Below are 72,089 nucleotides of genomic sequence, written 5' to 3' on the forward strand. Positions count from 1 at the left end.
CACTTTACTCATATAGAGCGTGTTTGCATTCTTAAGGAAAACGCAGGTTGAATGCTGCTCACACAGAATCAAGCTCACAACATCTCATATATGTGCCACTTCACATTGTATTTAGCATGTTTTCTCTGAGACGCCACGGAGATGTTTAGGGTTTGTTGTGAAGTTTCATTGGGAACTGGTGACCCTGCACTGAGCGGATGACCTCTGAACTTGGTCAGTCTGTTAAGATGTAAAAACAGCCCATATGATGTACATTTCTAATGGAAGCCTCATTTAATGTAGTGTATAGTTATATATCAGGTGAACATTACCATCTAGTGGCTGAATATGGAACAAAGTGCAGAGGCTGGTACAGTAATGGTTGTTTTAATCATTTGTAGAACAATAACAAATTCTTTATTGTCAGCATTTCACTCAGTCAGCATATGCCCTGAAAATTGCCCTTTTTTAAAAACAGATCTATTTTTTACAAATCTAATGTAATGCTGAAAAAGAAAAGTGAAATACTTTCTTTCACAACTACAATAACCTAGTTGATTTGGACAATTAAAATTACCAGAAGCAATTTAGACATTGGCTGAAACAAACACACTTATGGTTATTAACATGCATAAGCGGAGGGCGGGGTTAGTTTACACCTTTAATTAACCATTAGTTAACAATTTTTACTCCAGTGAATATTTCTCATTTTTAAAAATCTGTTTTTCTCTCTAGACACATGCCTTGAAGTTTTGACTTCTAAAAAGCTATTGAACATTACTGAACCAGTATAACTGCAGAGGAAATACATATTGAGCTTTTGTGATGCTATAGCGGAGCATGTTTTTTCACAGTAAATAGGGGAGAGATTTTATGTTAATTTGAAAAAAAAAAAAAAAAAAAAAAAAAAAAAAACTTCCCACATCTGTAGGTGTGTATCTAATATGCATTATAGGATATTTATTTGTTCTTTATTTAATATAAACAATTTTCTATAAACAAATGGTGCAGAAAAAAATGTATACAGACAGCCGTATGCAATATCTGATGTTTGTAAAGAGATATACTATACAAAAATATAAACCATGTATCCTCTAAAGCTGCAACAAACATCAGAATATATTTATTTGTTGTTTTCTTGTTTGTCATGTGATGGGAAATCTCTATCCACGGTAGCACAATTTAGTCAACATAAGTTTAAATAAAAAAGATAAGTAAAAGTTAACATCTGCAATCCTCTTCAGAAAAAAAATAAAATAAAAAATTTATACACACACATTATCCCTCTCCCATCTGTATCGTTTTCATAACTCCAAAGTCCTTAAGGAAACTCCTTAGGAAAAAAGTAAACATTCCTTTGGGTGTAATTGCTTTTGCGAGCAAAACTGTGATTTTTCCAGTAAATACATTTCAGCTGCCTGAGAGAAGTACTGCGGGAGGAAAGCAAAATAAATTCACATTCAAAATCAGCTCATTCCCATCCTTCCCAAATCAAAAAAGCAGCATGTTGTAGAACATTTCAGTTTTCACAGGGGGACGATAATTAGTTTCAAAAAAAGAGAATAAAAAAAAAAAAAAATGAGACAAAGAGTTTAATGGTACAGCTGAGGCTCTAATAAAATAATACAATATTATACTTTAATTTAAGCTGTTTAGACAAACACCATTGCACACACTTTTAGCAAGTTAACTTAGAAATGTACATGGAAAAAATAATTTATCACTTTTCTTAAGAATAAATCTGTGCCAATCATTGCGGTCACATGACCTGTCCACAGCCAATCCACACAGCTCGAGACTGAATAAATGGAGTAAAAGGTCATGTTCTTGGCATCTCTTTACACAACTTTATATTGTTCTGTGTCTCTCTTTTTTTTCTCTAATGCAATTATAGTGAAGAAGTGCAAATAGATGTGGTTGGAAAACACGAAACAATCCGAGGCATGTGCATTATGAAAGATGTGAAGCGATACAGCCCAAACCACATGAAGCTGTTCTTCTGTTATTCATCAGATGGAAATATACACCGTCATAGTCCAACATGGATCTCGTCTTTGTCAACACCACTGTACCGGAGGTTTAAGTCATGTGGTAGTGTTGGAGGAACCCCTCCCAACTTGTCACTTAATACATCTGTATTAAAAAAAAGAATGTGCAATCTCTGCTATATGTCACAATTATTAAAAGTAGCCATATTACAATTATTTATACAGTTATATAAAAAAATATTTTCAGGCTGTATATATATATATATATATATATATATATATATATATATATATATATATATATATATATATATATATATACATATTTACAAAGATATATATTGTTATATATATTGTTCTTTTCTGTTACAGAACTTTACATTCTCCATGGGAGGTTCTGGTGATGGTTCTGTTCCAAGAGTTCAGCTTTTCCTGCCTCCTTCCTTTTATTTTTCCCTTATCTGTCGGGTTGATAAAATCCATAAACCATAAAACCATATAAGAAGTGAATCATATTCAAGTTAAATAATGTAGGCAGTGAAACCATATATGTTCTTTATTACTGATGTAAAGCATTAAGAATTCAGTTTGATCACTTCAATATGTCTGTCACATCTATAGCCAGAGTGATATTTTTTTAATTACATCAGCACATTGACATTTCTGCTGTGATGTTTTTTGTGTGATTGATGCATTTCTTTCTGTTTTGAACATGTTTGACGTGACATATACATTTTAATGTCAAAGAAAAAGGCCATCATTTTTTTTTTCTTCTTTTATATTTGCATAATTTGGCTGGACAGAAATACAAAAATTTTGTCCATTAAAATCCCACTGAAATGGCATTTACCTTTTTAAAAAAGGAAATTAAGTATAATATGGAAAGTATCCTATGATGGACTATCCTCATCTTCACTGGGAAATATCAAATTGTACTATGGGTATAGAATTTAAATATACTGTTTAAATACATTGATTAATTGGAGCTCTATTTTGAATTTGGCTGAATTTAAAAATAAAAAAACTTGATCTAAAAGAAAGTCTCAAATATTAATTGTTATTAATTATAATTAATTAATTGGGCAATTCCATCTCAAGAACAGATGTTCAGAAAATAAGCAAAATTAACTTTTGTTTTTTAACGTTTGGAAACATGTGGTCAACAACCTGACTACTTGAACAAAGAGTTTATTAAAATACACTATACACTCCGCCGGAAAACAATAAATGAAACTTAAATAAAATATTATTATGTTGCTCTTCATAAAATAGAAGGTAGCTGCTGATTCTCATCCTTAGTTTTAATTCTACATGGTGAAAGGTCAGTGTTATTTTTTTGTGTTAGTGGTTCATTTTTTCGCTGTCATGCCATGGTCATCAACTCATACCTGAAAACTGTTGCGTTAGCGTTTTCAAATGTCCGGGTTGACTTTAAGATTCAAAAATCAACAACAGGGGAGCTTCAGTTTGGTATGTACTGTACATCATCGAAACGAGCTTGAACAAACAAATGCTGGAGCAAAAGCGGACAAATATGTGCGAGCGAGGTGGGTGCTGAGTATGTGTTTTAACCTTTTTGTTTGCTAAAACCAAATCATAATCCATGTTTGTCTTTTTTTAAAAAGGACATAAGAGCATAATTAAAACTGGATTAAAACTGTTATGATGGGCCGGGCCTGTGGTTGCAACCTGGCAAAGATGCTACTTCTTTCATCATTTTCATGTTTTCTCCTCTTGGATGTCAGTCCACTTTTTTTTATTATCTGTTTTCCTTCTATGTCCTGCTTTTACTTGCTTGATTCAAGCTTCCTAACTTTTTCTTTTCTCAGAGTTCTGCACACACAAAGCACTAAAAGTCGCTTGGATTTACAGTAGCCCTGATTCCATCTGTTTTAGCCCTACCCTTTAATCCTAAAAACCCACTAATGTGTCTTATCCATTTTAAGATCAAGAGGCTTTTTTTGTGCGTTATGATTTAGGCCAGTCATTATTGGGTCACCTGTGGTGTGTAACAGAAAGCCCTGGCAAATCGTCTGCTGTGAGCTGTTCTGAGATGATGCCGCTGGACTTCATTACTTCCTCAGGGTTACACTTGAAAACAAGGAAACTTGAGAAGAACGGCAATGATCTTGTGTTAATCTAGAGGCCCATCTAGGACTAAATTAATCATCGGTGTTTCCATTTGGTCCACCAAAAGAAGTCTTTGAGGTGTAGTCAGAGATAAACCCCAAAGGGACGATGAAAATTTATGTGGATGGTACTATATTTTGGTACTGTTTTTTTAGCAACTTTTTTTCTGAACGTAAAAATATCATACTGGAAGTACTTATTTTACAATTTTAAAATAACTATTCATGTAAATTTTTTATAAAGTGTAATTTATTCCTGTGACAAAGCTGAATTTTCACACATTACTCCTCTTCAGTTTCCTTGATCCTTTGAAATCATTTTAAAATCTAAAAAAAAAATATATGATTATAAAAAAACTTTAAATTATATTTAATTTTTTTTTATGAAAGAAAGTTCAAAAGAAAAAACATTTTTTTTAAATGAAATCTGTAAAAAGCGTAAAAAAAACTTTACTGCTTTTTTTGATCGATTTAATGCATCCTTGCTGAATAAAGGGCTAATTTTTGAAAAATCAAAAAAAAATAAAAATAAAAATTATGAACCAGTAGCAAATTATTTTTTTTAGTCCAGCTGAAACGCTGCAATTACTTTTTTTTTCCCCGCCTATAGAAATCAAGTTGATTCTTGATTGGGGTACTGTGCACCCCTGCTCCCAATTCCCAAAAAATACTTAGTAAAATTCCCCAACTTTTTCATTTAAAAAAGACAGCGTGTAAAAAAAATATAGAAAAGGCAGTCTGCAGTTTTCCATCCCAGGTGCCATTCGGGGAACTGAAGGTGACGAGAAAATATCACGCTTCATTTTTCTTAAAGCCACCCGACATTTGATCTGCGCGTAACAAACAAATGATTCCGTGAGCACAAAAGGGAAACAAAAACTTTCAAAATTTTGCCAAAGGGAAACCTTTTACCTCTAAATTTACAAAATTTGGTCTTTGGGTTTTTTGGGAAAGGAGAAAACGTTGGATCTAAAAAAAAGAGAATAAAAGGTTTGAATACAAATCACCTTTTTGGCACCTTTCTTAATACTGCACTTTTTGCTCTCAGTCTATGTGGCGAGTGGCTTTTCTTCAGCGTGTTTCTGGACAGCCACGGGTCCTCTTGCGCCCCCTTGCACCACATCAGGCCCTTATGCTGGCATGGCTCCATTCACCCCCCGAAAACCCAAACTTGAACACCCCTTCTGGAGTACAAACGAAAGTGAGATAAAAGTCCACCACCCTCCCCCCTCCATATCCCCCAAACATCTACTATCGTTTTTTTATTTTTTCTCGTGGGAGAAAAAACTGGGTTCCAAACTTTGGAAAAACTCGTTTTTTGTAAAGCATATATAAATAAATGTGATTTCCCCTTAATTTAAAAACTTTTTTATTTTTTTATCAAAGCTACTTGTGGTCACAAGTGAACCTCCTAAGTTTTTGCACAACATCAAGTTAATGGCATGTAAATACCCTGATAAATGCAAGCAGAAATTTTCCTCAAGTCTTTATCTGCTGCTTTCCATTGCCACACATGAGAAAACATCTTGATATAATTGTTAATAAACAAGACTGATAGGTTTCGTTCAGTATGCTAATGAGATTTTAATGGCACCTACTCATAAAGAAGGTCTGAAAACGAGTAAAGCCCTTACCAACACAGTCTGTGGACTGAGGAAATGTGCCATCTGGACAGTTTTTGAAGCATTTGCCTTTGAAGAGCAGATATCCTCCCTTGCACTTAGTGCAGAAGTCTTTGCTGAAGCACCTCTCGCATTCTGGAGCTTTGCATTCTGTGAGAAATATGTATGAGGATTATAGTTATATACAGTATAAGGTGTGTGGCATTGTTACAGGCTTTCTCAAGATATCAAGTTCTAAAGAGTTGAATGCCCCCCCCCCCCCAAAAAAAAAACAAACAAACAAAAAAACAACTTGTTTTATAAAAGTTTTTGAACAAAAACTAATAAACAAACAATAAATACAGGAATAAATAAAATTAAGAGTTTATATTATATGTATATTTAAATTAATTATAGATATTATATGTATTTATAACCATATTTTAGATATATATTATATGTATTAGACTGAAGTGCTTCTGCAATAATTACATTTCACCATGTTTAAAATGAAACTCAAAGGAATTCCTTTTAAAAGAATACCGTACTGAAAGAATATTAAATAAAAAACGGTAAAAAACTTTTTTTTTTTTTAATTTATTTAATAAAAGGACATAGTTTGAAACACTATTATTAGATATTATTATTATTGAATATTATCTTTATTATTAGGATTATTATTATTATTATTAATAATTATTATTAAGAGTTCGAATTCCCTTTTAAAATTTAGCAGAATTTAAAAAATATAAATATAGAGGCATTATATAAAATAACATAAAGAATAATAATAAAGAAATACAACAAGTTTCTAAGAGAGTTTGGAGATATAGATAATTAGTATCTATTGTAATATGATAAAATATTAGACAACTGGCTAGTATCAAAATACTCTATAACCTTATCTTTGAGATGGGGTATTTGCCTAGTTAATTGGCCAGAATTTGGTAAGTATGAAAGACACACAAAGAGGATATAATTCTAAATTAACAAACTAACAGGGCCACATAAATTTTAAAAATATCATTAATTTATGAAATATAGTGAATTAAATCAATTTCCTTCGAAGAATCAAGAATGGTTTTTATATTATTGTTGCCATACTTTATCAATAAATAACAGTTGTAATGATTTTATCAAACAACAAATACTGTAAATAAATATATTAAATAGTAAATAATGAGTAACGCCACATTGAATATTAAATAATAGATATCAAGTCTAAACAATTGATATATGAAAGTCAACTTCTGCTGGAAAGATGACATAACTGTGTCCAACTTTAAAATAATATATATATATATATGATATCAGTAATAATATGAATATGATAAATAAAATACAAAAAATAATATATAATATATAATAGGTGATGAAATAATTGACTATTAATATAAAAAAATATGGATAGGAGATGAATAATGCATAAATTTCATGTGGTAATTGAATAATATATTGTCACAATATGATTTTTCTTTATCTATCATTATTTTTTAAGAGACAGCATATTATACTCATCTTAATAAATAATTAACTAAATAGAGTAATTATATTAAATAAATTATGATTAATAACCTATCAATATATAGAAATCATATTAAAATAGCATATGAATAAGAAATGTATGAATATACTTTCCTTATATAGTAATTCTCAATAATTCAATGGCACAAAAAAAATCTAAAGGAATCCATGTGTTGTTGGACGTAAATATGAACTTGTATATAACCATGATTCTTCTCCATAATTATCACGTTGATAATTCTAAAAACAATAGATGTATATACATCGAATTATAGATCAGGTCACCAATTAATATGGTATACTGGATATTAGTTAATGACAAATAGGGACTTATATTTCTGATACGGAAGATATTGAATAAATATAATTATAAGTGACAATAGCAATAAGAAGATATTAAGATAAAAGATATATAAAATATAAAATAAGACGCATATAAATAGGCACCACAATTGTCAATACAAATCAAATTAGATTAAGCCGGGGTACTACCTTTAAGGTGTCGACCCGGGGATATATAATAATGAGATCACAAGTGCCATGTTAAAGTATTAAAGTTGTTTGTCATGAAATATATATATTATACTAAACCTTACTCTACGTGAAAGCGGGGGTCGAAAAACATTCTGAATAAATCCATCTAAATGGTACTGAATTTATGATGCATGGATATATTACTTCCGACTGAAAATCCAAAGCGCAAATACTATAGATAAAAGCCTTTTGATCAATCTGATGAAATTATACTATAAATAATAGATAATTGATACAAATTTAGTTATTGGAAATTAAAAGTATCATGGCTTCCTCTTTATGGCTGCCAACAAATAATAAATCTTCACCAGTAATATCCTCCTTTAAATAGTGAGTAAACACAGATTATACTACCTGAACAAAAATATTAAAGATATAAATAAATAAAAATAAATAATAAACAATAATATAAAAAATCGCTATATACCTATATATATATATAAATTCTAACATATTTTTCTAAAAATATGTCAATCAAATTTGTAATCATATCAATAGCTGAGATGGGAATAATAAGTTAACAGATTCAAAAATGAAGGCCAGGAATCAAAAAATAATGCACTAGACATATACGGCTATTTTTTATAAATGTGCTCAAATTAATGAAAGAGAATTAGATGTATTCTGCTCAAATATATATAATTAAATATTTAAAATATTGATACAAATAATAAATAAAAAAAAATATATTAATATAAAAATATAAATATATATCAGAGATCGAGATAATATGTATTTGATGACGTCAAATATTCCTAACCTATAAATATAAGATTTGTATATAATTATTCTAAGATGGATCGAATACAAAAGAATATATAATAAAATATAAAAATAGTAAGTCATGAATAAATTTTTTCAACACTCTTGCTGTTATCCCCATTGCTACACTGTCACGAATCTGGAATCCTCTAAATGTAAAAGTAAGATAAATCAACTAAAAGAGTTTAGTGATGCACAGATGGGAAGCTGTAAAATCCACAACGCATAATTACAAAAAAGTGAAATATAATAGTTAACTAAAAAAGTTGCTCCATAGGACTTGAATGCTATTAATGAGCGAATCAAAAACAGTAGAGTTCGCGTACAACTCCCTAAAGCCCATTTTTATACATATTGTTGACACAATTATTGGAATCAATATATCTTACTCAAATAATACTAGATCACAGACAATACTAATTATCTAGTGCAAAATTTAACAAAACATTGGTCCATGATAGATGATCAGAAAAGTCACAGGTTAAAATAGATTATAGAAATTAAAGTATTCTGAAAAAATTAATGAGAATATTATAGTTTGAAAAATTGAAAGCTACAAGTCCTGACTTAATGATCTGGTAAGAGCCCACCGGAGGGGAAGAGGATCTGTCAGATAAAAATCTAGACATTTCTAAGGTCTTCATCTGGAAAAGCCTTCATATAACTTCAAAGTACATAAAGTACCGTAGCTGACCAGTCATAATGGACCTCTTTTGTTGTAAATTGTGGAAGATGGAAGCTCCAGGCCTCCATTTATGGTAAATTCATGTAAAGTTAAGCACCTATCCCCATCAGTGACATTCTTTTGTACCTATGATATACTGATAAAAAATTACGTCTATAAAAAAACTTATCATCTGTTAATAAGAGACATAAACACCAAATGATTAAGATATAAAAAAAATTATGGAAAACTTATTGTTTCATACCACTGTGTTTTCTTGGTGCAGCTTCCTTGACGTGCAATAGGTTAAGCGCTCTGAATAAAACCTAAGGGAGACGGTAGGAGCCATTAAGCTTGCCGGAATCCGTAATCAAGTAAATACCTGGCGACAAACTAGTGTATTCTGTAAAGCATCTGCCTGAAAGAACTGTCCTCTCGTAATGAGAAGAGCCTCCTCTCTGCCTTATGGAAATCATGGGTATAGATAGCCTGATGCTAATCGCACTCTTGCGCTCATTGGTCACCTTATCTCCACAAAAGCATCTGGTCCAATTACCTTTCAGCTGATTGTACGTAATTGTGCTAAGCATGTCCATTTATATTGTACACAAATGGCGTGTGGCATTCCACCGTTATAATGTAACATACTGAGCCAGAGAACTCAAATTTAAACATTCCGAGACCCATAATCGTTAGCTACCTTGCCTCCTCTATATTTAGAAAAGTTATAGAAGAGGTTTATTTTTCCAATGCACAGTGGAATACAAGATTGGGGTTTGCGTGGTTTTGGTGGCCGCTGGATGTGCAGATCTCCGTCCCTGTTCTCCGGAGCTTGAGGAAATCGGGGTTTGTTATGTTTTTTCATTATTCTATATAAAGTTTGAGGGTATCATTAAGATTCTGTGGGGGACAAAATAAGACGTGAAAAAGTGACGTGTATATATATATGAACATTCAATCTTGCTATTGCCATAAATGGCAGGTTTTGCATGGGGCTATCTTAACAAACAGCAAAAATTATCACAAATATAATGCAGGAAATTTAGACTAAGTAAAATTAGGCAGATATTAAAATCAAACAAACCATTTAAAACAGCTTTGCATGGAATGGGATATTATAGGGTAGAATACTGTATGCAATAATCCAAATATTAGTAAGAGAGCTGTCCTGAAATAGCCATGCCTTTTTAACAAGCGCATTTTATTGAAAAATTCTTGCTTTTTTACATCAAAATGTAAAAATTATAAATTATTGATATTTAATGTACATTTAACATTAATGTGCATTTATAGTACTTTGAAATATACTATAGTACTATAAGATTCAAGTACTATAATTATATGTACTTTAAAGAATACCATGGTCTATTATTGGTATACATAAAAAAAAAAAATATGGTACTACATTTTGATAGGGATTTCAAGATGATAAGCAACTTACTAATCAAGTACCAAAAGACTGTTGCGTACTTACTAATGGTACCATGATACTATTATGTGGAAAGGGATACTAATACTAAAAATTCATGTACCATGGTATTTGTATGGTACTTCAATAGGGTCTTTCAATAAAAAATAAACAAATACAACAAAAAAAAACATATCATGGTACATGTCCAAAAATCTTTTAAAAATCTAGTTTAAAAACACACGTCAAATTTTTAGAAATGCAATCTTTATTTTCCCCTCCCCACCAACCATCCTTTAAAAAAAACCCCCCTTCCATTCATCCCCATTATCCTGTGTTTAAAAGCCCCCGTCCTTTCAGTTTGTTTTTGTGTTGGTCCTTCAACGCAATTAAAGACTGTTAATAGAAGTTATCGCTTTGTTACCTTGCCTCAAGTGAATTGTGACAAGAATGTTTTGGTAGTTTTTGTAAGCTATGTACATTGGCCATGGTACATTAATATGGTAAACATACAGTCCGATGGTAAATGTCTAAGTAAAATTCATCAAACAAAATCCCATGGTATATTTTCAACATACCTTGATCTGATACTATTTACTGTACCATGGTATAGGTGTGAACTTTCAGCAACTGAAATTACGTAGTATTCGAGAGCAACCAAAAACCTTGTGTCACGCACACATCCATATCACAAACTCAAGGTTGTGAACTCTTTTGAATCGACTGTGTCTCTTTGATAACCAGGGCTGAAAGTGCATGGAGGGGGGATATAGGCACCACTGCGCTTCATGACATCCCACTAAATACGCACCAGATGCGGTGGGTAGATACTGGCCGTTCAGAGAGGCACGCCCATAAGGCAGCGACACTACACAATCTCCGTTGCGCTCAATGTCTTCCAAAAACAGTGGTGTACTGCACTGGATTCAAAGCTCGCCGTCAGCCCTGCGTCTGTTGTGATGTCGGGGAGCCCACTTCCCTGCTGGTTCTAGTTTGTTGGATTGTCTCTCTGGTTTTCCTTTGAGGCTATTATGGATGGTACTGAGAGAGGGTTGCTCTCCTCCACGGCCTTGACATGCTTGGTACTCAATCTCATCAGAAGATAAAGACACAGACTTACAGATAACAGATAACCAATATTACATACCTACCATTCTTTTCTTTTTTTTTTTTCAAAAAGGTTTTTAGATTTTAGCATATCATTTAAATGAGATCTTTAAGTCAGGATCACTTTTACCATTTTGACAAAGAATCATGTTTTACATAGGACTGCCATAATGCATGCATTAATTTAAAAGAGAAGTTCATCCAGAAATGAAAACTGTGGTCATTATTTACTCACCCTCATGGTTGTTTCAATTCCCACAGGATTAAACAAAATAAGATGTTTTGGAGAAATGCACAGCTATTCACCATGAAATGAACACTTATTGTGACCGTTGGATTGAATGGACAAAAAAAAAAAGCTTCAAAAGGAACCAAATGTGCCCTATACAAGTGAAACATTTTCTACATGTTTCTATGGTATACTGAAAAACAATGATAAGCATATGTACGTTTTTAAGGCTTTTATTGGGCAAAAAAAAAAAAGAGTCAATATTTACAGTGCTTGACCCTTTGTTTCTTCATAACCTCTGCAACTGGCTCTGGCATGCTGGAAATGAGCTTCTGGGCCAAATCCAGACTAATGACAATCCATTCTTGCCTTATTAGTTCTCGGAGTTGATCACAATTTGTAGGCTTCTGCTTTGTCCACTCGCCTTTTGAGGACTGACCACAGGTTCTCTATGGGACTGAGATTCCGGGAGCTGCCTGGCCATGGATCCAAAATTTCAATGTAATGATCTTAGAGCCACTTCATCACTCTTGCTTTGTGTGACATGGTGCTCCATCATGCTGGAAAATGCACGGATCATCACCAAATTGCTCATTGATCGCTGGAAGAAGTCGGTTTTGCAGGGCGTTTTGATACCATTCTTTATTTGTGGCAAGTGTTTTGGGCAGAATTATGAAAGAGCCCACTCCCTTGGTAGAAAAAGCAACCCCCACACATGGATGGTCTCAGGATACTTCACTTTTGACACATCACAGGACTCATGGGTAGCGTTCACATTTTCTTCTCCGATTTTCCAGATGTCCCAAACAGTCGGAAAGGAGCTTCAGCAGAGAAAAACTAACTTTGCATCAGTCTCTGCTGTCCAATCCTTGTGCTTCCTTCAGAAATTCAGCCTGTACTTGATGTTTTTTGCTTGGAGAGAAGTGGCTTTCTTTTGCTGCCCTTCTTGACACCAGGGTGTTGTCCAAAAGTCTTGGCCTCACTGTGCGTGCAAATGCTCTCACACCAACCTTCTATTCCTGAATAAGCTCTGCACTGGTTTGTGACACGATTCTGTAGCTGACTCCTTAGGAGGAGACGGTCCTGGCGCTTACTGGACACTCTGGGACAAATCCAGAAGACTTCTTCGCTGCAATCGAACCTCTCTCCTTGAAGTTCTTGATGATCCGGTAAATGGTTCTTTCAGGTGCAATATTCTTTGTAGCAATTTCCTTGCATGTGAGGCCATTTTGATGCAAAGCGATGATGGCTGCACGTGTTTCTTTGGAGGTAACCATTGTTTAACAAGAACACAATGATTGGAAGCACTTCCCTCCTTTTTATAGCAATCAGTCCCTGCTCTTACAATATAATTAGTATGATAGTGATTTTGCCTGACTAGTCCTCATTCACACTTTCACATGTGCTGCATTTTTTGGCCAGTGAAGCTTTTAGCAATGATTACAAATGCAACTGAACACTCTACACAATAATCTAGAAACAATGTGAGTGAACACCACAAACAGCTTAAGCAGCAAACTTTGCAAAATTCACAAAATTTATGTCACTGCCAAACTTTTGGCCATATCTGTATTTAAGTCTGCAGGTCTTGAGTAGAGAGAACGTACATGGAATGCATGAAACATTCCTCCAATATTCCACAGATGGAATGTGGGAGTGAGTTTGAAGACCGTTTCTGTCAAACTATCTCAAACTGAATAAAATGTGATGTTTATTATTTACATCCTTTTAATATTAATTTGATTCATAAAATCATTCAGGGGCCAATCCACACTCCTATCACAGTCATTTCAATAACTCAACATTTACAGTAAACATTTAAAAAGACGGTTTTAACAATATTAGCTGATTGACAGGTTGGGAATGGGTATAGCAGTATCTGTCTGTAAAAGAGAAAGACAAGAAGTGGAGACTCACTCTGAGATGCAAAGAAAAGAAGCAAAAGAGTTCACAGAACTTCAGCTCATATAAATAAAGTAGCAGGGCATCTCAAACAAGGACCATATGCTCCACCTGGTCTGTGTGTTATGTGCTCAACGGGACAAGAGCAGCCAAAGCACGCTAACAACATCTCACACTCAGCATGGATTCACCCTCATCCATCCATCCATCATCCATCCATCCATCCATTCATCCACCCATCCCACCCATCCACCCATCAATCTATCCATCTATCTATCTATCTATCTATCTATCTATCTATCTATCTATCTATCTATCTATCTATCTATCTATTGTATTTCATAGTTGCATGTCTATTTGCATGTTTTAACGCAATGTTTTGAAGATTTAAAGCATTCTTTGGTAATGTTTGATTTTACTACAATGCTACTTGCAACCACACTATTGTGATTTTGTCATGCAGTAAAATCTTAACTAAGTAACTACAGTTTATGGTTACAGAAATATTTTTGTGTCTAAACTTTTGCAGATGTATGGCACAATGCTAGAATAACAAAATAATTAACATAAAAAGATTATATAAATAAAATAATATAAAAAACTACAGAAGTACTAACTGTCAGATGACTCTCTATAATATAGTTTATTTGGATGTTTTATCAGGTGACGTGTTTATTGTGTAAGTAGCTTCATGGAGGTGGTCTGGCTTTGATGTGCAACTGATAGCTTGTTTTCATGATAATGCTGCGCCATGTCTGGGACCTCATTAGGCAACCAGCTGAAAACCTTCACACATGGTGGCCTTATTTTCAGGCAAACCTGAACCTGTGTGGACAAACCTACTGAAACTATGAGCCCTTATGTATGTGATCTGAAGTCAAAATATGCCTTCAAGACAGCTGGCTCTAGAGCTTCATACCTATCAGGCTTACAGTAAATCTTCAAGACTCTGAGAAATGTACTGATCTACTCTTTCCAATCTGAAGACCTGAAGTCTTTAACAGGGAAAATGAAAACACCTTTTTTCAAAGGTATTTTCACAAAGGTATTTTTCAAAGGTATTTTACAGTAAGAGCAAAAAGTGACATTCTAGAGTGCTATGGGTGGTTGCTAGGACGTTGCTATGCAGTTGCTACGGAGGCATTTTAGGAGTTTGCAATGATTCTACAGCATTTTTTTTTTTCAGGTGACTGCAAGTTTTTAGGTGCATCATGTGCAATTTCCCAATTCAAGCTAAAAAAAAGTTTTTAAAAAATTGCTATTGCAAAATATTTGCCAGATTAATTTACAATGATGCAATGTATTTAGGTGATTGCATATAGCTAAAGATATAGATTTAGCTCCTTCACCGTACATCTTTGAGATTTTTTCACATCTTAACCTAAACCAGGTAAAAATCATAAGTCAGATTGCTAATAAATATAAAAGCATACCTCTGTTCTGCACCTAAACAGCACGTCTAAATGAAGCAATGATGTTGTTGGTTGCTTTAGATGTCGTCAGACTGTCTCATGGAACGTTCTTGTCTAAACTAGGCTGAAAAGTGGTCTAGTCAAGAGTCTAGTTAGACATTATATATTATTGCAATGATTTATCACTTTTCATTAAACCAGATAGTTTTTTTTTGACTACACATATGACGCAGTAAAGACTAATGTAGATGGGCAGTACTGTATATTACTCTCATGTTGTAGTAATAAACCTTTCTCAAAGGTGAGCTATGAATCATGAACCCTTGAACTTTGAGTGCCATCATACAGAGACGACACTGAGCTGACGCACAGGCTCTTGGTTGCTGTGGGCATCAAACACACATCTGGAGGCCAGAAATGGCAAAACGACAATTTTCAAAACTCCCTTAAAAGCAAATGAGTAGTTGACAAGAAATGTCAAGCTGCGACAGCAGTGTTCTGATTCTTTGACATGCTATATAAACAATATTAAACAACGTTTTTCTTATATAATTACTAGATCCACTACTGTTCAAAAGTTTGGGGTCAATAAGTCTCTAATGCACACCACGGCTGCATTTATGTGATCAAAAATCCAATAAAATAGTATACAGTGAAATATTATTAAAAATTTTAAATAATGTTTATTCCTGTGATCAAAGCTGAATTTCCAACATCATTACTCCAGTCTTCAGCATCACATGATCCTTCAGAAATCATTCTAATATGATGATTTGCTGCAGTTCTTATTATCAAATTGTTGAAAACAGTTGTGCTGCTTCATATTTTTTTTGTAACATTATAAATGTCTTTCCTGACAAATTTGATCAATTTAATGCATCTTTGCTGAAAAAAAGTATTAATTAAAAAAATAAATCTTACCCCATTAAAAGACTACATGAAACACTCAAATTCATATCAAACTGCATAACTATCCACAAATTCATAGCGCTCTTCACTGACCAGATTTTCAGTACATTGGGGTTTATATACAGCATTTTTGTTCAATACAGTATTTATAGTTTACTAGAAGAGAAAGTGACAGAAATTCTGTCAAAGCAGAAAATATCCAAGCAGTGAATCAAAGTGTTCTTTAAATAAAAGTAAAAGGTTCGTAGGGCTCTTGTAAGTGCTGTAATTGAATGTAAACAACACTGAATCACTGATTAGATGGCAGTCCTGCTCTCTGAAGTAAGCTTCTGTGCAATGTGTTTTCAGTGCACTGTAAGTCAAACCAGATGTTTGATGTTATTGTTATTTTTACCTTGAGAATGTTAAGTAAAGCCATGAAAAATGAACTTTCATTCGTTCATGATTTTAAAGCACAGAGATTAAAACGCTCATTTGAAGGGATCTAATGCACTGCACTGCGATGTATATTATTGTTGGGAGTGATTAATTCAGCTTTATTACATGTTACAATGTTTATGCCCTTATCCTATATGTAAATGAATATTTTAGCCAGTAAACATTAAATAAATAAATACATGCATATGCAAAAGAATCAAGAAACATCTATTTATAAATAAATAGCCATTAAACCTTAAATGAATATACACACACACACACACACACACACACACACACACACACACACACACACACACTACTGGTCAAAAGTTTGGGATCAGTAAGACTTGTAATGTTTTTTAAAGACGTCTCTTCTGCTCATCAAGGCTGCATTTATTTGATCAAAAATACAGAAAAAAACTTGCTAAATGTTATAACAATATAAAATAATGGTTTCTATTTTTAATATCCTTTAAAATATAATTTATTTCTGTGATGCAAAGCTGAATTTTTATCAGGCATTACTTCAGTGTCACATGATCTTTAGGAAATCATTCTAATATGCTGATTTATTATTAAAAATTATCAATGTTGACAACAGTTGTGCTACCAAATATTTTTTTGGAAACTGCAATACTTTTTTCAGGATTCTTTGGTGATTAAAAAGTTGAATAGAACAGTATTTATTCAAAATATAAATATTTTCTAACAATATAAATCTTTGCTATAATTTCTTAAAAATTAACACATCCAAACATAATAATTAATCAATCTGTATTTAAAAAAAAAAAAAAAAAAAAAAATTAATTAAAACAAACCCTTTAAAAACATTTTAAATTGTTAGAAAATATTTCTATTTTAAAATAAATGCTCTTTCTTTTTAACTTTTCATTAATCAAAAATCCTGAAAAAAAATTTTTTTTTTTCAGTTTCCATATATATATATATATATATATATATATATATATATATATATATATATATATATATATATATATATATATATATATATATATATATAATATATATATATATATTATCACGTTGTATAAGGTAGTGTATAAATTAATACACTAAACTCCACAGACAAAACGCCCAACATTTCCAGGCAAACAAACAAACGACCGTAATAATTCGAATAAACTCTAAATTATTCGGGTTAAAAGGTATGTGACTGATATAACGGGTGCTATGGTATATCAGTTTCTGTTTGATTAGTGTTAAAGAGTGTTATAAATCAGATTCCAAAAGTGTCCCTTCGCTTTAATGCCAGCGGAACGAAGATTCAGTCAATTGTTTCCAGTCGGGAATATTTCTGGTCGGACCTCTACAGCATGACAAACAAAATTAGAAATAAACATTTGTGAAATTCAAGTTTAAAAAACCTATAGACCCTGCAAAACGCACGTAATATTAAAATTCAAATTAAATATTTAGTGTTACAGCTGCGGCGTCCATACGCCATGCATTCAGAGTGAAGTCGCTGTTTATTTTCACACAGACAGCGGTTTGTTTTGGTTTCATTTCTGCTGAATATCACTGTGTTTAAAGATGGCAGGACTGGAGCTGCTCTTCAACTGCGTAGCAAACTCAATAACATGTTCCCAAGATGCTCTGATTTGTTTTGTACACTGGGAAATAGTGAAAAGTGGCTATAAATGTCTGGGCATTGGAGATGAGGTAAAGCAATGCTGACTTTAACTGTTTATTCGTGATAATCTGTTGCAAAAACTAGCAGGCATGTGTGTTTACTAAAATGTCATACAAAAAGACACTTAAAATGTCTGGTTGTCACTGCATTACATAAAATATCAAGCCAACATACATCTGCAGCAAATGGTTTATTAGTTTGTTTTAGTGCAAGGTATCACAAACATTTGCCTGATTAGAAATGATCGATTTTCCACACAGCCTAAAGATGGAGAGAAGTCGTCAGAACTGCTTCCACCCGCCTGGAGTGAAAGCAAGGAGCTGTACGCACTCAGATACAGATCAAATGATGACAAGTCAAACCTGCTTCTCAAAGCCTTCACAGTGGACTCAACCCTGATCTTCAATCTAATGGTAATACAGTTGAATTACATGCAGTTCGGTCATTACTACCATCACGGAGGACAGATTCATGTCAGACTGAATATTTTTTACACTTTTTTTCCACATCTTTTGCAGGACTCCACAACAGAAAAAGTAACCGATCTCACAGTGAACGTCAGTGAGTATGTTGATAAACCCAATACTTTTGAAAGGTTTGTGAACTTATTTGGTGCAGTTTCATGGTTTTTGCGCTCTCCATCATCAGTGCAAAATGTCTGAAATGCTTTTACACCATTTTACACACCATTTTCTGGCCTGTTTTTGACCCGTTTTCACGTTAATGGGTGTTTATATGTTATATGCAAATTTAGATTTCTTTATTTTAGGTTTCATTTTTAACAACCCAGTCGTGGGTTAGGGGAGAAGAATTAGAAAAATTATATGCACGATGATGCAACATTATTTATATTCATGTAAATACAAATTGTATAAAGGTTTGGAAGTGTTTACATTTTTGAAAGATGTTGATAGTTTTCATTTGCCAGACATGGCTTAAATTGATCAAAAAGCATTTGTAATGTTGCAAATTTCTGTTTCAGATAAATGCAGTATTTTTCAAACTTTATGTTCATCTTCAGTGTTTGAAATCACTTGCATCATGAAATTTTTACAAAAATCATTACTTTTTCCATAGTGTTCTGGACATATTCAAGCTCTCTCTCTCTCTCTCTCCCTCTCTCTAAAAAATGCTCAATGCCTACGTATTTGGGATGGTTTCAATATCATACATGTTCTCTAGCCATCATAAATCATAAGACATAATAAAACCTTCTAAACATGGATAGATCATGAATCAATCAGAAATGTGTACATGCTCTAACATATCCATTTTGCTCTTTCAGTGTGTTTAAGAACACAGACGAGCTGATCACGAAGCTAAAGTCTTCACTGCTGCCCCCTAAAAAAGAAGAGGGTCAAGGAAAGACAGAGAAGAAGCCAAAAAGCCAAAGAGTCTCAAACTTAAGGGACCCTCACAGTGATCCTCTCCTGATCCCATCCAGAGGGCCCCCAAGCAGACAACCACCCAACTGGTGAGCTTTCATCATCTCATTCCTTTATCTCATGCAAATTAATAGATTGATTTCAGGGTGTTAAACTTTTTAAGGGATTTTCTGGGTAATTTTAAGATCCAGTCTGTGGAGATTTTTTGTATAGCGCAGTTGCCCTAACAGCACTTGAGCAGCCAGCTGTTGCTATGGTTACCGCCCGCTAAAAATTTTAACTTCTGTTCGCAAACATCTGTTTGATGGCAGGTGAAAATATGCACACTGAATAATTTGTCATTTCACTTTTGTGGTCGGTACTGTTTAAAAACAGCTAAAAATGAGATAAGGACCTTATTTAGGATAGTCAGTCCCCAGTGTTTATACTTTCATGGTCTGTATGTCCACGATTTAAGAAATGCTGAAGTAAAAAAACAAAAAAATGTACTGTTAGTATGATGAAATAGTCTTTTGATTTCATAGGATTGGATAATTATCTTCATATTGAAACTTCTCTGCATTATTGCCCATCCAGTTTTTCAGTGGCGCTGGTTCCAAGTATTTTTTCCACTTATTTTTTTCCATAGGGATTTTAAAAGAGTTTTGGTAATATAGCGTTATAAGCTATGGACTTTTGGTGTGATTTACTGGCAGTGACTCTGATTGGTGGAATTTTCTGAACACACATCATAGATAATGTAGTTTTTCAACACAAATGCTGCTCTTATCATTAAAAAAAAATAAAAAATAAGTTGAAATAATGCAAAGAAAAGTATATGCCAGTCAACAACCTCAGAGCTCACAGTAGGTCTGTCTTTAATGGTTTATAAGTTATCATTTAAATTTCAGTTTCCCTATAGAGAAAATTAAGTTTTTGTTATTTAATGAAAGAAAAACACATTTAAAGAAAGTGATCTTTATTTATGTTTCTATTTACTTATTTGTTAGATATTTAAAATAAACATTATTAACTTAATATTTGTTTAATTGTTAGATGTTATATGCAATGTGCAGTTATTAAAACTAATGCTTTAATTAAACTAAACTGATCTGAGAACAGCAAACTAGCATGAGAAAACCCCAGAGACTGATTATGCATCATTACAAGTGTAACCATATTCTTAACACACTGTGAACAGAAACTAGATTAAAATAAGTGTTTGTGCTGCTTTGCCTCCATGTTTGTCAAGTTAAGGTTCATCTGTAAATGAAGCTGTTTGTGTGTGAAGGACGTTACGGGCTGCTTTGGGATTTTGAGGGTTTGATTTGTATGTGTGTGTGTGTGTGTGTGTGTGTGTGTGTGTGTGTGTGTGTGTGTGTGTTTGTGTGTGTGTGTGTGTGTTTGTGCTATGTAGGTGTCAGCTCATGTCCTCTTTCTTATTTAATATTTAGCAGCATGAGAGCTCTCACTGCCGCGCTGTGTCTATTATCTGAAGCACTGAGGGTGTTGTGTGTCTGGCGCTGCAGACTGTGGGACTGAGAGACTGGGTGAGAGATGCCCCATGTGGTCAGCATCACTTCCAACAAAAACAGCCAGTTTGGGGGATTTAGGAAAGTCCGGTTGGTTGAAACCCACTCAAACATTTATATATTTACTAGAAAGGAGTCATGAGATATCCAGCCTGCGTTCTGATTCTCTCACCTTCATTTCCTGTTTGTTCTGCATGTCTCTTTCAATAAAAAAAAATAAATAAAAAAATAGAATAACAAGAAAGATGGCAGAAACCCAGAGATGGATTTAGGTGTTTGTCTTCCACTTCCCCTTCCTGGGTTCATGGTGAACCCTATCAGATTCTTCATGATATCAGCGATTTATCGACGCGCTGGTGCTGTGGGCGTGATGTAATTCAGTCAAACATGTTTTGCTGCCAACCACTGTCTGGAGTTCAAGCCAAAGAGCCTGTAGACTTTCAACACTGAGCTGAGTCACACCAGGACACGTACTCAATATGGAGATTCAAAGATTAAGCCAAATAATCATCCGTCCGTCCGTCCGTCCGTCTGTATGTATGTATGTATATAACAAGAACTGTCACAGCATTCAATTAACCAGCCAGCAGAAAAACTAATCAGAAAATACTGAACACAGGACTGCTAAAACTAATTTCAAGAAAAATTAAAAATTACATTTTGAAAATGTTAAATGCAGAAATAAAAAATGTATGGCTTATTTTTAATACAGTGTAACATAACGTTTCTGAAATGTATGTCTTTGTGTGTTGTTTTTTTTTAGGCCTGACCCGTTGGCTCCATTTGCCGCAGGCGGTGCCGATCTGGACCCTTTCGGGTGAGAAATCCCACCAATTATTTGACAAAGCAGTCATCTTTAAATGCATCATGTGTGTTGACCTGTAGATACAGAAAGTATTTTTGGGACCACCCTTATGTAGAATAAAACAGCTGGGGGGAAAAAAATGCTTGGTTTGCCCTCTTTAACAGATATCAAAGAATATTTAAGAACTCAAATGAATAAGTGCACCTTCAAGGAACGACCGTGCTCACTGAATTATTAATTGGTCTTGTTCTTGGTTCTTTCTCCAGGGGAAGAGGATCAGGAGGGATGATTGTCGATCCATTACGTGCCGGGTTTCCTCGCTCAGGATTTGACCCCTCCTCTGGTATTCCTGGAGTCCTTCCTCCCGGCGCCGTGCCCCCTGGTGCCCGCTTTGACCCCTTCGGGCCAGTTGGGCGACACAGGCCTGGGTAAGAGCTTTAAAGGGATCTTTACAGTTTGAGTTCAGATGTAAAACTGCCATTACCTCATTTGACATCATATCCTCACCTCTGATAAATCTGTTTTGCTCTACCTTTCAGGCCAGACCCCGATCACATGCCTCCACCAGGATATGATGACATGTTCATGTAGACGCACTAACATCCCATAGTTCTCGCTGTTCTGCAGTGATATGCACTTTGTGTTTGAATAAACTATGTTGTGGTCAAACATAATTACTTTTAATAATGCTGTTAAATAATTATTATTAAAAATATAACAGTTGGTTTTCATTTTGAAATTGCCAAAAAAAAAAATGTTTTTTTTTTCAGATTTTCTTCCTGTTTGCTCTTTTTTTTTTTTTTTTTTTTTGCTACTGACTCATTCTGTATTGGTCAGTTAAACTGCTTTTATTCTGTCCCATTTCTCCAATGTGATTGATATTTTTGTTATATTAAAGATATTGTTAAAAATAGCTTATACCTGCTAAAACAGTCATATTGGAGTCATTCAGCTTTGCTATTAATTTTCTACCTGACAGATAATAAAACATTTGAAAACAACCAATTTCATTGAATGAGGCACCCCAGCCATATACTATTGTTGTTTTTTCTTCATATTTTTATATAATTAAAATTTTTATAGTTTTCACTTGAAGTCATTGTTTTTAATAATTTAAGTCATTAGATATTTTTATTATTAGTTTTTAAATAAATTAATACTTTTTATTATTAATTTTGATTTATTACTTTTAGTTTATTATATAAATTAAATTTATTTATTAAATTAATTTTGATTTATTCCTATGAGTTTATTTCAGTACTTCAAGTTAAACTAAACTAAAATGATAAATGTTGTCTGGCAACTATATATATATATAATTTATTTATTTAGTTAGTTTTTTTGTTAACATTTATTTTATTTAAAATACAAAAAGTTTTTTTTTTTTATGTTTTTTTTTTTTTTAAATTTTTTTTAATGGTTTTAGTTAAAAATAATAACTGCTTGACCACCCTAGCAACACACCTTGGTGCACTTTTGCATGGTAAGCACCCATCACATTTTCTTCAGAAGAGTAAAAATATAGTTTAAACGTGTCATCTAAAATGTTACAAGTGGTTAGATTTGTGGAAGGGCTTTTCACCTACGAGTAATTGCACTGAACTGTCTCTCCAGTCTTTTTAAAGTATCAGTAGATAAAAGCAAAGCTTCTGCAGATGTTGGCTTCAGTGAGAGGGACACCAGCAGCAGATGTAGTGGAAATCAATGCCTGTAATGGTCACAGTGAGTCATGATGGCCAAATTGTCAGTGTGACTGTCCTCTACTGCCTGAGATAAAGACACTCTCGAGTGTGCTCTAAGCATGACTGCACTAAAAATACTGAGAATTATGTGACAATTTGTTCAGGGGTTTTAGAAGATACAGAACGATAAAGAAAATACTTTTGTGCTTCACATTTAATGTGTACCACAAAGTGCCCAAATACACCAATTTCACTCAGTTGCAGTAAATTTCACAGATAGAGAAACGCTAAGTAACACGTTGAATTAAATGTAAAATTTTGAAGAAGAAAGCCTGAAGTTGTATTTTTTTGTAAAATGTACTCCAATAATGTTTAATTTACAACTTTGAAAAATCATTTTTAACCAATACACAGAATGATCAAAGTTGAGATGAAATTTTTTTTAAATAAGTGACACTTAAGAAATGATACTTAAGTATGCAAATACTATCCCATGCTATTTTTTCTTATGTTCTTCGCCGTTCCATGCACATGAATGAATCGAACGGGTATAGCAACAAAACAATTTATTTCACGCAGTTTGAAAACTGTATTGAAAAAGGTGACACATTTGCCTTGAATATACATGAAGTGGTTACAGACTTAAAATGCACAGCTCACATTGTACACATGCAATTCAAACACCACTGCTCTCTACATTGAAAACAGAGTGATTGGCCCAAAAGTACTGTGGTACTGCATTTAATTTGAATACATAACAGTCTGTTTGGCCCACACAAGTATTATGCACATCATTGAGCCTCTGCAGTGTTAAGAGAACTGCGTGTGTTTTCTAGGAGCTCTTTATAGGCTGACTTCATGATTAACCTTCACAGATTGTACAATGATGATAATTTAGTAACAAAGATGAGCAGCTGCTTTTAATCGGCCCAAATGACTACAAGCGCCATCATTGTGCTCATTTGTCTAGTATACTGTCATACTACACCTGGTATTTCTGCAATATCTGCACATTTTCTGTATGCATGGAATACCCGGGTGACCTACTACATGTTGCAGTACACTATATGATTGAAATGGTTGGTTGCATTTATTTGATCAAAATTACTGTAAAAGCGGTAATATTGTGAAATATTATTAGAATTTAAAATAACTTTTTTCTATTTGACCATGTTTTAAACTGTAGTTTATTCCTATGATCAAAGTTGAATTTTCAGCATCATTACTCCAGTCTTCAGTGTCACATGATCCTTCAGAAAACATTCTAATATGCTGATTTGCTGCTGAAGAAATATTTCCTATTATAATCATCAATGTTTAAAACATTTGTGCTGCTTAATATTTTTGTGGAAATATTTTGTAACATTATAAATATCTTTACTGTCACTTTCGATCAATTTTGCTGAACAAAAGTATCCACAGAGTCCAAACTTTCTCAATACAGTGACTTGCTCGGTTGAGGCTGTCCTTTTGAAAAAGCATTACAACATTTCCTAATGTCTTTAAATGACACTGACATTCATTCAGCTTGTTCATGAGCAATGTGACCAACAGCACAGATTTGGTGTAAGATAAATGCTTAGTGTCCTCAATACTAGATCCTCTGTGCTTACAAGACAATATTTTACACAATTGAAGATGTGAAAGCAATTTACCACTTTCCCTTTTCCTTGTACCTTTACCTCACACCATAACCAACATCTTACAGTTAATACATGTCAGATATGTTTACTATAATTTAATGATGTATCAAAGAAACATTACAACTAGTCCATTTCACTTTAAACAGCACTTAGGTTAGTGATGCATCAAGCAGCATGTGAACGCATCACACTTTATACACCATTAAATATTCAAAGGACAGTATAGAGTATAGTTCAAACAATCTTTAGACTTTCACTGCCATGGTACATTTATTGTGAAAAGAATATTTAATATGTGACATATATTATTGGTATGTGACAATATTCTCTCTCTCTGATATAATGTGCTCTCATTACCCATTGGGTTTAATGTATCAGAGAAAAAAACTCTTACTTTGTGTTTTCTTTTTTAAGATTCAAGCTAATAACATTTATACATGTAAAAAAAAAACCATAATATCCTTTAGTGATCCTTTAACCTAGTGATTCCAAAGGCTCACTTGAAGAACTTGAGCAAGTGCACTTTTGAAAAACTCTATTAATGCAATGTGAATTATGCTTTCCCCAGCAACTTTAGATTTGTTTTGGGAGGGGAGGATATTCTTAAAGCATACAGTAGCATGTATCTGTTGCGTCATTATGAAGACAACAACCTATGAAATGGAAATATATATAATATTTCTCTACTGGTATCTAATGCATATTGCACCATTACAGTAAAACTTCACATTTTTGTTAATTGTTAGAACAAATCTACTAATTTACCATATTGATAGATATTGTAAAATAGATATCTTGTTTAAAACGTTAAGCATTCATATGTCTATTCCCTTGGTTGCGGTACACTGTCTTCTACTCCAAGAACGTGGGTTGATGACAACGAGTAAGTGTGTGACACATATTCAAAACACGAACAGTATACAAATACAAACAAGCTTAAATGTGTTCACGGTGAACATCTGTAATGTCTTAAGGCATATTGCATCCTTGGATAATAATAGCTTGTATATAGGCTATTCCACTCATAATGTCTTTAGTGATGTTATAGGTTATACAGACATTTATTTCAAGTTTTGTAGAGTAGCTGATGGCGGTTTGTTCTGCAGCATGTTGAGTTATTATGACCCTTCACCATTGTGCTTTCATTCAACAGTCTTTTGAGTTTTTAGCTTTTCTTTTTGCACCGTCACATTTTGTGTTTTTGCGTGTTTGCCTTCAACTTGGTTAATATGATGACAGTGCTTGCAAGGCAGCATGGACAGGTTACTGTATATGAAAACATGTCACATTTTACCCCAGAATTGAAAGGAGAAAATAAGAATGCATATTTTGGCACAAAAGAAAATGAAACTTGTTTTATAGGACTAACAAGATTTGCATTGTGACATAAAACTTACATTTTAAAACCAAAGACAGTACAACCATTGCTACTATGATGATGAAATGTACAGTATATATCATAATTTTTCAAAGTATTGTATGACTCATTTTTTTTTGTTGTAAAATGAGAATAAAGATGAAATGTCCTTGACAGGTTTCTTTCTTTTGAGTTCAAACTTTTTTTCGATGATTTCAGCATTGACTGTCTGTTTTTTTATAAATATAAACATTATACTTTTTAAGAAATTTAAGATAAAGATGAAAGTGAAAGAATCTACCACTGACTTTAATTTTTAGTGTTTACCACTGAAAATCTAACCAACAGATGGCAGTATTGCAATATTAGCAATTAGTTTTTTTCTTCCTTTCCCAGGTATAAATATAAAAAGATGCAATTAAAATACATTTGTCAACTGAAGTGATTAATCTGGTCTTTATGTAATCTACTTTTTGTTTTCTCTGTTGATCAATTAATTATAGATTCAATGATTATTATTGTATTTGATTTTTGTTTTTTTTAAGCAAGTTGCTTATCTGCAGCTTGTTTTTTTTTCAAACCAAGTTGCTTTTTGAGAACTGGCAACATAGCAGACAAAAAAATAAAATAAAATAAAAAATATAAAATAAAAAAAAAGTTATGGCAACCGCGGCTCTGATGAGGTGTTTCATTTACAGATTATCAAAGCCAAAAACTTAAACTTAACTAAAACCTTTATTTAAGCTGCCTTGCGAGCACTAATTCTGTTTTGGACTGCAAATCTACAAGTTCTTCAATGTGATTCGGTTGTGCTACGTGTTTAGTGTTCCAGAAGGAACCTGGTTACCGTTCGCAGCGTCGGCGGTGGTGCTCGGTTCACATTCCACAAGCGTCTCCCTCCCATCTCCCTCAGCTAACTGCCTCATCCTCATATTAATGGATCCGTACGATTTCATGGGTCTTCTAGTGAAAGTCGTCCGGCGATACAGTTCCCCTTTGCATATAGACACCATTAATAAAACGGATAAGAGCATTCCTCCAAGAGTGAGCAAACCAAGTCCCGCGATAATACATTTGTCGAGGTGAGAACCGAGTTGTGCGTAGTACATCTCCAGTTTCTCCATCTGCCGCGCTGTCACTTGGTCTGGGTTTACTTTAGCCTCTCTTGGGATCGTGTAGGCAATTACCACTAATATGATTCCACTTACGAGGAAAATAAGTGCAAAAAGGAAGCCGTAGTCCACCGAGTGTCTGCTATACTCGAGCTCAGGTTCGTATTCGGAGCGCGGTGACAACACTTCTCTCTGAATAGGCAGCGGATTCGACTGAGAGTCGATGGACATGAACCCAGGTCCAGATGTTCTGGAGGTAACGTGGATTCTCGTTCCCGGATCCTCATCCTCGAACGACGCGTTTTCGATGCCAGCCGCGGGCCGTGGTCCTGAAGCCTGAGGAGGTTCTCGCCTGCTCCTATCCCCCAGTTCACGGAGCTCCACAGCATTCAGAGTCTCCATCGACACTGACCGCTTTCTCTCATGTTGAATCAAAAGCCTCTTGTTTCACCTTTCAAAAAATAATGTAAAATAATGTTTTGCACCATGAAAGCATACAGTACAATAGATGCCTTTGAAATGTTTATAACACCAATTAACTCAGATCAGTTCAGATCCAATAAACATCACTTTTGTTTTCTCAGGTGTGCATGAATTTTTTTTCCCTAGAAAGTCAGTCTATCACAGAGTGTTAACATATATATTAAGAAATAAAACATGACAGCCTGTAAACAAAAGAACTGTTCTACTGTAAAATTGCTATATGTGGTTTCAGTACTAATCGCCATACAAACTGTGTCCAAAACTCAATCAAGTTATCTTCAGACCAAGACAGAAGTCATCAAATTGGTATTTTTACATCCAAACCAAAAGCCTGTGTAGTAACAACGGAAGTAGGCATTCACATTGCTTATATTTTGACATTCAATTTGGAGCCTCTTTTTCTCTTTGGAAACATGTCAAAGTTGGAAGGTGTGGCACTGTGGTATAATAAAACTTGAGCTTTACAGGTTAGATTCTGCAGAGGCCAATGCAAGAGCGGTCACCATCTACACTGTGCCCTTGAGTGAGGGATATACGCCCAAGAAGCTCCAGGGGATTGTCCCTGCAGTAAGTGTACTGAAAGTGCTTGGCTTGGAAATTTTAATGATCTTACAGGATTTTATGTGTGTTTACATTAAAGGCTGGCTTAACTTTCTAATGGTATCGATCTAGTAGATTCATTAATGTATTAAATAATATCACTGAATTTATTTAACATCCAAACATCCAATTACTGCAAACTATTATAAAAAAAAATTATAAATAATACTTAACATGTTAAGTTATTAAGTTACGGAGGGTAAATTGATCAACAATATGCTCATATATATATAAACTACTGGAGATCCAAAAGTAATGTATCATAAACAATTTAAGTATATAAGACCTAAAAATGTGAAATTTATTCGAGTTTATATTTAAATGGTTTCCACGTCCACCTCCTCCAAATAATAGACTACGTCAAAAAGAAAATAAGAGTGAATTTATTTTCTTTTCTTACACGTCAATTTCAACTTTTATACGTTCAAAATTACAATTTAAAGATCATGAGCCCAAATGTAATCTATCCCAAGCCTCCATCCACGCACATTTTAACATTTCTTGTAATGCCATAACATAAATGAAATGATAAATTCCGATAAGTTACAACAGCATTTGTTTCTTTGTTCAAAATCACGATAGTACAGATTGCTCGTTTTAGCTGAACACGTGCATCTGCAGTTTTGACGGATGAGGACATCTGACATTTCAATAGCTTTTGGGATTAAGCGGTTGTTTTCGTGCCATATTTGTAACGATTATTGATAGATGAGTCCATAACACACGATCAACCATCTGGACGATGTGCAGAGACATCTTTATGCACCTCCGATATGATTTACCAGAGAGTGGCCCGTTTTAACGTTACCTGACTTCACCCAACGCGTAAAAACGCTTTTCATAAGAGCGAAAATAACTAGGCGACGTACCGACTACAGTATTTATCCATGCCAGCTTACATTTGCGCGTTATGTGCGTTTACAGTTTCAGATATGACCTTGTAGCACCTCAAGCGTTTATGTTTTTCTTTGAATATTTAACAACCAGCGTAATTAAAATACAAATGTAGCGCGCGCCTGCTAGCATGTTTTTCGCTCGGTTAATGTTATTGATGAGAGAAGGCGAGTTTACCTTCAGGTGCGATCGCTCCACAGATATCATAGTGGGAAGGAAGACCTTTTCCACGGAGATCTCGAGGAGAGATTTAGCCATGCGCGATAGAAACGCTGTCATTTTAAAGAATTAAACGCGCATGCAACAACACGTCAGATTATTCATCATCAATACCGCAGCCCACTGCTGTCAATGCACACTTAACGTTAGTTATGAAGGTGCACATTTAGTATGCACTAGATCACCTTCAGTGCTGTTTATATGGTGGTATGCGTTGTATTTAATTAAATATTAAAAAATAAAAAAAATGGAATTGATTTTACATGCTGTCAGGGCTTCTGGAAGACTGTTGGTGTTTTTATTCTGTTTGTTAATTTATTAATAAAATTATACAATCACGTGAATTATTAGAATCTACTGAAATCTAGTGCTGGAGTTTAAACATGAGCTGTGTATTATTTATAAATTGGTTCAGACTAAAAGACTGCTGTTTGTTCATCCATCTTTCAAAAAAAAAAAAAAAAATTATATATATATATATATATATATATATATATATATATATATATATATATATATATATATATATATATATTTTGCACTGCTTTTTCCCATTGTACCTTGACATTGATGTTACTAAGAGTGTGCCATAGGGAGATAAAATCCTTCATCTGTTATCCTGTTATATTAATAATAATATTTCAGTTGTATAAAAGTAGCCTATTACATTTCTTAAAGCTTTTCTAATTAGTGCCCATCAGTTTGAATGGTGTGGGAAAAACAAACAGATGTTTTATAAGCACTAAAAACCAGATCAAGGGCATACATGTCAGTATATATGGGTATATATGGCAGCAAAACACGATTAGATAAACTATGCATTATTACCAAAGATACACACTTTTCTTTCTTTCAAACTTGCAAATACATTAAGCATAACTACATTAATGACAAATACCGTTTCAGTTAAGTAAGCTAAATGGGTGTGGTGGGCAGGGTGATATAAAATGTAACATGGACATTTTTGGTCGTGTAGCCACGGTTAAACAGAACTAACAGTTTACACATAAATGTAAACAACACAGTACTTACATGTCATGCATACAATCCAATACCAGTACCATGAAACCAATACAATACTTTGATGAAAGGCAATGCATATATGCAATAAACAAATTGAGAAATAAATGTATGACTAAACATGAATCTTTGATCATTTACATCTTTCACAAATTAACGGTACATGAATTTTAATCAGGCATCTGCGGGACACGCGCCGTCGGTTGGGTCCTCAGAGTTCCACAAATCTACGCAATCACCTGAAGAACTCAATGGCGACGGTTTATATGAGAGATCAGGATTGAATTTAAAGAATGGCAGGTCTGAACGTGATTATTTCTGTCTTTTTGAGCTTTAAAGCTCGCTTATTTGTGACTGCCACGATCATATATTTTCATACATGTGATCGGACGGTCTAAATAGGGAAATTCAGCATAAATTTAAAATGTTTAGGGGTGTGCAGAGTACTTTAAAAAATCAAACCACAATCAGAAATATTGAAAATGTTCTTAATTATTCAAACCACAATCAGAAATATTGAAAATGTTCTTAATTACTGAAGTTATTTCTCATTTGTAGTTTATTCTCGGTCATTTGTGTAAACAGTGTACGCAGTGTAAGTCTAAATGGGGAAACTTTATTTTCCTTAAAACGACGAAAACTATTAAATACAAAAAAATATACACTTTTACTTCCAGATACTAAGTTTCTTTATTTATATATGTTACGTCCAGAGACGAAGTCTTTATTAATTTATACTTTCTTTAATGTGTTCTTTTTTTTCTTTCGTTGTTTCTTCTTGACTCCTCCTACTCAATCTGCCTGGCAGGTAGTTGATTGCTCCCAGCTGTAACTGCTTACCAATTAAGAGTGAGCCAGCATAAAAGCAGCGTTCCAGCTACCAGACTGGGAGAAAACTGTTCGCCCAAGAGCTTTCTCCAGAGCGTTGGTCTTTGTCCTGCCCAGCCTGTTGCTGCAGTTACAACTGGTGGTGGTTGAGCTGTTTAGTGTTCTACTTTGGTATTGTAGTATTTTCGTTTATTTGTTTATTGTGATATTCTCCAACCCTTACTTCTGTTGTTTTAGTTAAAGAGATTTATATTCTTCTGTACTTTTTAGTTTGTTACTTGGTTTACAGCTGCTATTATTAATGTCCCTCTTAGCAGCTACTTTAAGGTTTGCCTATTTGCGTTTTTGCTTAGTAGTTCTATTTTGGAAGCTGTAGGGAGGTGGGTGCCATTTTTGTTTAACCCTGTTTTCTCCTGTTTTGGGGCCAGGAAGGGAGTTAGGGTACAATCCTGTTATTTTCTTTTCTTTTCTTTGTTAGTTTAGTTAGAGGTAAACTACTCCAGTTAGATTATATTTTTGTTTATTATTTTGGCCTTATCCTCTCCTGAAGCTATTGCTTCCTGTGTTTTTTCCTTTTTGTATTTGTTCCACGAGCTGTAAAATAAAATCTTTTTCTCGACAACTTGTTGCTTGTGGTGCTGTGGCAGGACTCAGATTAACGCTCTTTTAAATATTTTACTTTTGTTGCGTCCACATGTACCCCTAGACTTATGTGGGACGTAACAATTGGGGGCTCGTCCATTCATTCAATTATTTCGTGGAACATATTAGTTTATTTCTCTTAACTTAAATTTTTGTTAGTAGGTGTTGTAAGTTTTTCAGCAGCTTCGAACTTGTGCGGGTGAGGAAGTGTACACGTTATAATTTGAATAATGGAATTTGATTTGGTTAAGTTTACTTTGTCTCCGACGGTGGAAGAGTTTGACAGGTGTAGGAAAAAAGATCTAATTGTGATTGCAGAGTTTTTTAATATTCCTGTCAGCAAGGAGGCAAAGAAACAATGCATCAAAGATGAGTTGTACCGAAAGCTTGTTCAAGCAGGTATTTTGCCAGCAGATTCTAAAGTGGGTGGGGAAACTGCGTCGGAAGAGTCTATTTCTTTTCATAGTAAAGGTGGCGATTCGAGTTCTGATCCTTTGCTTGTGCTTCGTTTAAAAGAATTAGAGCTTGAACTCAAGAAGCAGGAGCATGAGACTCAGCTGTTAAAGTTGAAAGCTGTGGAAATTGAAGCGGATCGAGATATTAAGCTTCGAAAGTTGGATCTCGAAGCTCAGGCTCTTCATAGTAGGCCGGTTCCATTACCTAGGACTCCTCCTCCCTCATCCAGTGTTTCTGCATCGGTCGAAACAGATTTTGATGTGAGTAGGTACGTGAGGTTGGTCCCTCCCTTTCGTGAAGGTGAAGTGGATGCATACTTTGTAGCATTTGAGCGTATTGCCACAAAATTGAACTGGCCAAAGGATTTGTGGGCTCTTTTGGTGCAGAGCAATATTGCTGGCAAAGCTCAAGAGGCATGTGCGGCATTGCCAGTTGAGAGTTCGTTAGATTATGATGCTGTTAAATCTGCTGTGCTCCGTGCCTATGAATTAGTCCCTGAAGCATATAGGCAGAAGTTTAGGCTGTGTTCGAAGCTGCCTAATCAAACTTTTACTGAGTTCGCAAGAGTAAAGCGGGTACTGTTTGAAAAGTGGTGCTTTGCAAGCAGGGTCGCGGCTTTTGAAGAACTTCAGGAACTTTTGTTGCTGGAGGATTTCAAGAGTTGTGTTCCTGAGGGCGTCGTAGTTCATATAAATGAACAAAAAGTGAGTAAACTTGCTGAGGCGGCAGTTTTGGCAGACGAGTATGTGCTTACACACAGAACTGTTTTTCCGTCTATGCGTTCTGTTAAAACTTTCTCCTCCGAGGAATTTGTCAGTGGCTAATCCTGTTAAACCAATTTCGCAAGGCTCTAAGAAAATCGAAGATAAGCGGGTATGTTTTTACTGTCTTGACCCAGGGCATCTTATTTCAAACTGCAAAGCCTGGAAACAGAAAAACTCTGCTAAATCTAAGAACGTAGCATTCATCAATGCTGTTCCTGAGAGTGCTGTAAGTTTACAATTTGGCCCGAGTACTTTCAGTCCATTTGTAATGAGGAGCTTGGTAGCTCTCTCTGAAGATTCTGACTATAGGCCAATCCTGATGCTTAGAGATACAGGAGCAGCGCAGTCCTTAATATTAGACAACGTGCTTCCATTCTCTGCTGACTCGTACACTGGTTCTAATGTACTGGTCCGTGGGATTGAATTGGGCTGCATCTCACTTCCGCTGCATAGCATGTATTTAAAGTCTGATCTTGTTTCTGGTTACGTGAACATTGGCGTGCGAGCACAACTGCCTGTCGAAGGGGTAAGCATGATTTTAGGAAATGATTTAGCAGGTGGCAAAGTCTTTCCTTCTCCAATTGTGTCTGAAGATCCAGATTGGTCTGCTCAAAACGGCCTAATGCAGTGTTCTGCTACTTTTCCGGCATGCGCCATAACTCGTGCTCAATCGCAGAAGTTTGAAAATGTGATCGACCTCTCTGATTCTTTTCTGTCTTCCCCCCAGACTGTAGAGAGTGAGCTCTATATCAGTCCTGTTTCGTCGGAATCAAGTGGCAGGAGTAGTGAGGGTAAACTCCCTTTAAAAGTGAATAGAACCCAGTTAGCTACTGAACAACGTTCTGATCCGTCACTTGCTACATGTATTGGTGGTATAGTGGACAAGGCTTTGATCCCTCAGATAACAGTGGGTTATTTTTGGGATGATGATATTCTCATGCGTTGGTGGAGACCACGTGCCACAGATGCAGAATTTTTGACTGTGTTCCAAATTGTGTTACCTGAGGCATACCGTAATCAGATTTTGAAATTGGCCCATGAACACGTGTGTTCAGGACACTTAGGTGTCACAAAGACCTATCATCTAATTGCCAAACATTTTTTTTGGCCGGGCATGAAAACCGCTGTGTCTAGGTTTGTACGCTCATGTCATGTCTGTCAGTTAGGTGGAAAGCCCAATCAAACAATTCCACTTGCTCCACTACAGCCCATCCCAGTTTTTGGAGAACCGTTTGAGAGGCTCATTATTGACTGCGTAGGCCCATTGCCTAAAGCTAAAACTGGACACCGATACCTTTTAACGATTATGTGTGCTAGTACTCGTTACCCCGAAGCTGTTCCTCTGCGAACTATCCAAGCTAAAACAGTAGCCCGTGAGCTCATTCAGTTCTGTTCAGTTTTTGGCTTGCCGAGAGTCATCCAAAGTGACCAGGGGTCCAATTTCACCTCTAAATTATTTAAGGAGGTAACGAAAGAGTTGGGCGTAGAGCACCAGTTGTCCACCGCATATCATCCAGAGACACAGGGAGCTCTGGAGCGGTTCCACCAAACCCTGAAGTCTCTTTTGCGTACATACTGCACTGAGACTGGTAAAGACTGGGTGGAGGGTTTGCCGTTTTTGATGTTTGCGGTGAGAGGAACCGTTCAAGAATCCCTGGGATTTAGCCCTGCTGAGCTGGTTTTTGGCCATTCAGTTCGCGGCCCATTAAAACTTCTAAGTGAGCAGTTTCTAGCTAGGGAATCTCCTCGTAAGTCTGCGCTAGACTATGTGAGTACTGTACGGGAGCATCTACACAAAGCGTGGGAGTTAGCTAGAGTTCATCTTGCTGAAGCCCAGTCCAAAATGAAACTTCGCTATGACAAGGGTAGTCTTCAGCGTAATTTCCAGCCTGGTGACAAGGTCTTAATACTGCTTCCTCTGCCTGGCTCACCTCTGCAGGCAAGATTTTCTGGACCTTATCAGATTGAGAAGAAGTTGAATGACACAAATTATGCAGTTTCTACTCCCGATCGTAAGCATAAGACTCGTGTGTGCCACATCAATATGCTTAAGGCTTACATTAGAAGAGATGGTGTTAAGTCTCAGCATGATCCTGTTGACCCTCTTCCTGTTGTTGCTAACACTGCTGTTAACTTGTCTCCTGTGTACTCTCCTGATTTAGATGGTCTTTGGAGTAAAGATGCCATTGCTTCATGTGGTACACTGTCTAACTCTGCCATCTTGTCTAACTTGCAGTCACATCTATCGTATCTGCCTGCATCCCAGTGTGATCGTGTGGTCCAGCTAATTGAAAAGTATCATATGCTGTTTAATGATGTACCATCACAAACTACCGAGGTCACTCATGATATTGATGTTGGTGAATGCAGGCCTATTAAACAGCATCCGTACCGTGCAAATCCCAATAAGCGTCAGGTTATGAAAACTGATGTAGAATATTTGTTGACTCACGGCTTTGCAGTGCCAAGTCAAAGTCTGTGGAGTTCACCGTGCTTGCTTGTACCCAAACCTGATGGATCGTGGCGATTTTGTACTGATTTTAGGAAGGTGAATTCTGTAACTAAGCCTGATTCCTTTCCTCTTCCTCGAATTGAGGACTGTGTTGACCGAGTGGGATCAGCTAGCTTTGTTACAAAGCTAGATTTATTAAAAGGATACTGGCAAGTTCCTTTGACACCCCGTGCCTCAGAAATCTCAGCGTTTGTGACCCCCGATTGTTTCTTACAGTACACATCTATGGCTTTTGGCATGCGAAATGCACCAGCAACATTCCAGCGGTTGATGCTGAAGGTACTGTCAGGTGTGCCTAACTGTGAAATGTACTTAGACGACATAGTTATCTACTCTGCAACGTGGGAAGAACATGCACAAACTCTTGAGTTGGTGTTTAAACGATTGCTGGAATCCCATCTTACCTTAAACTTAGCTAAGTGTGAATTTGCTAAGGCAAGAGTGACCTACCTCGGCAAATTAGTTGGCCAGGGCCAAGTGAGGCCTGTGCAAGCTAAGATAGAGGCTATTATGGATTTCCCACGGCCATGTAACAAGCGGGAGTTACGCCGTTTTCTGGGGATGACAGGGTACTACCGTGGCTTTTGTAAGAACTTTGCTACTGTTGTCACACCCCTAACTGATCTCCTTAAAGCAGAACAGAAGTTTGTGTGGAATGCTGAGTGTGAATCTGCATTTGATTCTGCTAAAGATTTGTTATGCCATGCTCCTGTGTTGTCTGCCCCGAATTTTGCTTTGCCTTTTAAGTTACAGGTGGATGCTAGCGGCGTTGGCGCCGGGGCAGTGTTGCTGCAAGAACACAAAGCGGGAATTGAACATCCAGTATGCTACTTTTAGAAGAAATTCACCAGGTGCCAAAGAAACTACAGTACCATTGAAAAGGAAGCTCTTGCCTTGTTGTTGGCACTGCAAAATTTTGAGGTCTACTTATGTAACGGTAATATGGGCCCTATTATTGTATACACTGACCACAACCCTCTCGTCTTCCTGTCTCGTATGGCAAACTCAAACCAGAGATTAATGAGATGGTCTCTTATTCTGCAAGAGTTTGTTCTTGAGATAAGGTATAAAAAAGGAGTGGACAATGTAGTAGCAGATGCTTTATCAAGGGCTCATACTGATGACTAAACGCTCATAAAATGTGTGGTAAGTTTTGTTTTTCTCTTTTACAAACCAAGAGAAATCATAGTTTGTAACTATGGGTGGGGGTGTTACGTCCAGAGACGAAGTCTTTATTGATTTATACTTTCTTTAATGTGTTCTTTTTTTTTTCTTTCCTTGTTTCTTCTTGACTCCTCCTACTCAATCTGCCTGGCAGGTAGTTGATTGCTCCCAGCTGTAACTGCTTACCAATTAAGAGAGAGCCAGCATAAAAGCAGAGCTCCAGCTACCAGACTGGGAGAAAAACGTTCCCCAAGAGCTTTCTCCAGAGCGTTGGTCTTTGTCCTGCCCAGCCTGTTGCTGCAGTTACAACTGGTGGTGGTTGAGCTGTTTAGTGTTCTACTTTGGTATGGTAGTATTTTCGTTTATTTGTTTATTGTGATATTCTCCAACCCTTACTTTTGTTGTTTTAGTTAAAGAGATTTATATTCTTCTTTACTTTTTAGTTTGTTATTCGGTTTACAGCTGCTATTATTAATGTCCCTCTTAGCAGCTACTTTAAGGTTTGCCTATTTGCGTTTTTGCTTAGTAGTTCTATTTTGGAAGCTGTAGGGAGGTGGGTGCCATTTTTGTTTAACCCTGTTTTGGGGCCAGGAAGGGAGTTAGGGTACAATCCTGTTGTTTTCTTTTCTTTTCTTTGTTAGTTTAGTTAGAGGTAAACTACCCCAGTTAGATTATATTTTTGTTTATTATTTTGGCCTTATCCTCTCCTGAAGCTATTGCTTCCTGTGTTTTTTCCCTTTTGTATTTGTTCCACAAGCTGTAAAATAAAATCTTTTTCTCGACAACTTGTTGCTTGTGGTGCTGTGGCAGGTCTCAGATTAACGCTCTTTAAAATATTTTACTTTTGTTGCGTCCACCTGTACCCCTAGACTTATGTGGGATGTAACACTAATGTCTCCATTCCTTTTGGCAACTGGCACCATTGGGGCACACCATGGAGTGGGCTCAGAAACCTCTTAAATCACACCCAGCCACTCCATTCTGTCCAGTTCTTGTTTTACCTTTGTAAGCATTGGGATTGGTACTCCACGAGCTACATGATAATGTCCTTCAGTGATAATTTGGTGGCTGTTCTGTACGCATGAATCTCTGTTTCCACTCCAGCCATTCGCTCGGCCTTTCAAACTGGAAACTTTCTGGTGGCGAAAATTTGAGCATATTCTCGACTGTGCAGCTCTTCACTTATAAGGGCAATATAGCAACAGTCTGTCAGAGTCCACTGAGCTAAAATCCCACTTCTGACACCATGTCAGAAACCACGCTAAACTTGCACTCTGTTCTTAGATATGTTTACCGAACACTTCCGTATACGTACATACGCATATGTAATAACCAATAAGAATGCTTGTTACAAACACATATACTATTTATGACAGTTTCAAATCAAAAAATTAATTTCTGTTACAGAACAGGGCATTGTGCACCTAATTTTTTTTCCTGTTGTAATTGCAGTAGTTAACTGGATTTGCTTAAGTGTTTTTCAAATGTTCTAATGAAGGATTTGTGCAATTGGGAAATCTAATTTTCTCTTTCACTTATGTTGTTATAATAAAATATAACTGTTTGTGCAGAATTTTGTATTTTTGGGGTGGGGGGTGGGGGGCTTGAAGGGGGTTTCGCCCAGGGTGTAAACTGCAGTAAGATTCAGCAGTGCTCTGCTCAGCAGGTGGGCGTGGAGTCGGGGAGGTGATTGACAGCATCCAGCCGCCTTAACTCCTCACGTCAGAGAAATACACTGGGGTTTTTTTTATATTATATATATATATATATAAATTTGAAAACAAAACAAAACATGAAATAATAGAAATGCTAAACTAGAAATAATCATGCTGAGATATTAAAATACTAAAAACTATGTAGCCTATATAAAAATATGTAAAAATATAACAATATTTATCAAAATACTTATCATTGCTTGGTAACTGGTTAATCCTTAATTGGTATTATCTAATTGTGTACTCAAATTTAACAGCTGACAGCTACATTACTTACCTTTCTATCTGACATTATCAAGATTTTGTTCTGACACCGTTAAACTGTTCTTGTTATATTTTATTACCATTTTCTAAACACGCACACGCACGCATGCATGCACGCACACACGCACACACACACACACACACACCACACCACACCACACCACACCCCTTAAAGTTTCCCCCTGCGCCCTTCAGAGAAACTTGAAACCGAAACACCCTCAGCCATGTGAGCGATCTCTTAAAAATATGAATATTCATACCAAACATCATCATGTATCGTTTAATTAAAATTAGGCTGATATTAATTCATCAATTTACTACAGATGCAGTAAAAACTTTAAGATTTCAGTCCATTCAAGCTCCTAGAATTACAGCAATCCTTAAAACGTTATTTGTGTCACAAACCCAACCGTAATACTTTATATACTTAACGTCCTGGTTTATTTGTGACTCCGGCTAAGATGAAGCGACGGAGGTGCGCTGAAGCAGTAAATATACAAACTCTTTTCTCTTCCCTTACAAAAGAAACGAGTCGATAATGAAGTCATTTGATTTATTTCAAACTTGAACACAATTAGCATGATAAACCAGCAATTAACTAAGCAGGAAAAGTTTATTTCTCTGACAGCTTGTGGAAATATTAGCCAGTTTAAAAGCACTGAGGGGGAAAGTGGAGTTGAGCCGTTCTGGAGAGGTTTTCAAATCTAAACTGCTGCGAAGCTTCCCGCGCTTTCAATGTGGACCGTTAGTTTTAAAGGTCGCGATGCAGATGTGGTTCGCAGTAATACATGGTGTAACAGTGGTTAGTCCTTCATTTATATCTGTATATCAATATTTATAGTTGTTAATTAAAGGAGGGATGATTGCAGAGTAGATGGAGCTATGAGTAAAATATCACAAAATAAAGCAAAGAAGCAAAAGAAAAAAAATTGTTATTGGTGTGTCGCATGTTGTTTTGGGAACCTCTCAGGAACACTCAGCTTCATCCAAGACAGAACAGAAACATAACAGTCATGAACGCGGCAGTGCGCTTTAAAGAAATTTACAACACCAGAAAAACTTTAATACAAATCTTAAATATATCCATCTGAGGAAAAAGACACATGATGAACGTTCCCTAAATCTTTGTGACGGTGTCACGATAACCAACCTGTTTTAGGAAGCACTGTCTTATCCGTTACAGTGTGCTGTATTTACTCTAGTTTTAAGGTTCGGTTAGAGAAGAATCGCTTCCAGCCGTCCAATCAAAAATGAACAGAAAAAACCATGATATACAAACAGCATCAAACTGCTTTGGTTAAATAATAAAGACATTAGGAAATAAAAGAAGGCTAAAATCAAACAAATCAAATTATCGTCACACATGCAGTATAACGATTGTACATCTTTGTAATGAAGGAATAAATGAGCGAACAAATGAACAAATAGAGCAGGTGAACACATTACTGTAAACCAATTCAATCTGTGTCACCGAGTCTGTATGGGAAAATCAGCTCATTCTCTCACGGAAGTCGTGTCTGCTGCGCTTTATTCTCACGTTTTTTCCATTCCGTCTTTTTTCACTTGCATAGTGAGTCTGTGGGTACCGTGACAGCAACCTCAGGAAGGGGAGGAGTTTGAGAGTCCAGACTCCGCCCTCTTTGATATGACACTCACAATGCAACCTCTCTCTGTCTCTCTCGGCCGTTAGACGTTTTCTTCACCTTGTGGATGCCCTCCAGCACTCCGGATTCCGTTATACTGTGTGCGAGAGAAACGATATCACACACTGAACCTCTCACAGGGAGAGAGAGAAAGAGAGATAGAGAGAGAGACCTACACTTCATCCATCTCCAGGTCCTCCTCGTCCTGAGGCAGCTGTAGATACGGGTTATTTGATGCCGGACGGAACTTGAATCCCGTCAAGACGAAGAAGATCAGAGTAGAAACCTCCACTAAAAACTGCAAACACAAAGACAGAAAAGACAAGTGCTGCATATGAGAAACATCAAACGGCAAACAAAACAAAAGCATAACAAAACCACGCTTCTCGGTTGAGCTGCGCAGCGCGGACCGTTTATCAGCTCGGACCACGACACAAACAAACTCGTCTAAGCTCAGAACAGCTTTACTCGGGCAACAGTTTATTTTAGTTAAGATTTTGTCAGAATTCTGCTCTTGAAGTAAGAGAAGTTACAAAGTGCCTTGAAAAACAAACTTTTCCTCAATTTTCAACAATCACATAGTGTTCCTTTTATTATCGGTCAGTTACACATAACACTAAGAATAATGGTACATTTAATGCGAGTAGAATAGCCTATATTAATTTTCTATATAAATATTTTCCATGTTACTGTTGTTAAAAAGTAATTTTGTATGCATCAACTCAAGCTCAATGCTTTACTGTCAAATGTGTCTTACTAAGAATAAAACATGTAATACTATGAGTAACTGCTCTTATTAATGCAAATCAATAGTAATTTTCTGATTAAATTATCTTTCTTTAATAACCCCTCCTCACCCCCAGCGCAACCAAATCTGCTCCTGGAGCCATCGTCTGCAGAACTTAGTGGTGCTGGTGCTACTGCCCTCAAATGTTAGTCTGGACCCCTGAAACGCCATCTACATATCTTATTTATGTTATCATGTTATGTTAAAGCGGGGCTAGTGTGATTACCTCCTGACACCACTGCCACTGGAACGGCACCGTCAACTCCAGCAGTATCGCGATGATCCGCGTGAAGTAGATATAACACACGATCTGAGGACAGAAAAAATGCTTTTTAGTTGTCCACCTTAGAGAAATGATCTTATCCTAGATGTGAAAAAAGACGAATGTCTCACCATCACATAGTAATGTCTGAAGAGCTTTAACTTCTCCAGGTTCATAGCAGCTGCACGAGAATGTACATTGTGTATTTAGAAACAAACAAATATACACGCAAACAAACAAAAACAACATTGGTATCGATAACTATACCGATAACTGTAACAATAATTATACTGATAACTAATGATAACTATAATGAGTTACACTAATAACTGTAACAATAACAATGATAACTATAAAATATAATTACACTGATAATTAAAGATAACTACAAAAATTATTATACTGATTACTGTAACTAACTATAAAGATAATTACACCGATAACTACAACAACGATCATCAATAACTATATCGATAATTAAAGTGATAACTATAAAGATAACAATAACTATACCGATAATTCTACTAATATATAAAACTATAACAATAATTACACTGATAACTATAGCAATAACTGACAATAACTATACCGATAACTATTAAGATAATTATACAGATAACTGTAATGATAGCTATACCCATAACTAATGATAACTATAAAGACAATTACACTGATAACTGTAACGATAACTACCGATAACTATAAAATAATTATACTGATTACTACAGAAATAACTATAAAGATAATTACACTGATAACTACTATGTTAACCAATGATACTTACACCGATAACTATAAAGATAATTAAACTGAGTATAAGGATAACAATAACTATAAGAGTAATTGGTTACACTTTATCTTAAGGTGTCATTGTTAGAGTGTAATTATACATTAAAGTACTGATTAATATTAATTAACTACATGTGCTTACTATATGGTTTGGGTTAGGGTTACTTGCATGTAATTATGCATAATTAATTATTATAATAATTAAGTAAGTACATGCAACTTGTGTAACAAGGACACCTTAAAATAAAGTGTTGCCGAATAATTATACTAATAACTATAATGATAACTATTAAAGACAATTTTACTGATAACTATAAAGATAATTATAGTGAGAATTGTAATGATAATTGTGACAATTAGAAACAATGATTACTATAAGCATAGCAATAACCGATAACTAAAAGATAATACTATAATGACTATACCTATAAACTATTATATAAAAATAACTTTAACAATACCTACAGTGCTAACTATATAGTGCTAATCATAGCAATGGAATTGTTCCTGTGTAGTTATTGTTTTAGTTGCGTTGTGAACTGTATGTTATAGTTTTCATCATAGTTCTGGACCCTGGTGTGAATGGCTCTTTACGACACACACAGTTCCTGTCAAACACACCTTTGCCGTCCGTGTTCGAAGCCTCCTGCAGGTGTCGGATGGACCTGTTAGACACAGAATCATACAACACATCAGATAACAGTAAATATCAGCACATCTGGAGTCTGGCGCACCGCTACGCACCAGACGACAGGAAACAGGACGGCTCCGCAGCAGATGAGATCCACCAGGAACAGGATCTCCCTCCAGAGAGTGTATTCACTCGCGCCCTCCTCCGTCTCCTCGATGATGATATAGGACACGTTAGCCAGAACCTGCAACAAACCAGCATCAGTCACGGATAATATCACATCAGAAACACGTGGAAGACGTGTTCAAACACACACCTGCAGAGGAATGACAATCATGAAGATCTTCTTCTCTTTGTCCGACAGGATGTATTTGACGAAGGCAAAGCCGGTGCCGATGAGAGCCAGCGTGATGAACAGAAGAGCCCCCTTCAGCCTGACACACAAACACTGTGATTCTGAGATCATGCACATTGAAACATATGCAGTACAAGGACACCCCTGCATCTCTAAGCATGAGAAACAGAAGGAAAGTGAAGGTGTGATACGCACAGGTGTGTGATGTAATACATGACGGCCCAGCCTTCAATAGGATGACCTTCAGAGTTGATGAAGTGATAGTTGATCTGAGCAGAAGACACACAAACACTTCTGTTTTATATTCATATCTAAAGAACAGATGTAATTAAATATTGTTTTCTTATAAGTAAATCAACATTGAGTTATTGTGTTTTTATATTTACATCTAAGTACAGTACATACAAATCTAAGTAAATGTATATATCGCAGTTATATATACATATCATGGAGTATCAAGAGCATCACAAAACAATCATCATCTAAAGAAAATTAAGATAAATGATTAATTCCTAGATGTTGGTAAATCAGTTTCTATTCTCATGTAAGCATCTAAGGCTATCTTCATGGCAAAAACTGAGTTGGAATAACACAAGATTTACAAACACAAAATACCAAATAAACAAAAAATACCCAAGATGTTGGCAAGTATGTCCTGTATGTTTTAGTGCAATTCTTCAGAAGTTCTCAAATATTTTCTCGAGACGAGTTCAAGACTAACACATTCAACTTTAACAAGTCATGAAGCTTTTTTTTAAAAAAAAAAAAAACTAATAAAAATAACAAAGCACGTCAAAATTACAAAAAAATTATCTAGAAAATTAAAATGAAACCAGAATATTAAAATCAAATCTAATATTACTAGAAAGTATGAAAGTATCTCAATGCTGCTAAAACCCCAGTGTGAGTGTGACCAGTGTTTTACTCACGCTGTGAAACAGCAGAGACACAGCTTTAGTGTACGCCAGCGCCGCCATCAGCCAGTGGATCTTAAACACGCTGTACCTGTCAAACACACACACATCATGAACGCCAGCGGCTTTACTCACAGCGACAGGCCCGTGTGTGTGTGTGCGCGTGTTTTTGTGACATATCAGGACACAACTTTGTATAATGACATGGGTATGACACAGGTATTACAAGGAGAGGGTGACTTATAAACCATACAGAATGAGTTTTTTTGAGAAAGTAAAAATGCAACAGAGTTTCCTGTAAGGGGTAGGGTTACGTGTAGGGACATAGAATATACAGTTTGTACAGTATAAAAACCATTATGCCTATGGAATGTCCCCACAATTCACAAAAACAAATGTGTGTGTGTGTGTGTATTTACCTGTATTTGAGCAATGTGTACGTCCACACCACGGCGGCGGCGAAGAAGATGGCAGCCATTGAGATGTAGAGGCGCGGCAGGGGAATCTCACCCGCTGACAGATAACCGTTGGGATTCTTCTCTGTGATCTCCACCTAACACACACACAGGGCACTCCTTTAAAGAGCTAAGCACATGGTCTGAAGAGAGAACGTCACAGGTGCACTTAGGGGGGGGTCCGGATCCAAAAGGGTTGTACCCTCTTAATGAGCCATGGGTGTGTTTTGGATATAACGTGCAATAAACCAATCAGAGTCTCATCACATTCTTTAAGAGCCAGTTGCGCTTGCGCTTCGCTTTTTATACGCTGGAATTTACAAGAGCAAAGACTGAAAGCATCTTCAGAGAGGAAACGGAGCTGCTCGTGTGCGAAGTTAAAGTGTACACAACAATAATCTTTTACATTGTAATCCTTTCATTTTTAATATCTGGCATGTTTGTGTTCTGCTGCACGTCAAATGCATATATTTTCTGCCCCCATGTCTCGAATTTGTGATTTATTTAAATGTATTTTAATAGACTGAATCACGCAGTGAAAGAACACACTCTAAATGTGTATGCACACTGTAGACTTCATCACGTAATGTATGCGTGCGCTCTGTAGGGGTGTTTTAAATGGTTTTTGCAAAATACTCGATAATGCCAAATCGCACATCGTTAAAACAATATATATTATCGCACACCTCTAGCCTGAACACACCTGGTTTTAGACCAGCACACTCATGGGTGAACAGATGGGCGCAAATACATTTGCTATTTAAACAACGTGGTGCTGGATGTGAAAATGATAACTGCGTCGGGCTGAAACTACGATAGGGCCACAGAGTTTGATGCTGATCATGTGACACGCGGCACTGAGCCGGTCAGATGTGGTCTGCAGCACTTACGTGTAGAGAATATGGACTCAGCGACTTGCCGTTGAAGCAGTTGTGGAAGTCCAGGTTGTAGAGGCCCTGCGAGCTTGCGCTCATCGTGAGACGGAACTGAGAGCGGGAGAGAAAGCAGACGTGAGCGGTTTGATATCCATCACTGGTCTGTTTATTTAATACACAGTGTGTGTGTGTGTGTGACGGCTCTCACGCTGAAGTTGTAGGAATCACCGTCTTGCTGCAGCTCCAGCAACATCCCGTCCAAACTCTCCACCTGATGGGAACACGGTTCAAGAAACAGCTGCTCATGAAGGGTCATGAAACACCACGCTACTTGCTCTGAGATTTCAGCAGAGGTGTTTGTATTGCACATCACTGAAGACTAATGTTTGCATCCTTTATTTTTATTTGTTGGAGAAAACTGGTTAACTTTGAGCTTCTTAGTGCTATTTTCGTCTTCCGTGTTTAAAATCTACATCGTGTTGACGTCACAGTTTGTGAGTGTGCAAAGAACTATAGTACTTTGATGATGTGTCGGTATCTCATAATTATTCATGAGACTGCGTGTTCTTATCCTATGAGAAGACGCTCCGCTTAATTATTCACCACAGCACTTGCTGATTTCCTATGACAGATGCTTCAGATGGTGAGATCGCGTACATTAACTGAGAATTGTTCATGGATCAAAGGAGAGCGTTTGTTTTTGCTTTGTAAGAGCTCGGCACAAACACGATTAGTGAGTGTAACCAGTTTTTACAGATACTTGAAAACTAATCAAAAGGCTTAAATAAACCTTAAAAGTTATTAACAGCACGTTCATATATATATATATATATATATATATATATATATATATATATATATATATATATATATATGCAAATGGATATATATATATATATATATATATTCGATGCAGAGTGCAAATGGCTGTGCATTTATTTGTGTTTTTACCTATGGGAGCGAAATGAAACTGTCTGAACACTTAACTGTGGTGAGAACAAACCAGTGCGGAAACAGTGGGATTCATGACCCTTTACACAAGCTTTTAAAATCAGATTTAAATTTTAAGAATCATGTTTAACAAACACACAGGTACGTACCTTCTGGCTAACGGTGCTGCTGACAGCAGGTGTCGCTTTGGCCTTATCTTGTGAATTTTCTTTTGGTATTGTTGTCTTACCAACACTAGGTTCTTTTTTCTTGTCATCCACATTTTCTCTTTTTGTCCTCGCTGCGAAACACAAACATCATCAATAGCCATCAAACACACTCTCACACACACTTCAGAGTCACATGCATTTGTTTTACCTTTCTCTCCATCCGTCTTCTTCGGCTTCAGTTTGGACTCCAGCGTGATGTTAAAATTACCGACATGCTTCACTTGGACTCTGCACACACAATCACAGTCAGTCACATTCACAGCCACAGTAAATCACAATCACAGTAATAATCCCTCACAACAATCACATTCATATTCACAATCACGATCAGAATCACAGTCACAATCACATTCACAGTCACAGTAATAACCTGTCACAATCACATTCACAGTCAGAATCACAATCACATTGAAAATCACAGTAATAATCCAATCACATCATCACATTCACAACCACAGTAATAAGCCATCACAACATTTATATTCACAGTCACAGTAACAATCCGTCACAACAATCACATTCATATTCACAGTCACAATCACATTTACAATCACAGTAATAATCCTTCACAACAATCAAATTCAGACAGGATCACAATCCGTCACAACAATCACATTCACAGAATCAAACACAAACAAACACAAAACCAAAATAAAAATCCGTCACAACAATCACATTCACAGTAGCGATCACAATCACATTTACAACCACAGTAATAATCCGTCACCACAATCACATTCATATTCAGTCACAATCACATTTATAATCATAGTAATAATCCCTCACTACAATCACATTCATATTCAGTCACAATCACATTTACAATCACAGTAATAATCCTTCACAACAATCACATTCATATTCAGTCACAATCACATTTACAATCACAGTAATAATTCGTCACCACAATCACATTAAAAATCACAGTAATAATCCGTCACCACAATCACATTCACGATCACAATCACATTTACAATCACAGTAATAATCCGTCACAACAATCACATTCATATTCAGTCACAATCACATTTACAATCACAGTAATAATTCGTCACCACAATCACAATCAATCACAATAAAAATCACAGTAATAATCCGTCACAACAATCACATTAACGATCACAATCACATTATCACATTCACAATCACAGTAATAATCCATCACAACAATAACATTCAGTCACATTCATATTCACACTCACAATCACAGTAATAATCCGTCACAACAATCACATTAACGATCACAATCACATTATCACATTCACAATCACAGTAATAATCCATCACAACAATCACATTAACGATCACAATCACATTATCACATTCACAATCACAGTAATAATCCATCACAACAATCACAGTCACATTCATATTCAGTCATGATCACAATCACATTAACAATCAGCCACAAAAAAATTTAACAATCAGTAACAATCACAATCAGCCACATTAACAGTTACGATCACAGTCACAGTAAAATTCATAATCACAGTAGGTAACACTTTATTTTACGGTGTCCTTGTTGCACGTTACATGTACTTACTATTATAATAACAATGAATTATGCATAATTGCATGCAAGTAACCCTAAGCAGCCAAACCCTAATCCTATCCCTATTAGGGCTGAACGATATGGACAAAATTTCATATCTCGATTTTCATGCCAGATATCTCGATATCGATACAATACGGCCGCCCCCCTCCCCACAACCCCTTTTCCCCACCCCTCTCGGGGTCAGGCAGCTGGGCGGGGGGGGGGGGGTTTGTTCGTTGTTTTTGTTTTCCGTTGTTTTTATATATATATATATACATATACATATATATAGTTTATATATATAAATACAGAATCTGAATTAAAATGTGTTTGATTTAAGCCTACATTTCAAAATTTTGTGTCAGAAAATGTATTGATTTTTAAGCCTTTCGCACGTACGATCACACAGGTGTAATCAGTCGAGGCTGGTCCCTGGAGCGTACGATCAAGTGCATCACATGATCAACTGCTAAATTCAAATGTTGAATTTAGCCAGAGACAGGCGCGCACAGAACTGTCATATATCACAACTTTTCAGTGTCTTTCAACCACATACTGTTTATTTTAGGTTTCAAACATATAAATTCACATAAGTACTAAAAAAAAAACATACATTTAGAGTTTGTAAAATACACACTGATGTCTATGGAAGAGGTAATAATAATCCTTTCCATTATAATTCGACACGTTTTATTCATATCAGATACACATTGTGTTCGTAACTTAACTTCAATCTTTACTCTATTCTATTCCCAGTTCACCAGCCACTTACTTTTAAGTATTTCGGGAGAAGTGGATGAATTCACGTGTTGTAAACATAGAGGTAGTAAATCCAACAGATCCCATTCTCTGAACTGCGTCTGCGGCACAAACTAACATGGCGGCGCCCATCGCGCATACAGCTCAACTAACGCGATCGTTATAAAGGTGTGTAAACAACAATATACTTCCACTTGCATGTATTTGACAATCGGAATATCAGATATTTCATGCCATAGCTAACACATTTGTGAATATTCTAATTAATAAAGGAAAAATTACATAAAAGCAAATCATCATTCATTCAGCGCTGTTCCTGCTGCGGTGTGTCACGTGACAAGCAATGACGCGTCACCATGGAAACACCGCCCCCCTCTCACAATATAGTTCCCACGTCCCTGGTAGTGTGTGCGCGCTGGCTTTAGCGGTGCATTCAAGGGCACTCGTAAAACTGATGTTTGTTGTGACTGCCAGAGTTGTATGCAGGGCGAGCGCGGAGAGGGGAAATCTTTTTTTGCTTTTTTCGATAGTAATATCTTGAAAGTTCATATCTAGATATAGATATGATAACGATATATCGTTCAGCCCTAATCCCTATCCATATAGTAAAAACACGTAGTACTGAAATGTAGTATAAATACACTGTAACAACAACACAAAAAAAAAAATAACAAACAACTACTACAAAAAATATTATCATCATAATAATCATCATTATTATCTATCTTATTAGTTATTGTTGGTTATGGTTACAGTTATCGGTGTAATTAGCTTTAGTTATTTTATAGTAATCGGTATAATTATTTCTATGGTTATCGGCAGTTATCATTACAATAATCAGTGTAATTATCTTTATAGTTATCATTTGTTATCGGAACAATTATCATTACAGTTATCAGTACAACTAAAACTACAGTTTAACCTCACAGTAAAAATGTGTCATAATCACATTCATAGTCACGTTCACAATGTATGTCAGATGAAGTGTCATGCTTTATTCAGTGTTGGAGAAGCTACTTTAAAAAAACAAAACTGCACTTAATTTTTTTTTTTTTTTTTTATGATTAATAAACATCTCAATCAAGCAACCCTGAGGTCATGATCGGCCTGTGTTTCTCTCCTCATCGCTGGACTGGACTCACCCGAGATTCTTGGTGTCGATGATGAAGAGGATGCGGTCACTGTCACTCTTACTATTGGTCAGCTTGCACTCCTCCACCTCCTCCGCCTGTCGAGCCACAAACACAAGCGTCAGGGACAAGGATACGAACAGAGGACAGAGAGAGAAGCCACACAGATACTCACGGTGTAGAACAGGACACCGCTCACTCGAGACCGGGCCAAACTGAAGCCCACCTGCAACACAAACCACAGCATCTAATGAATGACACACACACACACACACACACACACACACACACACACACACACTGAGACGGGTGGCTTACATTCCTGGAGTCACCCTTCTCCTGCGGCAGTTTTAGAGACATAAGATGGACGTCCAGAGTGCCGTCCGCAAAATAACCGAACGAGTTCAAATGGACCAGAAACCGTGTCTCATTCTAAGAGAGAAAAGAGAGCCGTTCAGTGTTCATAATGTTTCCAGCTACCTTCTTTAAGAACAGATGTAAATACAGTACAGGTCAAAAGTTTGGAAACATTACTATTTTTAATGTTTTTGAAAGAAGTTTCTTCTGCTCATCAAGCCTGCATTTATTTGATCAAAAATACAGAAAAAACAGTAATATTGTGAAATATTATTACAACTTAAAATAATAGTTTTTTCTATTTGAATATACTTTAAAAAAATAATTTATTTCCTGTGATGCAAAGCTGAATTTTCAGCATCATTACTCCAGCCTTCAGTGTCACATGTAACATCCAGTCTATCACATGATCATTTAGAAATCATTCTAATATTCTGATTTATTATGAGTGTTGGAAACAGTTCTTGCTGCTGTCTAATATATTTGATCAATAAAAGGTTAAAAAGAACTGCATTTATTCAAAATGAAAAAAAAAATCTAATAATATATATTCTAATAAATATTTTTCTTTACTATCACTTTTTTATCAATTTAACACATCCTTGCTGAATAAAAGTATTGATTTTATTTAAAAAAAAGAAAGAAAAAAAAAATACTGACCCCCAAATTACTGACCAGTAGTGTATATTGTTATTACAAAATATATATATTTTAAAAACATAGCTTCTTTTTTTTTTTTTTTACTTTTTTATTCATCAAAGTATCCTAAAAAAGTATCACATGTTCTGAAAAAATATTAAGCAGCAGAACTGTTTCCAACTTTGATAATGAATCATCATATTAGAATGATTTCTAAAGGATCATGTTATAATGATCCTAAAAATTTCAGCTTTGCATCACAGAAATAAATGATAATTTAAAGTATAATAAATTTAAAAACAATTATTTTAAATTGTAATAATATATCACAATATAACATTTTTTCTGTATTTTTGATTAAATAAATGCAGGCTTGATGAGCAGAAGAAACTTCTTTCAAAAACATTAAAAATAGTAATGTTTAAAAAAATTTTGACCTGTACTGTATGTGAATTCATTAATTATTCAGTTTATGAGTAAGTCATTAAACAAGTGAAATTAATGACGTAAATCATCAGGCAAGAGACCCAAATGTGACCCTGGAGCACAAAAACAGTCATAAGAGTCAATTTAGAATAAATAATCTCTCCATTGATGTATGGTTTGTTAGGAGGACAATATTTGTCTGAGATACAACTATTTGAAAATCTGGAATCTGAGGGAGCAAAAAAATCTAAATATTGAGAAAATCATCTTTAAAGTTGTTCAAATGAAGTTCTTAGCAATGCATATTACTAATCAAAAATTAAGTTTTGATATATTTACAGTAGGAAACTTACTAAATAACTTCATGGAACATGATCTTTACTTAGTATCCTAATGATTTTTGTCATAAAAGAGAAATGTATAATTGTGATCCATACAATGTATTGTTGTCTATTGCTACAGATATACCCCAGACACTTAAGACTGCTTCTGTGCTGTGAATAACAAATCATTACAAATGAATTATTTTATCTAAAATAAACCATTACATAAGAGATACATGAGACAAATCATACCATATGTGAAACACAAGCTTAAACAAGGAGGATAAATCATTAAATAAATGATGAAGCAATAAATTCATAATTTTATGAACAATGAATCTTTATTTAAGTAAGATAAAAGAGATACGTGAACCAAACGCTTAAATAAAGGAGGTTATTTATCAAAGAAGCTAAATAAATTAGAAAAGTCAGTAAAAAGTGAAATAAACAAGACAAAGCTGAAAACATGTTGAATAACTGATCAGGAGATGACAGAATAAAAGAGGAGATGAGCTGATGAAGTATAAATAAAGCGTGACAGACCTTGAGTTTGAGCTGGTGGATCCTCGCGCTGCTCTCTGACGCCGTCAGGATGAAGACCATCACACTCACCAGAGTCTTCATCGTCATCTTCATCATCCTCACACGCTGTGTGCCGATCACTGAGCCGTCAACGATCAATCTGTCTGCCCGAGGATTGACACTCACTCATCTGATCGCCAGTTTGTTTCCAAACTCTTCCAGCTTCACCTCCACTTCCGGGACGCGTGAGCGCCTACACGTCATCACCGACCGCGGGGGCGGCGCGCGACACAGCGCCTTTACTGGCGGGAGGACACGCTTCCTCAGAAAAACAACTACTGGATGGAGTTCTTCTGCTGCTTCTTTCATCTCAAAGGGGCATTACCGCCACCTACTAGACTGGAGTGTGGGTATTAGAATAACATCAAAGGAGAGGTGGAGAGAAAAAATACAATAAAACAAAACACACCAAAAATAAATAATAATAATTTTTATTAAAAATTCCTATTAAATTCTTTCACTTAACCCAGTGTTTTTCAAAAATAAAATTAATAAATTGTGTATTCTCCCAGATGCTTTCCCTAATAAATGCTCAAGTGTCATACTTTGTTCATCCATTTGTGCCTTTAATTCTGCCCTATCTTCTTCATATTTTTTGCAGTCTAACAGTATATGCTTCACTGTCTCTACAATAAGTGCATAATCCAGTGGGATGTTTTCCTATTCTGTGCAATGTTGTATTTAAACCAGTGTGTCCCATTATAAGACATCTCGTCCCTTGGGCTTCTGCCCTTCCTCATGCTAGTGTCTACTTGATTTTGTATACTGTATAAATGACGTCCTGTATCCGCTGTGTTCCAATATTCCTGCCATATTTTAAGTGAATGTTGCTTTATGATGGTTTTGACCTCTGCTCTACTTATTGGTACGTGTACATCTAGTGTTTCGTGCTTTATTTAATTTTTTGCTAGCATATCCACAACTTAATTTCCTTCCACCCCTACATGGGCAGGAACCCAAAGGAAGGAGCCATTCCCTTATTATGAAGTGTGAGAAGCAAGTGGAGTATTTGATAAATGAGATCTTGTCTACATGATGCTCTCCCAGACTGAATGCTTTATAATGCTGATAAACTGTCTGAGGCTATAACGACACCTTGGTTCTGATTATTTTCTTCCACCCACCCTAATGCCAGTAAAATTCTCCACAGTGTAAACTGACAGGTAGTCTGTTGTCCTCTTTTTGACTACTACTTCATACCAAGGTATAAAAAATGCTGCACCAGTACGGCCTGTTTCCGGCTGCTTTGATCGATCCATAAATATGAATAATTCCTCTTGATACTGCTCTACAGAGTTTTGAACTATTATCCAATGTGGCATTATTTTAGAGTTTTCTTTTACAGTTTTTTTGGATTGCTTAAGCACGATTTTCAAAACAGGGCCTGTGTTTTCAAAACACTACACACAATTAGCAATACCACAAACCTAATTAGCAAAACACTACAGATCCTTTGCATAATTAAACACTCTTGTAAAAACTATACACTTCTGTTTAAAAAACACACTTTGTTACCATATGAAACACACACGTTTCACATTACTATACTCTGTTTGCACGAGTTACACTCTGCTGTGATAAACCTAAAACACTTTTAGCACTTCTACTTCCCTATGATTAGAGTAGGCTACCATCAACAAAGTACAAATATAATGTAAATTCACCAAACACTACACAAGACCAATATTGCAGACTGAAGAAACTAATTTGTCAACACGCCCAAAATTTTGACATGGAGATTCATAATACTGTAACAAGATGTCACTTTATGTATTGTACTGTAAGTTTACTGTAAAAAATAACAAAAAAAAAACAAAAAAAATAACCTAGACATCTCTTCGCCTAGCTGGATCTGGCCAGAGAATTTCATCAATATCGCAGGCAATGTTGTCATTAGCAAGACACCTTGGAAAGAAATGTCTTAAATGACGAATCCATCCTTGCATTACTGCTACCTCCATCTGGACACAGGCTCCTCCATGGCTTGGATGAGGGGTACCTCAGCCTGAAGACGGAGATCATATACCTGCCACCGCCATGCCGAGAAAAACTCTTCTATAGGGTTGAGGAATGGAGAGTATGGTGGAAGATATAGGACGGTGAAATGTGGATGTTGCTGAAACCAGTTCTGAACCAGAGCAGAGCGGTGGAAAGACACATTGTCCCAGACAACAATGTATTGCATATGATCGATTTGATTCGCTGCTGTTGTGTTGTGCAAAGAATGTAAGTATAAGTGCTGTGTTGTAAGAGCCCATATGGGCATGGCGGTGGAGGACCCCATTCTGTGTAATGGCTGCACAGAGTGTTATATTACCCCCACGTTGCCCTGGGACATTGACTATAGCCCTGTGGCCAATGATGTTTCTTCCCCTCCTTCGTGTTCTCGTCAGGTGGAACCCAGCCTCATCTACATAAATGAACTCATGCTGGATCTGATCCCCATCCATTCGTAAAACTCTCTGAAGAACAGTGTCAGGCAAAATTGTGTAGTTCAGTCTAGATCTAGTATACATATTACAGTACAGTAAAAAATTATGAGACAGTATGCAAGATCACACTGCTAAAGTGAATACATACCTCTGCATAATCATGCCGCAGTTGTTTCACCCTTTCAGAATTGCGCTCGAAAGGCACTCGATAAATTTGCTTCATTTGAATATGTTTTGTTTTTAGGACGCGTGCCAGTGTTGATGTTGAGACCTGATGGATATCATTGAAACTGGCATGGTTATTGACAATGTTAGCTTGGTGCTGATTGAGTATTATAGCATTGTTGGCCAACTATCTCCCTCTGTTGCTGTTCTGTGAACATAGGACGGCTTCCCCCTTGTCGTTCCTGACCCTCAATCCTATGTAGAAAAAAAAAAAAAAAACAGTATACAATAGTACAGTAATTTCACAGGAAAAAGTAACAGAAGTGCTGATAGTGCATAGAATACAGTACTGTAAGCAGTCACTGAAACTGTGCAGATGTTTTTGATATGATGATATTTTTACAATACCTATTTTCCAGTCGAAATGTTCTTATCACACTTGCCATTGTGTATCGGCTTAGATTTGGCTGTACTCGCAGTCCAGCCTCCCTCAGCGTCAGGCCGTGGTTGACAACGTGGTCAACCAGTGTTGTGCGGATCTCATTTGTCAGATTCGGTCCTCTTTGAGCACCTTCTTTTCTTCCTCTTCCTCTACCTCTACCATGGCCTCCATCTCTTCCTCTTCCTCTGTTGATTCCTCTTCCTCCCCTTCCTCCTTCTCCTTGTCCTCCTCCTCGTTCTCCTCATTCTCCTCCTCATCTTACTCTTTCTCTGACTCTTTCCATTGTGCTTGAAGACCGATGAACTCACCTGCTGCTTTTTATAGTGCTTATACACCTGATTGGTGTGTCTACAATTAAGAAAACAAGTGTTTGCACACCTGATGACTGTGTTGAACCAATTGGTTGGACGGTGCGGTAATTTGACAGTCAGTGCTTTGGTATTGCAAGGAAGTGACTTCATGATAGATTTTTGTGTGTAATGTATGTTAAGTGTGTTTAGTGTTTTGCAAATCACTGTGTGTAGAGTTTTGAAACAAGTGTGAGGTTGACAATGTGCTTATAGTTGTGCAAATATGGGCTGATGTTTTGCTTCTTGAGTGTAAGGTTTTGCCAATAGTGTACTACTTTAATTTTAGTGTGTAAGCAATCCACAAAAACTGTAATGATAAAATGTAATTTTTGAACCGGTTTACCTCAAATTTTAATCTTTTAATTAAAATCATAACAATTGTGCAAACCATATATACCTATATACACGTGTGTATATAAATTATATTTAAATATCAGAAATAATAAAAAAATTAAATATATAAAAAATAAAAAATAAAATTGAATTAAAACACTAATTATTTCTTCTTTTTATAAAAAAAAAAAAAAAAAAAAAAAAAATATAAAAAATATTTACTTAAAATATAAAAAAATATATACATAAAAATATATATATATATATATATATATATAACAAGTGAACTTTATTGGACAATGTAAACTTTACAACCATAAATGTCCTGGTACAAAATGCAGAGTTTCTTATTCAGACAACAGACAAGCATCATAACATAAGATAAGAAAGTGGGGAAGAAGAGAGGGGGAAAATAATAAGAATTTAAAAAAAAAATCAAAATAATTAAAATACTAGGGATTTTCAGCAAGTTTAAGATTTTCTATTAAGTTATAGAAGTTTAAGGCAATCTTTTTTTAATTTCGTTTCAGCGACAAAGAGTAATGACATACTCATTATGGTGGAGCAGATGGCGCAGGTGACCAAGGTGGAGGTGGGGATCTGGAAGGCCGTGGTGGAGCCAGAGTGACAGAGGGCCGATGGAGGAGACAAAGGGAAGGAGGAGCCTGACAGAGCCGGAGGGACAGAGGAACGAGGCACAGCCAGAGGAGTGGAATCCTGAGGCAACGAAAGATCAAGATTGGAGCCGGAGGGACGAGGGACGAGGGAGCCTGGTGTAGCCAGTGGACTGCAGGGCCATGGTGGAGCCTCTGGGTTGATGGGCCAAGGTGGAGTCTGGGACAACTAGTCTGAAGGCGGAGGCAAGGGATTTTCAAGCCACGCCAACGAAGGAGACTGGCAGACTCGCAGATGGTGGGCTGAGGGTGAGCAGAGGAGCTGTCTGATGACAGCTGTGGAGTAGGCAGGAGCGGGAGGGTGTGTGGTCATTTCTGAGCCTCCGGCCTCTGAGGGCTGTAAACAGGAGCAGAAGCCCTCCCTGGGCCGAACTTGGGAACAGAAGCCCTCTCTGTTTTGGACTTGGGGACACGAGCCCTCTCTGGACCTAATTCAGGAACAGGAGCCCTCTCTGGGCTAAACTCTGGAACTGAGGCCCTCCCTGGGCCATACATGGGAACAGCAGCCCTTTCTGGGCTAGACGTGGAAATAGGAGCCCTTTCTTGGCTAGGCTCAGGAACTGAGTCTCTTTCTGGGCTGGCCGGGGTGGCAGGAGCCCTCTCTGGGTGGAATTCAGGAACAGAAGCCCTTTCTCGACTCTGGTCAGGGGTAGACCCATCTCTTGTCTCTGGTCAGGGGCTATAGCCAACAGACTTTTCCTCCTCATTCTCCTCTTTTGGGCTGCGGTGATGGAGATAGCTGCTGCCATAGGGCTCAGGAGCAGAGGTGGATAGTCCAGGGGTCAGAAAATAAAAGTCCTGCCATATGTTTATTCCACCCATGAACTCAGCAGCTGATTTTACCAGAGAAGGAATCAAGTCATTCCCTCCAAGTCACAAACGAGTTTCAAGTCAAATCCCAAGTCCTCAAAGAGTTAAAGTTAATGAGATAATTAAGTGACTAATTAAATGATGATTGTGCATTAGTGATGGGCTCTGGGTTAAGAGTGGAACTGGCGAGATCATCCTCGGGACAAAAGGTGAATGGAGATCTGTTTCTCACCAGTATCCACTCCACAAAGGCGGTGAAATCCGCTCGAGGGCCATCTTCGGATGATGGCGCTCTGCAAGCGGGGTTCAGGTTGCCGTCATATAATGACTAGTCGTCCGGGTAGCTGGTAAGCGAAGCAATGGCCAGGAACCAGAGGTGGGACTTTCAAGTCACATGCAAGTCTTCAAGTCATATACCAAGTCCTCAAAGAGTTAAAGTTAATGAGATAATTAAGTGACTAATTAAATGATGATTGTGCATTAGTGATGAACACCTGCTGTTTCTGAGAATTACAGAGGATCAAACGTTGATGTTTTATTGGTTAAAATCATGCCACCATCATGGAGATTAGTGTTTGCATTACTTGAGCTCTTGACCCTTTCGTTAGCTCAAAGTAAATTGATTTTAAGCAATTACAGTGTAATTTTATAGCAAGCGTTTATGCATTGTCAAATCAAAGCTTGAAGAAGCAGGTGAGCTTGCACTTTCTGCCTATAATGCATGATGAATGAACATCATGAAATGGTCTCTCTTTTGTTTATTGATTGACACTCAGCTATCACCAAACTGAAAACAAAGTCATATTAAACATGCCATCATAATGCTTCAATATTGAAAAAGAGGCTTCCTTTATATCACGCTTTTAGACATGGACACTTATCATATGATCCTCAACAGTGGTGACAATAACTTTTCATACTGCAGTGCATGATGGGAGTTTTTACTATGGTGTTACCCAGCATGTATTGCAGCATGAAACATTTTGTTGATTGCCACCATTGTTGAGATTCATATGCTGGTTCTTGATGTATGTGTGTGTCTAACTAGATTTTGATTGTAATCAGACCAACTTTCGATTAACATCTCAGCATAAAAACAGCTAATATCTGCTCACTGTACAGTACTGATCTCCCTGCTTTACAACACTCCATGCATTGCTACAGAAAGATATCTAACACAGGAGTCAAGAGCCCAACTAAAGCAAACACTGATCTCCATGATGGTGGTACCAATTTTTGTAACCAATAAAAACACCAACATCTGATCCTCTGTAATTCTCAATAACAGCAGGTGTTCATCACTAATGCACAATCATCATTTAATTAGTCACTTTAATTATCTCACTAACTTTAACTCTTTTAGGACTTGAAATTTAACTTGAGACTCGTTTGTGACTTGAAATGAATGACTTGGTTCCTCCTTTGGTGAAATCAGCTGCTGAGTTCATGGGTGGAATAAAAATATGGCAGGACTTTTACTTTCTGACCCCTGGACTACCCACCTCTGTCTGTAATATATCTGATTGTTTTACACTCTTTGGCCACCAGGTGGTATTGTCAGCAAATGAAGCTTCCAGAAATTAACCCTTTTGTGAACCACTTGGCTGAAAAGCTTAAAGCTTCATGAGGCTTCATCTTGCCTTCACTACATGTGGTGTTATCATAAGAGAACTGTTCATTTTAAATATCGTCACACACTAAGTTAACCATAATATTGATAATTGTTGCTTTGAATATCACGGTTATTGCCAATACTGGTATATATATATATATATATATATATATATATATATATATATATATATATATATATATATAATTCATTTCAAATGTGGATGTTCGTGTCCAGTGTTTGGTTGAACGTGTTCTTCACGTTTGTGTTTGTGTGGATATTCACATCCACAGTTTTTTTCAGAACGTTCTTTGTGTGTGTGTTTGTGTGGATGTTCATGTCCAGTGTTTGGTTGAATGTGTTCTTCATGTGTGTGTTTGTGTGAATGTTCATGTCCAGTGTTTGGTTGAACGTGTTCTTCACGTTTGTGTTTGTGTGGATGTTCATGTCCAGTGTTTGGTTGAATGTGTTCTTCATGTGTGTGTATGATCAGGGCTGGATAACATGTACCAGCTAACAAATAACAGGAAGTACATGCTGAGAGTGGATCTGGAGGACTTTAATGGAAGAAAGGTTTTGCTCTGTACTCATTGTTCTCTGTGGGTCCTGAAGCTGATGGGCATAAACTACATGTTTCAGGATTCAAAAGTGGAGGAGCAGGTAGGGCATTTTCATGTATACTCTTGAAAACACATTAATAACATCACACTTGAACAAATGTTTACTTGCTCACAGACTTTCAAATCTGTTTTGTAATTTCACTGAAACATGTTCTTCATGTAAATATGGATGCATCAAGTGTTGTAGAGCAGGAAGATCAATACTGAGTGTCAGCCAATAAACAAAAGAGAAACCATTTTATGATGTTCATTCATCATGTGTTATAGGCAGAAAGTGTAAGCTTACCTGCTTATTTTGTCTACCTCTTCATTTCCCATAATGCCTATCTGCGCAATGATCCAAATGAATGTGTCTGCATCTTTATTCTTGAGTGGAAAATCGTTATTTCATAAAGTAACTCCTGATGATTTTTAGTCATACTTGATTTGAGACTCCATAACACAGAGACCGATCCACAACAGATTATTTTGCTCAATCCATTCTAAGGCTATCAACATGGCACACAACTCAACATGTTATATGCCTTCTCTACACACTGAGATGTCAACAATGAATCTGTATTTCAAATAAACAACATCCACACAACTAAAAAAAACCACTCACTCCATTTTTTTAACACAACAAATCATAGGCAGTGTCTCAGAGTTTACTGATCACAGAATCCGTAAAAAATCATACACTGTAAAACCCAACAAGTAACTTAACTCAAACCGTTTGAGTAAACAGATATCCTTAAAAACCTGACAAGTTGGGTTTACACAAACCGTTTAGGGAAACAGATTGCCTTAAACCATTTAAGTTTTAAAAACTAACACACTGTAAAACCCCGACAAGTAACGTAACTCAAACCTTTTGTGTAAACAAAATATCCTTAAAAACATGACAAGTTGGGTTTTACTCAAACTGTTTGAGGAAAACCGATTGCCTTAAACCATTTAAGTTTTAAAACTTAACAGTTATGAGTACTCTGAACTTAATTCAGTTGAGTTCACTGAAAGAAGATATACATTGCAATTAAATAATTAAGTGATTAAATGAGTGATAATTGAGCATTAGTGATGAACACCTGCTGTTAACAAACAGAATTACTGAAGAAAAGAGAAAAAGGAACTACAACTGACTTCAGACACAGCCTCACTAAAACCTGACAAGTTATGTTAACTCAAACCGTTTGAGGAAACCGATTGCCTTAAACCATTTAAGTTTTAAAACTTAACAGTTATGAGTACTCTGAACTTAATTCAGGTGAGTTCACTGAAAGAAGATATACATTGCAATTAAATAATTAAGTGATTAATTGAGTGATAATTTGTGAATTAGTGATGAACACCTGCTGTTAACAAACAGAATTACTGAAGAAAAGAGAAACACAAGAACTACAACTGACTTCAGAGACAGCCTTAGATAAAATAAACTGAAATAAAATACATTAAATCTGATTAAACAACCCCACAAACAGCATCACCAGCTCCACTTATTAATAACCAGACTGACTTTATTTCTGTCAGACGTCTACAGAAGATCTGATTGAGAATTAACTAAGGTTTAGATGTTGATTTGTTTCATTTAAAGTAACCATGTTAGAGATCAGTGTTTGCTTTAGTTGGGCTCTTGACCCTTGACTTCTGTCTTAGATTTTTTTCTTTTGGCTGTTGTAACCATTTGTTGTAACTGAAAAGCCCAGAAAAAATATCATCAGGTGATATACACACACTCACACTCTTAAAAGCTGCTTTTATCCAAAGCAACTTACAGTGCATTCAGGTTAGCTTTTTTTTTATCTAACCTGTACCTAGATGTTAGTTGTTATACTGTATATTGGTGATGATAATCATTGATTATTTAACTGTTTGGGGTCTGATCTCTGATGAAATACGTGTTGTGTAATTAGTTGGATTGATTACAGTAAAAGTGATTCTAACAGCCAGTGGTTCTGTGATAATCAGTTAATATAAAGAACTTTCCAAACAGTTTGGTTTTCTATGGTGTCACTTAGTCACACACAGACATCAATAATCAAAATATGAACCTCAACAATGGTGACCATAAAAAAAAAAATTTTTTTTTTTTTAAAGCAAGCCATGAACTATTTATGAACTACAAAATAAAACAGCACCCATCACACAATTCATCATTCTTTTTTTTTTGTTTTGTTTGTTTTTTCATAACCATTGTTGAAGTTCATATTCTGATTATTGATGTCTGTGTGTGACTAATTGACATCATAGAAGACCAAACTGTTTGGAAAGTTCTTTATATTAACTGATTATGAAATAACCACTGACTTTTTGAATGGCTTTCATTGTAATCAACTGACCTAACTATAGAACATCTATTTAGTCAGTTTTTGGGCTCTGAACAGCTTGATAATTGATGATTATCATCACCAATATGCTGTATAACAACCAATACCTTAGCATATTCTTCCTGGGTTTTTTGAGTTATAACAAACATGTTTCAAAAACACATGGTTATAACGTCCAAAAAAAAATTATCTAAGACAGAAATCGAGGGTCAAGAGCCCAACTAAAGCAAACACTGATCTCTAACATGGTTACTTCAAATGAAACAATAAATCAACATCTAAACCTTAGTTAATTCTCAATAAGATCTTCTGTAGACATCTGACAGAAATAAAGTCAGTCTGGTTATTAATAAGTGGAGCTGGTGATGCTGTTTGTTAACAGCAGCTGCTCATCACTAAAGCTCAATCAGCACTTAATTAATCACTTGATTACATAATTGCAAAGTTTTAAAACTTACATGGTTTAAGTAAAGGCAATCTTTTTACTCAAACGGTATAGTTTACTGATCACAGAATCCGTAAAGCGTGAAGGCAGTGTCTCAGAGTTTACTGATCACAGAATCCGTAAAGCGTGACATCACATTTTACAAGCCCCGCCCATGGCTGTTGACTGACACGGCTGTATTAGCATAGACCCTGCCCTGAATGAGCTGCACAACCTGCCATGTTTATCTTCACTCTAGAGCAGTGAACCTCAAATCTGGCTCGCGAGATCACCATTTCAAGTAAAAAATGTCTTCATAGTCATGCCCTAATGGTAAGAGAGTCGGACTTGTAACCCAAAGGTCATCAGTCTGAGTCTCAGTACCGTCAGAGATTGTAGGTGGGGTGAGTGAATGACCAGCTCTCTCTACCAACATCAGTACAATGATTGAGGTGAGATCCCTGAGCAAGAACCGAACCCCCAACTGCTCCCTGGGCACCACAGCAATATGGTATAACATAAGCTTGTGTGTGAGAGAGAACGTAGTTTAGTACTGATATGGTTTTTAAAACTTGCATGATTTCAGTGTGATATACATGATAATTAAAACCAAACAGAACAACCAAACAGTTTTTTCCTGTCAGAGAATCTGAGATACCAGCTGTAATGTCACAGCTCTATTCTGGAAAAGAGGCGGGGAGCAACAGCTCATTTGCATTTAAAGAGACATAAATGTAAACAGCCTATTTCTGCCTCTACTCAAAATTGGCATTTCAAAATGATAAAATAAATGATCTGTGGGGTATTTTGAGCTGAAACTTCACAGACAAATTTTGGGGACACCTGAGTCTTAAAGTGAAGTGATGTTTGGCCAAGTTAAAGATGACAATATCCAAAAGCTTATACACCATACAGAATTACATTTTTTGACAATCTAAAAATGCAGAAAGTTTTTTGTCAGGGGTAGGTTTAGGTGTAGGGTTGGTGTAGGGTGATAGAAAATACAGTTTACACATTATAAAAACCATTGCGCCTATGGAGAGTCCCCATAAAACATGGAAACCCAACGTGTGTGTGTGTGTGTGTGAGTGTGAGTGCGTGAGTGTGTGTTCACTTGGATGGGTAAAATTCAGAGAACATATTCAAAGTATGGGACCCCATACTTTGCCCCACATCACTTCACAATTCAGACTCTTTTTTTTTTCCACAGGATTGTGTGATGTAAACCCACAATTGCCAGTTATGAAGTCAGAATTGCAAGATATAATGTCTGTGTATTTTGTGATAAAAATTGCAAATCTGAGAAAGAATAAACTTGCAATTCTGACTTTATAACTCAAAATTGTGTATCTTCTTATATTAATTCTGTGGAAAAACACAGAAAACAGCTTAATTTCAACATTTACTAAAACATGCTGGTTAAAATCACTCAATTTCTTAAGTTGTTGTTAAAGATTAATAATTTTGATATGAAATATGTAATAATTGCAGGTCTCAAAACTGTTCTCAAATATTTTGATTAAAATGTAAGATAATTAAGTATATTTTAATGTTCATATTAATTGTTAGTCAAATACAAATTTTCTTTTATAAAAAAAAAAAAAAAAAACCTAAACAAGAGATGTACATTTCAGACAAAATTATCTGTTGGACTTTTATTTTTGTGGCAAAGTTATTTATTGTTATTTATTGTGATATTTACAAGGTCACTGAGTTGTTTTTAACCATGTAACTTATCACCAGCTAGTGTTTCAACATTTTGCAGTGCAAGAGTGACTCAAATGCAGATGCTCTTACTGATAAAAGTTCAGCCGAAGATGCGAGTGACTCATCGATTTTATAAAGTGATGTGACACACAGTAGGTGTGACCCGTACTCAGAATTTGTGCTCTGTATTTAACCCATCCAAAGTGCGCGCACACACACACGCATGCGCATATAATCCAGTCTCTCAGTTAGGTTGCCATTGATACAATCAGCTGTACCATTATTTATAAAATTTACCTGTACTTTTGATATTTCCCTTACAAAAAAATAAACCTGGTTTTACTAGAAATGAAACCCAAAAACCATGTTTACTATAGTTAAACCACACTGAAAAAATGTTTTAATGAATCCAATTAAAAAAAAATAGGGTAATCGTTCACATCTATATTTTATAACTTGAGCCAATGAATAATAAATAACTTGCCTTAACAATATTTTCTATGTCTGTGAAAACTATTTCATAAAACCTGGCACGAAGTATGTTTTTCTTGTTGAAGAAAGTCAATTAATTTAAATTCTATTTTTGATTTAAACAAAAATATACAGATTTGGTTTAAGCTCACCATTATGGAGATCAGTGTTTGCTGTAGTTGGGCTCTTGACCCTTCACTTTTTAATTTTGTTTGTAAAGCACATTTGGTATAGCAAGAAAAGCCACGATAGATTGTGATTAAATGGTTATGGTTAATTATTGATGACGGTATAATCTTTTGCATAGTGTTTTTTTTTATTATCATCAAGAGCCCAACTAAAGCAAACACTAATCTCCATTGTGGTAAAAAAAAAAAAACACATTGAACAGCATGTTAACCTCTATTCCTTCTCAATAAGCACTTCTGTAGACATCTGACAGAAATAGCGTCAGTCTGTTGAGTGTAGCGTTAATGTTCTGGTTACACAGTGTTATATTTTTTTCAGTGTAAGGTTAATATTTTCCAGCCTCACTTTATTTCTGTCAGACGTCTACATAAGATCTTATTGAGAATTAACTAAGGTTTAGATGTTGATTTATTTTTTCATTTGAAGTAACCATGTTAGAGATCAGTGTTTGCTTTAGTTGGGCTCTTGACCCTTGATTTCTGTCTTAGTTTTTTTTATTTTCTGGATACACACATAATAAAAACAAAACTTTGTGTATTTATAAGATAAAGAAAACAAACAGGGTGCATTGTCTGCTGCCTTGTTTCTGCGTGACCTTCATTTAGAAACGCATCATTAAATGAACTGTAACTCAGCAAATACTCAACAAAGAGACATCTATAGAAAGCTTGACATGTCTACTTTTAAACTAAGCAAGACTTATCGAAAACAAATATTTTGCGATAAAGTAATCCACATGAAAACAACATGATGTCCTGTCTTTCACATCTCCCTTCATTATATCTAATGCAACCACGCCCACACGCCGAGAGTGCTATTGATATTATAATCGTCCACGTGAAGCTCGCAGCGGGTAAATGCCCACTTCACAGAAAATAAAGCAGCGAGACTGTACTTCACGTTTTTTAAATGTTACTGTTCGCTTTGTGCTGAGAGGAATAAGACATAATTCACCTCAATAAGACTGCTGAGAGGAATAAGATTTGGATTACCTAAGAAAGAAGAATGAAGCGGCTTGACCCAGCAGAGATAAACATTAGTAAGTCTTTTTTTATTATTAATCTACTTGTATTAGTTTTCTTTTATATATTAAATTTATTTAATATATAAATACATTTATAATATAATATATAAATAAATGTATTTATATATTATATTAATGCAATATTATTATAATTTAACATCTTTAAAACGATCAGTACTGTATTAAGCACTGTAATGAGAAAGGTGACGTCATTTGATTTGATCGGAAACGTGCCGTAGCGATTAAAGTTACTTAATTAATTACAATCAATTACATAATTCAAACAGTATCCCATACAGTGTCTTCAGATGCATACTTAAAATTTAAGCAAATGTAGCAGGTAATCCAGGAATTCCATGCATACAGAAAATTCACATACTATGATCCAGAGGTGGGACTTTCAAGTCACAAGCAAGTCTTCAAGTCATATGTAAAGAGTTAAAAGTTAATGAGATAATTAGTTGACTAATTAAATGATGATTGTGCATTGGTGATGAACACCTGCTGTTATTGAGGATTGCAGATGATCAGATATTGATGTTTTATTGGTTAAAATTGGTACCACCATCATGGAGGTCAGTGTTTGCTTTAGTTGGGCTCTTGACCCTTGACTCCTGTGTTAGATATCTTTCTGTAACAATGCAAGAAGTGTTGTAAAGCAGGGAGATTAATACTGTACAGTGAGCAGATATTAGCTGTTTTTTATGCTGAGATAATAATCAAAAGTTGGTCTGATTACATTTAAAATAACTTTCTGTATCTATATGTCCAGGTTTTGCATAATCAACCCTATGAAAAAAAGTGCTGCTCTAATAGTTACTGTGAATGAATTTTAAATATACAATGCATAATTTATTTTTTTAGCCCAGATCTAGTTAGACACACACAGACATCAAGAACCAGCATATGAATCTCAACAATGGTGGCAATCAACAAAATGTTTCATGCTGCAATGCATGCTGGGTAACACCATAGTAAAAACTCCCATCATGCACAGCAGTATGAAAAATTATTGTCACCACTGTTGAGGATCATATGATAAGTGTCCATGTCTAAAAGCCTGATCTAAAAGAAATCTCTTTTTCGATATTGAAGCATTATAGTGGCATGTTTAATAGGACTTTTTTTTTTTTAGGTTCAGTGATAGCTGAGTGTCAGTCAATAAACAAAAGAGAGACCATTTCATGATGTTAAAAAATCAACCACTATAGGCAGAAAACGTAAGCTCACCTGCTTCTTCAAGCTTTGATTCAGCAATGCATAAATGCTTGCTATAAAACAGCATTGTAATTGCTTAAAAGCAAACTACCTTGAGTTAATGAAAGGGTCAAGAGCTCAAGTAATGCAAACACTGATCTCCATGATGGTGGCATGATTTTAACCAATAAAACATCAACATCTGATCCTCTGTAATTCTCAGAAACAGCAGGTGTTCATCACTAATGCACAATCATCATTTAATTAGTCACTTAATTATCTCATTAACTTTAACTCTTTGAGGACTTGGTATATGACTTGAAGACTTGCATGTGACTTGAAAGTCCCACCTCTGTTGTTTCACCCTGAGATCATCTGACAGTAAACCCATACAGGAACGTCACCTGCTGGATAGATGGAGTAAATCCCACTGATGGTTTCTCCGGAGTTATGGATGTCGGAGCAGTCGAATGGCTTTAATCCATCAGAAACAGACACCATGAACCCCATAAAAACAGAGAGCAAAGCCACAACAAACATTGTCATCTATAGAGAGACACGACTGATGATCATCCTCATTTATAATGATCAAACCACACTACATGTGTGATCAACATGAACTTATTGCCATCTTTTCTTACTGCAATCTTGCCTTTTCTTGAAAAATTCTGAAGTAAAAAACAATGTTGCTGAATGGTTATCTGAACGTTGTAAATATGTCTGAATGTTTTGTGAGGTAAATAATGGAGAATAAAACAGTAACTCACCGTTTGTGTTGTGATGATGTTCACGGGTCACAAGCACTCTGTTAAATATCTGTCAGATCAGGCTCCACCTCTGTGTTACCACATAGATTAGATATATGTTAATATTGTAAAACCCTCGATTCTTTGCACGAATTAGTTAAAAGTTATAATGTCCTAATCTGCTTTTTTACACAATGGTCTAAAGGTCACCCTGCAAACAAGCCTTTACGGGCTGCCAGCGCAGGGCCCCTGAGAATTTGCTCATTTGGCCTCCCTCAATTCATTTGGTTCCCTCAATTAGCCTCCAGGAAGCCTTAGCACTGTTTTATTGAAAATAATAAAGTTTCAAGTCACCATTATGGAGGTAAGTGCTTGCTTTAGTTGGGTTCCTGACCCTTGACTTTTTAACTTAAGTTTTCCTTTTTATTTTTATTTTTTTATTTATGTATAAATTCATTGGACAGGTTAATGTTCACTCACCCAAATATCAAGATTCAGTGTATGTGCCTCAACAATGTTGTAAGTCAACAAAATCAATTCAAAAAACAAGCTTTTCTTTGAATGTCACCATTGTTGAGGTTCATATGGTGAATCTTAATATTTGTGTGAGTTGAAAAGACCTTATCCCAATCATTTCTGCATAATGACTTAAAAGCATTAAAGAAAAATGTCATGCAGTGGTTTTCTAAGACTACTGTAAAGAAAAATTAGTAGATCTAAACAATGTTCTCAGAGATCAGCGAATCAGGACACTACATGATGATTGAATCATCAGTAAGTAATCATCACCATATGATCCGTTTGTGTTCTCACAAATTTAGCTATAACAAACAAAAAGTGAGGCTGGATGAGGCTTATGCAAGTGAGCGAGCGCTGCTGCGTGCTAAACAGATGGAACGCGATAGAATAATAGCGCAATCATTCTGAATAAAATATGCTTTCTTCTAAAATATTTGTTGTTGTACGTTAAATGTGACACATGTAGAATATTAATAATAAGCAGTATGATAGCAGTAAAGCTGGCTAATACAGCCCTATTTACTAGCTCAAATGAGTTCATGTTTATTCTTCTTATAGTTTTATATTATTTATTTTCATTTTTAATTTAGTGATTTTAACTTTCAATTTAGTATTTTTAATGCTTCAAAGAGCAATTTTATATTTTAATGTTTTAATGTTCTACTAATAACCATAAAGTACAGCTGTCATAAAACCAGAGAGAAAGACTGCATGGCTAGAAACTGCTGAACAACTGAATGCGCATGTAGCAGCATATTAAAATGGTTTCAAATATCTTAAAACAAAGTCATTAAATCTTGGGCACAATACATTAATAACAGTTGGTTGTAGCCTATATTTTTATTTATTTGATTTAAGTTGCATTTTCTGTATACTTTTATTTTTTGACTGATAACGTCAAATAATTGCATGTGAGAGAGTCAGTGGTAATATCAAAGTGTTCATATTGGTCAGTGTTAGAGGAGCTCAGCTTAGCCTGACAGTTAGCCTGCTCCTGACCAGGTTAGTTTCCCAGCATAAGTTGCCACAGTGACTGAGCTTGAGCTATATAATTTTGCTTTATGAAACCAAATCAAGTGAAAATAAATCAGACTAACTGAAATAAGCCTGGCTTATTTGGTAAACTTATTTTATGAAATAGCGAGCTGAAGGCTATGTGAGGGCTGCCCTTGCAGGGCCAATGCTAATGGGCCAATGTTTTGCCAATGAGCAAATTCAAAGGGGCCTTGCGCTGGCAGCCTGTAAATGTTATCAGTGAAAGCATCTGTATCATCTGTCATTTGAGTCACTCTTGCACTGCACAATGTTGAAATACTAATGTTTCATAAATATTAAGACACTCATCACTCAGTTTGACATTGTTTTGTAAGACTCCCACAATAAAAAGTTTAATAAGTTTAGTATTAATTAGTTTTCAGTGTTATCTTCCTGGAGTAAATGTGATTTTCCTTCTCATTTTCCTTGTTGTCTGACTTCATGTGTAACAAATTAAGTGAATTGATCTGGACTCCGTAGAGGTGATGGCCATTACATTTATATTACATTTAGTCATTTAGCAGACGCTTTTATCCAAAGCGACTTACAAATGAGGACAATGGAAGCAATTACAAACAACAAAAGAGCAATGATATATAAGTGCTTTAACAAGTCTCAATTAGCTTAAAACACAGTACACATAGCAAGGGCTTTTAAATAATATAATAAGAAAACAAAAAACAGATAGAATAGAAAAAGAATAGAGCAAGCTAGTGTTAGAGGTCTTTTGTTTATAATTGTATAATAAATAAAAAAATAGATAGAATACAAAAAAATAGAAAGCTAATAGATTTTTTTAAAGAAAAGAATTAGAATAATGAGTGCTAAAGTTAGAGGGTCAAATAAAGATGAAAGAGATGTGTTTTAAGCCGATTCTTGAAGATGGCAGAGGACTCAGCTGCTCGGATTGAGCAGCAATTAATTTAATAGTCTGCAAAGTGACTTTGTGCCATGAAAATTATGTTTGATGGCCAATAAATGTTTGTTTGCATTAGATGATTTTATTTTAAAATAAGATAATTTTGTGATAATTTTTGCTAAACTAAAAACTGGTTCATCACAAAACCACTTTACCAGCATTATGTGAAGTCATTTTTCTCTGTTTACAGCTGAAATTTAAAGTCTTATCAAAAGTTTTAATGCGAACAATGCCGAGTGGAAAGACCGATCCAAGATTATCCTCTGCCTCAGGCAAAGCAAACACGAACCATGACTACTCACAGATGGATGTTACAAGTGTTGGGATGAAGACTTCTGCAAAGTCGACACAGAGACTCGCACAGCTGCATGGCCGAAGATGGAGCAAACTAGGGTGGCAGGACAGAACATGTGCTACAGAGAACATGTCAGCTACATCAAGGGTAAAAGGGTTAGTATGAATTAGAAAGAACTTTGGACCAAAGTGTCGTTACTCATGCAGCACAAATTTGAGTTATGTTCCTTAACAACTTTATGTTAATAGCTTTCATCCAGCTGAGTAGGCAGCTTACTCTGATGACAGTTTATTAAACAATTATAATATTTTTTAATTTTTGTATAATCTATTTTAACACAATTAGACAGCTATTATATATATATTATATCTCAAATAACTAAAATAAATAAAATGTGTTTTTGCATAATTCTTGATTAGTTTGACAGCAATGTTAGCTAATTGTCATCCAGGCTGTTTCGGGCATGTTGTGCATGTAAATTTGTGCATGTTCACCAATTCAGTTGGACTGTAATTGACAGAGGTGGGACTTTCAAGTCACAAGCAAGTCTTCAAGTCATATACCAAGTCCTCAAAGAGTTAAAGTTAATGAGATAATTAGTTGACTAATTAAATGATGATGCATTTGTGATGAACACCTGCTGTTATTGAGAATTACAGAGGATCAGATGTTGATGTTTTATTGGTTAAAATAATGCCACCATCATGGAGATCAGTGTTTGATTTAGTTGTGCTCTTGACCCTTGACTTGTTGTGTCAGATCTCTCTCTGTAGCTCTGCATGTGGTGTTGTGGAGGAGAGAGAACTGTGATATATGACGAACATATAGTCACAATGAACTGGTTTAATTATATCTCAAATAATGTTTTTTCTTTCTTTTCACATGTTTAGTTTTTGAATAGTCCCAGTGAAACGACAGCATAC

The 72,089-nt window shown here is 35.8% G+C and overlaps 3 protein-coding genes across 4 annotated transcripts; 1 reads left to right on the forward strand and 2 right to left on the reverse strand.

Moving 5' to 3' along the window:
• Positions 1-17,873: 17,873 nt before the first annotated feature.
• On the forward strand, positions 17,874-22,925 carry LOC109085046 (proteasome inhibitor PI31 subunit). Its single transcript, XM_042717459.1, has 7 exons — positions 17,874-18,248; positions 18,480-18,632; positions 18,738-18,814; positions 19,505-19,693; positions 21,879-21,932; positions 22,187-22,348; positions 22,460-22,925. Exons 1-7 carry the CDS (start codon positions 18,120-18,122, stop codon positions 22,509-22,511), a joined length of 816 nt encoding a protein of 271 aa, XP_042573393.1. The 5' UTR covers positions 17,874-18,119; the 3' UTR covers positions 22,512-22,925.
• A 1,969-nt stretch (positions 22,926-24,894) lies between these two features.
• Positions 24,895-31,109, reverse strand: LOC109085044 (transmembrane protein 74B-like). Of its 2 annotated transcripts, none has more exons than XM_019099684.2 (2): positions 30,943-31,109; positions 24,895-28,165 (listed from the first exon to the last, which is right to left on the reverse strand). In XM_019099684.2, the coding sequence occupies exon 2, from the start codon at positions 28,114-28,116 to the stop codon at positions 27,415-27,417; it is 702 nt and encodes a 233-aa protein (XP_018955229.1). In that variant the 5' UTR covers positions 28,117-28,165; positions 30,943-31,109; the 3' UTR covers positions 24,895-27,414. The 2 variants fall into 2 exon arrangements, with proteins under 2 accessions (XP_018955229.1, XP_018955228.1); XM_019099683.2 differs by lacking the exon at positions 30,943-31,109 and adding an exon at positions 29,869-30,059.
• Positions 31,110-39,814: 8,705 nt separating this feature from the next.
• LOC109107697 (protein GPR108-like) lies at positions 39,815-53,134 on the reverse strand. The gene is made up of 18 exons (XM_042717460.1): positions 52,858-53,134; positions 50,888-51,001; positions 50,745-50,795; positions 50,582-50,667; positions 47,295-47,374; positions 47,087-47,217; positions 46,195-46,257; positions 46,002-46,097; positions 45,076-45,209; positions 44,672-44,747; positions 43,938-44,011; positions 43,704-43,821; positions 43,501-43,631; positions 43,378-43,421; positions 42,099-42,148; positions 41,932-42,015; positions 41,095-41,216; positions 39,815-41,015 (listed from the first exon to the last, which is right to left on the reverse strand). The coding sequence occupies exons 1-18, from the start codon at positions 52,951-52,953 to the stop codon at positions 40,928-40,930; spliced, it is 1,638 nt and encodes a 545-aa protein (XP_042573394.1). The 5' UTR covers positions 52,954-53,134; the 3' UTR covers positions 39,815-40,927.
• Positions 53,135-72,089: the final 18,955 nt, after the last annotated feature.

This window comes from Cyprinus carpio, chromosome B1 (genome assembly GCF_018340385.1).
Source record: "Cyprinus carpio isolate SPL01 chromosome B1, ASM1834038v1, whole genome shotgun sequence".
Lineage (NCBI taxonomy): Eukaryota > Metazoa > Chordata > Actinopteri > Cypriniformes > Cyprinidae > Cyprinus > Cyprinus carpio.

Coding starts and splice junctions, on each gene's coding strand:
- LOC109085046 (XM_042717459.1), top strand. CDS start 18,120: ATGGCAGGACTGGAGCTGCTCTTCAACTGCGTAGCAAACTCAATAACA. Junction 18,633..18,737: donor CCCTGATCTTCAATCTAATG/GTAATACAGTTG, acceptor CATCTTTTGCAG/GACTCCACAACAGAAAAAGT. Junction 22,349..22,459: donor GTTGGGCGACACAGGCCTGG/GTAAGAGCTTTA, acceptor TCTACCTTTCAG/GCCAGACCCCGATCACATGC.
- LOC109085044 (XM_019099684.2), bottom strand. CDS start 28,116: ATGGAGACTCTGAATGCTGTGGAGCTCCGTGAACTGGGGGATAGGAGC.
- LOC109107697 (XM_042717460.1), bottom strand. CDS start 52,953: ATGATGAAGATGACGATGAAGACTCTGGTGAGTGTGATGGTCTTCATC. Junction 47,218..47,294: donor GAAGACGGATGGAGAGAAAG/GTAAAACAAATG, acceptor TGTGTTTCGCAG/CGAGGACAAAAAGAGAAAAT. Junction 46,258..47,086: donor GCAGCACCGTTAGCCAGAAG/GTACGTACCTGT, acceptor TGTTCCCATCAG/GTGGAGAGTTTGGACGGGAT.